The 72089-nt window shown below is 37.5% G+C and overlaps 1 protein-coding gene across 1 annotated transcript; it reads left to right on the plus strand.

Annotated features, from left to right (window-relative positions):
* Window positions 1–23280: 23280 nt before the first annotated feature.
* On the plus strand, window positions 23281–52906 carry LOC110796460 (uncharacterized). Its single transcript, XM_022001519.2, has 18 exons — window positions 23281–23630; window positions 36142–36378; window positions 37993–38056; window positions 38139–38268; window positions 38364–38508; window positions 41019–41267; window positions 41357–41441; window positions 47523–47625; window positions 47897–48022; window positions 48165–48278; window positions 49956–50074; window positions 50169–50256; window positions 50368–50460; window positions 51378–51467; window positions 51636–51755; window positions 51851–51942; window positions 52360–52417; window positions 52511–52906. The coding sequence occupies exons 1-18, from the start codon at window positions 23441–23443 to the stop codon at window positions 52586–52588; spliced, it is 2181 nt and encodes a 726-aa protein (XP_021857211.1). The 5' UTR covers window positions 23281–23440; the 3' UTR covers window positions 52589–52906.
* Window positions 52907–72089: the final 19183 nt, after the last annotated feature.

Genomic DNA, 72089 nt, shown 5'->3' on the forward strand with positions numbered 1-72089 from the left:
GCAAGTGAAACAGTTGGAAGTATTGGTGGACGTCGAACTCCATACTCTAGCCTTGGCTAAGCTGGACATCTCCACAACTGCTCCCGAGTGCGAATTATGCGGTATAATGCAATTAATGCGATTCCCTGGGTGGGAAGTCAGTATCCTCCATCTTCCACAGGAAAGCCTCAAAGGGGCTATGCTTATCGTAGACTTTTGCCAAAGGTTTCCATGGGGTCATTCAGAGGAGTTCGAAGTTCCACCAATTCCTGAGATATTACTCGCCCAGTATTGAAAATTGTACATTTTATACTTGTTGTGATCGTACTTTGGAAGTAAATAAATAAATAAATAAAAGGAGTTTGTGTATGTTGGTCGAAAGGGTATTTTACTTATCGTGGTTGGTTTGTTCAAGCACGAATTAGAACTTTTTGCATGATTTTGGCATAATTCAGGGGTTAAATTTGAAAATTCAGGATTTTCAACAAAATTGAAAACTATTTTCGCGAAATGGAGAGGGAATGTAGAAAAATAAGTTATTTGAAGATAAGTTATTTATTATTTTGCAAGACCAAATTCTCAAAGATAAATATCACTTTTACTTTTCCATTTCCCGCCTTACAAAAGTATAGAATGATAAAGTGAAGAAAGAAAATAGAGAAATAGGGCCTGTGTCTCTGCTAAAATAGTGATGACATCGGTTTAGATGCTTGATTACCTGCGTTCCTTGAAGCATCAAAAACAAATTGTTAAATATAGGGGTCGTGCCTGAAGGCTGCCTACGTATCCCTGGGTGCATAGGTGCTTGATGGTGTAAGAGTGTTTACAGGGAATCAGACCCAATGTAGTTCCAAAAATAACAAGAAAGAAAGAAAATTAATATTTATTTTGCGACTGAACTCAAAGTGAGCTGCCTACGTACCCCTTTGCAAAAGTGGTGTGAAATGATGCAAACATACATGATGATGATTTTTTTTTTTTTTAATTAATTATAAAAGAAAGGGGGGATCAAGTCGCACGTAGTTCTAAAATTTCTATTTTTTTTTTTTTTAACATAGGAAAAATAAAGAACGCAATGCATAGGCTACAGGTGAGTGGTGACGAGGCATCTTGAACCGGTAGAGACGTGTAATCCTTAATCGTAACGCCAAGTAACGAATTCTCCGGTCTCCAGGCGTTGTTCCCAATCTTCTTTGCGCTTGGTAACATACAAGGGGTTGTCTTCTCGATCTAGGATCCATGATGCTCAGGCCTTGCATACCAATTGACACGAAGCTAAAGTCACGGGATCAATCTTGCGTAGGAAAATATGAGGCTCCATAATTGACACGATGGAGGCCACCTCATTAGCCGATGTCATTATTCCTTCACATTGTACCGCATGTTCCTGATTGTAAAGCCACCCAAGTCGTTCACGCAGCCTTCGTGCCTTGATTTTATCTGGCATCCAAGTTGGATGGTCGCGTTCTGACTCCAAAATGGGCCAGTACATGCGGGTCAGCTTCATTATCGGCGTTGGCCTTATTGTGATCTCATTGTTAGGAAAGTAACCTTCCTCGCTTTCGACGAGATTCATCTCCCCAAACTGACTTGTACTGGCATATTGGGTCATTCCATCTCTTACATCTCCTGGAATCACGTATCCCCCTAATGGGAAACATAGCATTCCTCTAACTTTCTGGTGCAATGTTGACGCAACCATCTGATTCTCATGTAACCACGGTCGTCCCAACAAGAGATTGTATGAAGTCTCGCAGTCTATCACACGGAAATTCACCTCATACACGACTGGTCCGTACTTCAAAGTCAATAATATGGTTCCCGTTATCTCCCTTGGAGTATTATCAAAACCAAAAGATAAGCCCGAGTAATGAGTTATTTGGTTTGCCTCATAACCTAGTTCGTAAAGGAAGTCTCGTGAAGTTATGTTGATCGCCGATCCATTATCAACCAGAATATTATCTATGTAGCCGCTGCTATGTAACAAGGTTATGTACAATGCATGATTATGATATGGATGTGAAGGCAAATCATCGTTTGTGAAGTCTAGTCTATTATTCCGATGCGGGTCGTCTCGGAAAATTTTACGGAGATCAATCCATGAGACCGAAGATCCCAATGGTGCTTTGACATAAGAAGGGTATGTGTCAGCCAAGTAAGTCAGTTGATCAAGAGTTACGGGTATCAAGGTCTTTTCTTCTATCCCCATGTTCTCATATGACAGTAAAAGGTCCAAATTCACAACTTCTTGTTCTATTGAAGGAACCTCCTGAGTGATGGTGGAGACTTCGAAGACCTTAGCCTTATTTGAAACCTTAGATTGGCTACCGTCTTCGGGGAACAAAGGAGGACACGGTGACCATAATGAACCCTCTGACTGGGTGGCGAGAATGGCATGGATTTTGTACATCCACGGTTGGCCGAGCTTTATGTCATAGAGTGAGGGGATATTGAGGACTATGAATTCTGTGGTAAATGATATACCCTTATAGTCAACAGTAGTGCTCAGTTTACCCCATGCTTTTCCACTTGTATACTCATCGCCGAGATCTTCAAAGGTCACTGGTTCAAGTTCTTCTCGTTCACATCCCCACTTAACGAAGGTCTTATAGGGGCATACATTGATGGGACATCCTCCCTCCACCAAAACACCATGGTACCTCTTGTCGTCGCAGATCATTGTATGCTCTAAGGTGTCTTCTAGGAAGTCCCTTTCAATCAAATCTTTCATGACCAGTTGCCAATCGAGTTTGAACATTTTCATCAGGTCCCTAGTTGGGGTCGTGATGTCAATCGTAGTCCTCTTGAGGTGGTCGATGAAGGCTTCGTGATGCATTTGAGACTTTGATATTAAGTCCCATAATGATGCCTTATTATCGTTGTTTCCTGTTCTGGGTGGAGCATGTTCGGAGGTTGAACCTTCTCCAGAACCAATCATGTTGCAAGACATTAGTGATACTTTTGGAACAGCTATATCCCCGTGGATGGTCATTATTCCCCTTGGTGTTGGGATTTTCACTTTCTGATGAAGGGTAGATGCAATAGCTCGTGTGTCATGAAGCCACGGCCTCCCAAGTAGAAAGGGAAATTGCGTAGGAGCTTCGATCACCTGAAATTCTACATCACATTCCCAACTCTTGTGTCCCAATTTCAAAGTAATGGTCCCAATTGATTTTCTTAGGGTGTTATCATATGCCACTAAAATCTTGTCGGAATGTCCTAAAGGTGTGTCTCCGTGTCCCACTTCATTTAAAATTCCTTTTGAACAAACATTGAATGCTGACCCACCATCAATCCAAATACCTGAGATTAAATAACAAGCGTGCCCCAAGGTGATGCATAAAGGTCGATTGTGATCAATGACCTCCGGCAAATCTGCATCGCTGAATGATATGGTAGGGGGAACCCACGCCTTTGGAATTGGAATTTTTCGTCGTCAATAAGTTGTTGTATATCATGTCTTGTATCCGAACAGGATTCCATATCATGTCCATAGTCATGGCAGTAATTGCAATACCTCGCCATGTCCGTTGCGGGAGAAGGCATGGAATAATTGAGATGTTTTGGCTCAAGGAATCCTTGCAACTTCAGCCGGTGGTATATAACAGCTAAAGGTTCACTCTTTTCGGAGTAAATCTGACTTATTGACCTCCGGCGACCCTTCTTACTTCCAGCTTCGTATCTTGGCTTTGCGGAACTCATATTGTTTTAAGGACTTGATTAAGTATAAGTGAAGTACCTATCATTTCAAACAAGAATGATATTAGTATTGATATCGGGAGTTCAATAAAATGAAGTAAAAAAATGGCGGGAAATAGAAAATTATCTTGGTGATATTATAAGTCCATTTTGAGAAAAAGGGTTTCTCTTTTGAAAATCATCATAAAAATTGGTCAGCAGTAAAGCGAAGTATAAGTTTTTGGAAAAATCGGGTTTTTTTTAAAAAAAGAGTCATTCTGTAAACAAAAATTCTTTAGAAAGATGCGATTTGATTTTGGAGCATTAGAATCATTCGCGTTTTATGGAGATTTTATGTTTATGAAGTTAGCTAAATTTTGGCATTGATCTTTGACCTGGTTCATGAGAAATTTTTGAATAGTGATTAAGAATTAATCGCGACATTGTGAGAAATTCTTTGTTCGCTTTTGTTTTTGAAGGGAAATTTCTTTATGAAAAGTCGAAAATGGTTTTGACAATAAAACGCGATCAATTAGGCTAGGAAAAAGTTTTTTTTTTTTTTGAAGATATTACAAACCAAAATTTTAAAGAGCGAAAGAAGAAAAAGGTTAAAAGGAAACGTCATCGCGAATATATAAAGAGAAAAAAAAGCACGTGAATTAAATTAGTCAGGACAGACAATTAACAACATAAATAAAAAGCAAGCATGCGTTGGTCCATGTGTCCTAACACGTTAACTACAAGGGTTTGTTCAATTAAGGAAATAATTGTTCGAGTGGCCCCATACGGGGTTGGACGGTCCTGCATAGCCGGTTGTAAGTAACGCGCGGATACAGGTTTACGTCCTTAAATTCATTATAATTGTCTAAACTCCCTGAACCCCGCAAATTAGCAGGTCAGAGCCTAGGTTATGATAGTACCAGTGCGTGTGTGCGGACCGAATTTCACATAAGCAAACCCAAACACACGTAATTTCACATAAACATGATTCATACAAAAATTTAAACATTTCACGTGAATGATCATAACCAATTGGGATAGTTGTTTGTTTCCTAAAAGGGTAAAACATATTTTTGGGTCTATACCTCAAAGTTTATTTTTAAAATAAAAATAAAAATTCCCCAGTGGAGTCGCCAGCCTGTGGGACCCGATCCTCGACTGTCCTAGATTACGGTCAGAATCCCACATAAGCCAACTGTTGGGCTTGTAATGTTTAAAAGTTTGGAGTCGCCACCCTATTTTATCCGATAGGGACCGGATTTTTGAAATCATCATTTTCAGGGGAAAAATAATTATTTAATAAAAAATAAATTTCCGAAAACAATGATGGCTCCATAAAATAAAAGGCTTTTTCCCTATGAGATCTGGTCTTTTGAAATCAAAGATTAAGGTCCGGGGTATAAGTTAGGAAGATCGAACGTCTGGAACTCGTCTCTCCCTCTGTTCTAAAACAGGCTCCTACTAATATGTTGTCCCTATTTTTCTTACAATAATTGGTTATGATCATTCACGATGTTATTAACTTAATGCATAATGTCACATAATTTACAAGTAGTCAAACACACTCGGGTGCAATATGATATAATATATGATGAGATAAATCTGGTGATGTATGGTGGGTTTGAGCATTAAAGTTGCCCTACGTACCGTTCATTGTGGGATTTGAATCCACTCCCGGATCAAAACCCTACGTAGTTCTGACAGGTGTCCCTTCCTATGTGGTCAATTCCAATGGGTGAAGGGAAATAGAGTTTTGAATAACTCAGAACAAGGTTGGCAATAGGTCTTTAACTGGCTTGCTTTTGGGAATCAAATCGCTCCATTAAGGTTGTGGAAATCACCCCGATTAGTGACACCATAAAAGTCTTCTGTGAAAGACATCTTAACTATAAAATGCGTCCCGATTGACGATTTTGGGATTGACTTGTTTCTGAAAAGAAAGTTGTTTTGTACTTTGTGACTTGTTTATTTTGGGTTGAACTTCACTCTTTTGAGGATGGATAGTAATGTGCTATCTGAGTGGATTTTGAGGTAATGTGTTTGGGGTTTATGAAATTGACCATATAAGTTGGGACACCTGATATGGCCTAAAATTGAATAATAGTTTCATAATAGAAATCATGTCATACTAGACTGAGAGTGATTCATTATAGGTAACAAAATTTGATGATAATAGGTTTTATAAGTGGGTGAATCACTTCACAATCCTATATGACTAAATTTCCAATTTGACACGTTTATTCAATTCAAGGTCATAAACCATAAGTCACTAGGTTTATCTCATGCAAATGTGAAATGATATATGGATCAAGCATGCAAAGTGATTTAACCAATTTAATAAAAAAAAAACACTCGAATAATTTATTATTAGGAAGTGTGCATAAGATAATTCTTTTGTTGTTTTATTACTTTGGTGGTGGAACTTTAGTTTACAAGTGCCATGAATGCAATAAATATTACAATAATCAGAATTCCTATCTAATGAGCAGCTTCAAGTCTTGATTCCTTCGCCTTGAACTGTGTTTCCTTGACTAGTCTTCATATTTCTTCGCCTTGGATGTTTGGAAAGTAGCGACCTAAGTAAACAAAACTTATATTTGGGTTTATTTTAGAATTTTCCACTTTACTTAACTTAACCTAAATTAATTTTAGGTAAGTATAACGAAGTGGTAAATGGTTTGGAGTATGTATACTTACAAAATCTGTTATCTAGGAAAAATAGGAATTTATTTTGGGGTAAATCGGATTTTATAAGAGAAAACTAATTTTCTTTTTTAAAAAAAAATGTTGAGAAAATTACATCTCGTTGAACTTTAAATTTAATACCAAGACCTCCCGAACTCGGATTTGAGCGTTTGATACCTTCTTGGAAAGATCTAAGTGTTTTCTTTAACGTGTTAAAAAATGGTTTCAAACTCAGAAGTAGATAATTTATAAATAATTTTTCATTAAAGCTGCTCCTTTTTTAGACCTTGAAGTGAAATTAAATTATAAATTAATTATTTGAAAACAAAATCACGTTTTTATTTTTAAAATAGACTTTAGAAACATTTTGGAGTCATGTGTATAAAAATCTCAGATTTTAAAGTTTATTTAATATTTTTAATAAAATAAAACTTATTTATTTGAAACTGTCATTTTCAAGAAACTGTCTTCCTAGATTTCTGTTTTTGAAAATATTCTATAAAATTGAATAAAAATCGTGTGGAGGTGGGAGAGGTCAATTTAGAAAGCTTAGGATTTTGTCCTTCTATGATATTCTTTGAGATTTTAGAAAATAATAAGTTAACCTACTCGAATTTCACCAAAGAAGAAATCGGAACCTGAAAAAGATAGTTTTGCTAGTCTGAAGTTTAGGATTTATTGTGATTTTTCTAAAACTTGTTTTTGAAAAATTCCAAATGTCGTGGTCTTCTAAACACTTCAAGCTTCTGTAAAAAATTTCTTTTATGAATTTTGAAAAGTGAATATATTTTATATAGTTATCAATAAAATTTGACAAAAAAAAAATGAAGAAATTGGCTAGTACTAAAGTTCCATCATCTTTCTGTCGAATTTTCTTATGCACCTTCTCACTTTAATTTTGTTTTGATAAAAACATTTTTTGGTGATCAACATACGTAAAAAAAAAAACACACTTCACATACACTCACCCTCGAGTCTCAGCCGTGGTCGGTCAAATTCTAGTTGGTTTCCAAATTAGGTAACCGGCACGTATAGTGCCCTAACAGGTTATAGAGCACACATAAGAAAAAAGGTTAGTAATGTATGAAAAATAATTGGAATTCACAAAAATAAAAGGAACAAGAATATTACCTTTGGCTCTGACTAACAATGTTTGAGAGATTAGTCCAAATGATCAATCGAAATAAAAAAGTGACTGCAAAGTGAATTGTCCAAGAAAATTGAATAACTTCTTTTTTGATTTTCTGAATATTGATATTAATTAAACTAAAAACTTGTTTTTTTGATTTTTTTTTTATTTTACTTTAACTAAAACTATTTTTTGACTTGAATGAAACTATTTTTTTTTTTTTTTTCTTACTGATTTTTTAGAGAAACTTAAAAAGCAAGTGAGTGAATGAGAGCTTTTTTTTTTAGAGAGCTTAGAATGATGGGCGTTGGGGCTCCCCTAAGTGAGAAAAGATGATGGTATTTATAGGGGTGGAAGGGACTAAGTTGCAAATAAACAATAGTTGAAGGTTATACGAAATAAAAATAGATTATTAGGAGGATTTTGTGAATAAATAAGCAAATTTGAGTAATCATGACTTGATTGACCCATAACTGCTTTTGTTTTATTTGCCAAACTGATAGGTTATACTGTCTGGGAGCTCAACGGGCTAAACAAGGTACTCGTCTTAGAGAAAAAATTCATGGCATAATAAACCATAAATAAGATGATCATTTTGGAAAGAGATTATCGTCCGTTTTTTTTTTTAAGAAAGTCGGGCGTTAGAAATGTAGGCCCATTATTACGAAGAGGGCGTCATATAAAAATTGGTTATACATTATTCTCTTTACCCGGGGGCTCGTTGTAATACTGCGTATTAACAAGGTTGTCGTCACATTATTTGAACAATAACGTATTATACCCCCCTCTTAATAGTAATGGTACTTTTAAGAGACAATATTCACGGGAAGCACTTTTTAGAAGTATTACTCTCATGGTGTATATTCCGATATGGATACTACTCTTTTAAAAAGCGCCTAATACATCCCATATTAGTAGTAGGGAAACTAGTGGTCGTAAAAATATCAGTTTCGTGATTGGATATGAGGAATTTTTATCAGTTAAGTTTATTCAAAACTGATAAATAAGAATTGGGTTTCGATATCGGACTGTTTGAATGACATTACAATCAGTTGGTTTTATCATAAAGGGAGAGTTTCATGACTCGTGACTATTGCATGGTGAAGTGATGGGGTGAAAGCAATAGTAAATTTATCAGTTAGAAAACTGATTTGACGGATGCATTGCAGTTATTTCATTGTGCATGCATTGATGCATGTTATTGCATTGATGTGTCAATCAAGTTTTAATTTATTAAAACTTTATTTTTGGTAATAAAATGCTTGTTGTCTTCATTTGGGGATGTCAGTATGTCACTTTGGTTTTTGAATGTGAGTTTGTTACTTAGTTTAGGATTTTTTTTTTACTTGGGTTCACGTGCTTTTTTTGGGGGATCAATCACATTATGTTTCTTTATTTTTTTGTCCTTTTGCTTTTGTTTTCTCTTTTTCCTTTTTTTTTTAATATTGGGGGGGGGGGGGTACGTGGGTTTGGTTTAGGGGCATTAGGATTAGGTTTGTTTAAATTATTTTTTTTTTTTTTTCTTTTGCTATTTGTTTTATTAGTTAGTTTATTGGTTTATCTTAATTTGGTTAGTTTAGATAGTTAATAAATTAGGTAGTTAATAAATTAGTAACTAATTTTATATTAGTTAATAGTTTACTTTTTTGTTAAGTCTTTTTTGCATTGTTTTGTTGTAATTAGTCGGTCTCGTATGTTGGTATTGTTACGTTAGTAGTAAGTAATGTTAAATTTGTTAGTTTGTTAAGGCGAAACTTTTAACCCGGTCATGGTACGTTATTATTCCGGGTCCTATGAATTGGAGTTTTTATCTTTTTCGGGTACACACTCATAGTAACATATAAATTTGTACGACCCTAGACATTTACACAAAACACCTTAAGTAGTGATATTGGATAAGGGATAGACACATAATTTTTGCGTGTCGTTACACATAACAAACTTGAATTAAGTTATTGTTAGCGTGTTGACGTATTATACGGTAGAATCAAAGTATATTATACAATACGGAATACGGAGTGCTCCTTTATAAAAGGAGATTACCCCTATCCAATTCACCACTCACCACTTATTTCTTATCTACACTTTATCCAAAAATGACAAAATCCTCCATTTTCACGGCACCATGGCTCCCAACAACCAAGATCAACCACCTCCTTCTCCTTTCGATGAGCATTTTCGGATGCTAACTTTGTATTTGGACTTGATCATGGCGTTATTTGTGCTACTAGTGGCGCTCGTGGTTTTCATAATTATGAACAAGTGAGGCTTGGAGGTTTTCGGCACGAAATGCGCACGATTCGAGTTGTACTTCGATTTATTTGCTATTTTGGTAGATTAGGAGTACAATGTAAGGATTTTGGGCATTTAAATAAAATCGTCTTTGTTTTATTGTTAATATTTTCGGACTTTTAATTACTACCGTTGTTACTCCTTAAATCGTCTTACCATTACCGCCGAGGTAATGAACAAAGAAACTCGAGTAAAAATTATATTAAAAAAATATTTTCCTTGACAGAGGATCATACAAAATTGGGGATCAAAATTTGATGTCTACAAGTAGCTAACAGGATATTATCAGAGATGTGTCTCCCTGGTATAAACCCTGCTTGGCATTCATTAACAACTGACCCCACCACTTTCTGAAGCCTAGCAGTCAAGATTTTTGAAATAATCTTGTACACAGTGGTGCAACATGCTATTGGTCTAAAGTCTTTGACTCTAGTGGGATTGGGAACTTTGGGAACCAAAGTGACAGTAGTGCAGTTAACCTGTTTCAGCAATTTCTTGTGATTAAAGAAATCAAAAATAGCAGCATACACATCAGTTTTAATCACATTCCAAGTTTTCTTGAAGAAAACAGCATTGAAACCATCAATTCCTGGAGCTTTAGTATGATCAATCCCTTTTAAAGCCAGATCAATTTCAGCTTCTGTGACAGGTTGGCACAAGAGAGCTCTTTCAGAGGTACTGAGAGTGGCACCAGATCTCATTGTAGGAACATCAATCATTGGCAAAGAATGAGCTCTAGTACCCAAAAGCTGCCCATAAAATTTTAACACTTCAGCCTGTATCTCATCAGGTTTTACCAACCTGTTGTTGTTGTCATCTATCAGCTCTGATATTCTGTTAGTTCTGTGCCTCTCTTTTACTGCAGCAAAGAAGAATCCAGTATTAGAATCCCCTACCTTTAACCAGTGCAACCTAGATTTCTGTTTCAATGCAAGTTCTTCAACCCTCAACCACTTTCTAAGCTGAGCAACACACTCTTGTTCCTGTCTCGATGCATTAGAATGATCTTGCTGCAGTTGAGATTGAGTAGAATCCAGCTGCTGCCTAGCTTGATCAATTCTGCATTTAATCCCCTGGAATTCCTGTTGATGAAGGGTTTTCAACTTCCCTTTAATCATCTTCAACCTTTCCCACACTGAATACATGGCTGTTCCTGGAACAGTGGTATTCCAACAATGTTCAACCAAAAAGATAAAGTCAGCATGATCTGCTAAGTAATTAAGAAATCGAAAAGGTCTACCACCCCCTTGTGCTTCTGGAACACACTTGATTAAAATTGGACAGTGATCAGAGATAGAGGAATTAATGTATTCAGAGTAAATTCCCCCATTAGCACTCATCCAGTCTCCATTCCCTAAACACCTGTCAATCCTGCTTGCAGTCTTGTTGACATCCCCACCTTTATGCCATGAGTAGAAATGCCCTTTACTCTGAAGTTCATATACTTGATTAGTATCCACAAACTCAGCAAAATCCTTGATTTCAGCCCAAGTAACTGGAGCACCATTAACTCTATCTTGAGTACTCATAATTGCATTAAAATCACCAGCAAGCAACCAAGGGAGCTTACCAACTAAGCCATTAATATCTCTCAGACTACTCCAAAGACTCCTCCTATCATCTATAGTGTGTAAGCCATAGACTGCAGTGAAGAAGAAGCTAAAATCCCCATTCTGGTCAATAATTTCACAATGCATAAATTGAGTGTGAGTCCTCACCATTCTGACTGTTACTAAGTTTGGTTGCCAACCCAGCCATATTCTTCCTCTATCACAGTGAATGTAATTGTGGTCCCATGTCCAGAACCTACCAAACTTACTAGTAATAGAAGCAAATTTACTATTTTTAACCCTAGTTTCAAAAAGAGCAATTACTTTAATATTATAAGTACTAAACAGCCTTTTAACCTCAGTCACCTTAGAGGGATCATTAAACCCCCTAACATTCCAAGTACACAAATTCATCATGTGAGATCATTAGGGAGAACAATATCCCCCCCTCCTTCCTGCAACTCCACATCATCCTCCACTGACTCCCCATCAGAATCATCTTCAACTAAAGGGAAGAAGGTGTTACTGGTGGGAACTCCTCTACTTCTAGCCCCTTTAGTTGCCACTCGCCAACCAGCATCAGCTCCAGACTGGTTCAAAGGCACAGTCTGGTTCAGAGGTGTAGCAGAAGGAGTGACAATAGGTGGGGGAGCCACCACCTGAGTTTTCTTAGGGACCCAAACTTTCTTCACCTGTGGAGCCTTATTAGCATTCTGAGCATGAGTTTTGGTTACAGTAGCACAATTGTGACCAGGCATTTGGCACTTAGTACAGTAGGTAGGCTTCCAATCATACTGCACCTGCTGCTTGAATGTTGTGCCAGTAATATCTTCAATCCATATGTGATCAGGAAGAACAACAGTCACATCCATTTCCACCAAGATTCTAGCAAATGATACTCTCTGTTGCCTAGAAGTACAGTCATCAGCACAAACTGGAACACCTAGCAAGCTAGCTATTCTGCTTAATGAATCACTACTCCAGCAATTCAGTGGCAAATTAGGCAATCTGACCCAGAGAGGAATGACCCTTAAGACTTCTTCATAGAAATTAAACTCAGATTACCATGGTTTAATAATCATAGGTTTATTAAAGAAAGTGTAAGGACCCCCACTCATAATTGTGTTCCTATCATCAACAGAATCAAACTGAATAATGAAGTAGCCATCATCATGTAAGAAGACATTTGGAGTCCCAACATGTGTCCAATTAGCAGTGATATATCGTTTAATAGAAGCAATAGTTGGTGTATCCCCCACCACATACAACACAAGAGCACTAATCCATTTCCTAGTCATGGCATCAACTTCAGATTTTTGCAACTGGGCAACTTTCTTTCCATCTTTAACAACAGGAGCTACAAACTGGAGAGAGACCCCTTTACCTGTCAATGGTGAGCGTTGAAATAGACTGGACCAAGGAGCAGCTTGCATCTCAAGCCTCCTTTGAACCGGTGGACCATCAGCAGTGCTTCGAACAGGGGCAATAACAGGGGAATAGGTTGGACGACTCGGATTCACTGTCTCCTCAAGATGTTGAGCCAAAGCTCCAATTCTACTATGCATTTCCTCGTTTCCTTTCGCTGCATCTTCCACTCCAGAGTTTTGACGCTGAGTTACAGAAATCCCCAGATTTGAACGCAACGGCTCTATTTGGGTATTCATTGGGGAGATACCAAGGGATCGATTATAGGCTAAAATGGTGTTATGAAGCTCTACTGGGATTAAACCAGCACTATGGTGAACCAATGGTGAAGAAATTAGCTCACAAGGAGGTTCCATGGGGGTTGAAATGGAGCTCGAGTGAATCTCAGATTCACTGGGTTGGGGTCCTAAATTCAAAGTTTTTGATGCTGCACTGGTGTCCACAGTACTCCCACCAGCTTGAGAGGGAGTATTGTTGCTAGCAGGTTTCTTCTTCCGCCCCATCAATGGAGGTGGTGAACGTTAGTGAAAGCACCCTAACGTGCGCCCCAAGAGAGAAGGGAGAGAGAAGGGAGGTGGTGTGTCTATTTTGATTTTTGCATAATTATCAGTATATGTTTTTCTAAATTGGTTTTGTTAAATTTTTTACCGGCCCATTCGTCTCTGCGTGTCAAGAAATTGGAGTCCAGGTTGAATATTTTCTTGATGGTAGCTAGGATTGAAAAATGCTCAAACTCTGAATCTGGCGTATGTCCTTTTGGTTTACTTATCACTGCACAAACATCAACAACTTCTTCATAATCAGATCATTATACAACTGAACAAACACGTTTAAGAATAAGAGCTCCCTGTGTCCGGAATTTATTGTAACATTGTAATGGTATTATGTGGTTGACCTAGTGTACTTTTTCCTTTGGAACTTGGCATGCCATCAGTTTGATGGGTTATAGTTTTTCTTTTGTGCCTAGAAACCTGTAACAAGAGAGTCGCTATTTGTTTTGAAGACCTTATGTCGTATGCTATTATATATTGTTCATTATAGCTATGTAGCAGTTTGCAGTCTTGTTGAAAAATCAAGAGATCAGGAAGTCCAAAATTCAGGAAATTGAGGGAAGGTAGAGCCTATGTCTAACCTTGGTCTTTGTCATAAACAAATACTTTGGAGAAAGGTCACTATTTGTTAGAAATGGTCACTATATGTGAGAATGGATTACTATACGGTAGAAATGGGTGTCATTTTTTTTTTGTATGTAAAGCTGCTAAAGCCTATTAGCTCAATTGGTAGAGCTATGTGCAATCGCACATGATGTAGGTTCGAATCCTACATAGGTTATCAACTTATAGCTTTAATTTCCATATTATAAAGGGTAACTATGTTTCAAATAACGGCTAAGAACGGATTATTATGTTTCAAATAGGCTCACTATATTGTTATAAAGGGTAACTATGTTTAAAATAGGGTCACTATATGTTATAAAGGGTAAGTAAAGGTAAAAGAAGTTTGATTATCAGGTCACTATTCGTTAAAAAATGGTCACTATACTTAGCATACTCATCGGCAAGCATGTGTACTCGCTTAACCAGCACAACATTTGGTGTTGTTTTATCTTCGAATACCTTCATGTTGCGCTCACTTTGTATGCATCAAGAAAGAAACAAGCCTCTGCTTGGTCTTCATGTCAATCAGTTTCCAACTCTCTACCAGGTTGCATCAAGAGTCTGCAGCCTTTCATTTAGCCATAGCTTTGCACCCATAGTCAGATCGCGGGTCCCTGACTCATATGCAATCAAATATCGTGTGTCCATCTATCTCCTCTTCCATACCGCACCAGTTCCAGCCTCCCAATTTAATCATGTGACGCCTCTTAAGTAAGGCACGAACATGTAGTATTTCAGTACATAACCTCCAGAAAAAATGTCAGACTTTCGAGCTAGCTTCCATGTTCCAAATGTCCATCCAAGCTTGGTGTAAACATCCAGGTCGCAACCCTTACCATGTAGGAGTAACTATTAGTTAAAAAGGGTGACTATATGAGAAAAAAATGTCACTATATTAAAGATGGCAACTTCAGCTATATTTAACGTGGTTTGGAAGTAAAGAAGGGGAATAAAGTGGTTGATTGTAAGAGTGCTTGCCTAGCTATGCAATCTGCTAAGTACTGTTGTACATGCGAGTTCTCAAACCCTAGCTAAAACATGCAAGCCAACCGTTTTTGCAAATCTGTTTAAGGCCATTTGCCCAAAGGGATACACCTATTCGTTCGATGATTCTTCTAGTCTTATACTATTAATGCAGCAGAATATTACATCAGAATATAATTATGTACAGCAAGTATAAGGCTTACAAACCATGATTTGGGGCACACAAGAATAAACATGTATATCAGAAGATTTCGTATAAGTTTTCACTCCTAACAGAACACAAATGAGATGCAGCAACAATCAACAAACCTAACAAAAAAACAGTTTAGAGTCTGATCTTCGCGCATAATATCGTTAACACATTACCAAGTCATAGTATTAATTAATCGCTTACCCAATCATCAATCCATCATACTGCAATTTCTCTTCTGCAAGAGGAGGGATCAGGCTATATTTTTAAAACGGGAAGGTGTGACATGACAAACTAAAAATATGTAAACGGGGTAAATATATTTTGAACACTATACAAGCATATAACGAGTAACTATATGATAAAAAGGGTCTAGAACTCAAATAATGTAATATAACGAGTAGCTATATGATAAAAGGGTAACTATATGATAAAAAAAAAGGTTACTAGATATCATTATATTGTAATTATAACTATCAAATGTCTTATTTTATTAACACCCGTCGCAATGCTCAACCGACCAATTGACTGAACAAGTAACTAATAATAATTTATATGAAATCAATAGCCTATGTAGGATTTGAACCTACATCCTCTATGATAGGACACAGTGCTCGACCAATTGAACTAGTAGGCTTATACACAAAGGGAGAAAAAATAATTGCATAATTTACACATGTAGGCAGACATTTTTTTTTGCTAGCCACGCCATTAATAGTTCTAATCATTAAAAAAGGAATCATCACATGAAATAAAACACATAAAATTCTTTTTCAACTATTTTTTGGCAATGTATAACCCAATTGTTTGTATTAGATTAACAAAGTTTTTACCGCAATTGATGTAATTGTCAAATTAAACTCAATTTATCACATAAATAATACGATGTACATAATATTGAGTACTGATTTGCAAAACAAATGATCAATAATTATTCCATAATCTGATTAATCCCCAAACAAGATCTATTAGCACCGCCAATTTCATGGAAGAACTTGGTAAAAGACACCAAGCAGTAAAAGATAAATTAAATAAATAAATAAACAAAATATCAATTGAATCTCGGTAGCTTAGAAATTGAATGACGAACAATGTATCAAATTAAGCATGATTAGAGAAAGAAGGAGAGAGACTATACCTGGAAATCGAAGGATCATGAATTAGGGGTCAAGATCGTAGATTAATTTCTGAAAATCCTACCATGAATAAGCGATTACCTTCGTCATGCTCGTTGGATTTACATGTAAATTTTTTGTCTTTCATCGTCCATTTTCTTTGAAATATTTCATCGAGAGATTGAGAGTGACAGGAGGCAAGAGAGAGAAAGAGCATCAAAGGAAGCGAGGGGAAATAGAGCGCATTTTTTCTATCGCTTGATTGGGATTTCGCACGTGTGGCCACTTGGTCCAGGTCCACACAAGAATAATCCAAACAAAGGGTGTTACTTAATGCAGAAAAGATTTTCTTTATGCAGAAAATAAAATTATCAAAAAGTCCCTAATTAATTAAGTAATAAAAAATTATTAAAAGAAAAACTATCTATTAATACGGGAATCAGACAACCGGTGATATTGAAGCGTAAATTTAGCATAACTTAATGTAGACAATTCTGCTTTAAAACCATCCTTTTCTGGTAATTTTATTGATGAATAGGTTTGGTCTGATAAAGAACGAGTGGCTCGAGTTTCATCTTAGCTTTGTTTTCTGATAAAGTTCTGCATTAGCTTTGTGTTTGACAGCTTTGGTGAAGCAAAGTAATGATGTCATCAATTGAAGCAAAGTAATGATGTCATCAATTCTCTTTGTTGACATTAACTTTGTTCTGCATTAACTTTGTATTAACTTTGTTGACATTAAAGGGAAAAGAGGAGCAACCAAGAGGAGCAAATAATTGTGCCATCAAGGAATTTACGTAAGGGATGCAATTTTTATAAGTAGGTTGATGGTATTTTAGTCGGGTCAGATGGACCGACCAACCTACTCCGTATTTAAGAATTCTAGTAACGATTAGTAACATTATTTTCATCATTTAATTTATAGTTGTAATATGTCAGGAAATAAGAACACATAATATCACTTACTAACACCTATTGAATTCGAGCCAAGGATATTGACGACATAACGTACTCGATAATATTCAATTTATCAATACCCATAAAATACTAATGTACTTGATATTGACGACATAACGTACTTGAAATACATAGAAAAATAATAAAACCACTAATACTATATAAAATTAATCGTTCATACGTACCTAATAAATATTGTTGTCCCTTCTGACAATAAAAACATAATATTCAAAATAACTAATTGTATTCACTAAACTCAATGTTTATCCACGTAACAACTTCCATCTATCGATCATAGGATAAAGAGGAGCATCCCATCCTTGTACTGTACCATCGTGAAAATTAAACCAAGGTCCCCAAAACTCTGGAACAGGACACTCATTCACCAAAGTAACCTGTAAATAATTGTTACAAGGTAAATATAATATGATATAAGGTATAAATAATAACATGACACTATTAAAATGTAGTATATACATACCGAAACAAAGTGTACACAAGATCTTAGATATGCAACTCCAATGAGTTTCTCTGGAGTTACAACGCCTTCTGGTACATATAATGGCAAATATGTCATAGTACCAATTTGTATCGGATCTAGAGTAATTAGTATCACATTATACGCAGTCGCAATTACAGGACCCATATAGTGCATGGACATCCAATAATCTTGTGGACAGGGACTCTCGTAATAATTAATCCTGCGTAGTATATTTAATGCTCCTTCTTGACTTTGATTCCATACAACCATCCAAAAATCTAAACGACTCTCTATGAACAAATATAAATCCATACGCACTCTTCTCCATTGGTCTTCAGACCCGTAAATTTGATGTGCCACTGCTCTATAACCACAATTACCATCTGCACTAACATTTTTATATTCATAAATAAACGGAACCACATGAACTGGAATCTCAAGAGATATAGGATCCTCCCTCGAAGAATTTTTAGTGGAATTGGATTTTCTTTTATTACTCGATGAAGATTGTTGAGTACCACGATTAGGAATATTTTTTTGAACATGCTCCCAGTATGACTTATCTCTTTTTGTGGAATTTCTAGTTGGTGGACGACCCTTAGGTTTTCGGTCACATACAGGCTCTTCCAGTGGAACTGATTCAGGATGTATTATCTTCTGCAATTGAAATATATATTGTTTCTTGGCTTCCGGGGTTTGATTCTTCATTTTTTCAAAATACGATTTTAATGTCTCATCATCATCCTGATATTGACTACAAGGCCCATCGGGTATATTAGATGTCTTAAAACCTTCCATATGAAGTGTCCTCCAAAATATATGAACATCATTTAAATCAATAGCCTTTCCTTCTTCATCAAGTAACCTCATCTCATGTGCGCATGGGAGACCATGGGAAATTCGCAAATAACATCCACAACTTGCAGGGTCAATTCCTACTTTACGTCGACCATATTCTTCATTAATTTTTCTTATTCCCAAATGAGAAACTTTACCTTTCAATTGACTAAGAAGATGTAGAACAGTAATATGAAGATCAATGTTCTCAGACCTAACAAAGCTGGCTTTAATTTCATTTTCCTGAAGTTCTAATAAGGAGTGCAACCTTTTCCAAATTGTATCCATACTCCCTGTAGATGTCTTCAAAAACCTCTTTAAAGCATTATGAGCACTTTCAACCTTATTATCCAACGAGAAAAAAAATCTAATCACAGCCAAAATAATAAAATATTAATTAATATGATTCTTATAATAACAAGATAGCAACGATAATAATACCTATTTGTAGTACGATTTCCTAAGTGAAACATCTTTTTGGTATAAGATTGCACAAATTTTTTTGCATGAATCAACCATGTATCTTCAACATACTTCAAAGATGTAGGACTGATTAATAATTCCTTATTAGAGTAGTTGTAGGAGGCAACTTTTTATAATATGCGAAAGTATAGTTACTTGATTGTTATTTGACTTAACAAATACTAATGATTAATTTTCTCATTAAACAAATATGTAAGTGAGGGATAAGTAATATAATAGAGTATCCTTCAAGAAAAAAAAAATATAATGGGGTAAACTAATTATCTTAAAAAAAAAGGTAAAGTAATTAGGGGATGTCAAGCCCGAACAATGCGTTTGGGACCATCAGCATATATATTCCGTATTAATCTCATCCATGGAAACTATTCCCCTTTTTATTTAATAATTTTTTATTTTACCAATTAGGGACATTATGGTAATTTTAATTTCTGCACAAAGTAAATATTTTCTGCATTTAGAAGCTATGAAAACAAAAGGTCTTGTATGCACTAGGTGTACAATAAATTTATTGTACACTAACATAACTTTTACCCAGTTTTTCTAACATTTACCCAATTTTCTCTACAGCTGCTTTCCTGTCAGACCGCCTGACAGGAACGACGGATGCTGACGTCATCAAAACCCCACGTGCACCCACGCGCATATTGTCACGCGCTCCTTCCCCTCTCCTTGACCTCTTTCTCTCTCCTTCAGAACTCTCTGACCCTCTCTCCTTCAGAATTGTCTGCCCCTCTCTCCTTCAGAATTGTCTGCCTCTCTCTCCTCCAAAACTCAGCCACCTTCTTGCCGTCGTCTCCGTCACCTCACCACCGTTGATGCGCGTTTTCCTATTATAGATCGAAGAATGGGCCGTCACCTCCTCGTCGCCGTCCCCTCTAAAACCCTAGCAACCTTCGTTCTCTCTTCTCCTTCCTCAATCTCCTCGATCTCTCCTCCTAGCTGCCGTTGCAAGATGCGCGATTTGGATTGGGACTATCCGTAGCCTTGTCGTCTCCGCCGCCAATATCCTTGAGGTTTTAAGGTTTTTGATTTTCAGTTTTTTTTTTATTAATTTGGTTGATTTTCCGGTTTAGGTGTAGAGGTGGTGCCTAGTAGATTTAAGCTTGTTATGGTGGAGTTTTTCGACGCTGCGTTGTGGTGGAAGAATGGTGTCGCCACCACCTCGCGGGGAGCAGAGGCAGCGGTTAGCCTCCTCGCAAAGCTGCGGCTGGTGGACATTGTTGTTAATGGCCGCGGAGGAGCAACGGTGTCAATGGTTGCGTGGTCAAGATAGTTGTTGTGGCTGGTTCACATAATCGGCTATGGTAGTGCCGCCAATGTTTCTCTAGTACGGGCCTACGGGGTGGTGGTTGAGGTTGGCAGTTCTATTGTGGTGGCTCATTGTGCTCCAATTAATGCTTTATCTACCTAATTGGATTTTTGGTCTGTATTTATTTGGTTTTAGTTAAAGAATACTTTGTTTTAGTTATACTTTCATTATATTTAGTTATGAAATAAAATATTTACTTACAATTTTTTTGCATTTAAGTCAGTTTTTGTTTAAGTTATATTTTTTTTATATTTAGTTAATAAGAATTTCGTATTAGTTAATAAATTTTTGTTTAGTTATAATTTTTTTGTGTACAAAATTATTTTGATTTTGCGGAGCAATGCCATTGACATAAACTCAAATGTCTTAACTAATTACTTCTAATGCTTAACTAATTGGTTCCATTTCTTAACTAATTCGTTCCATTGACTAACTAATTGAATTTCAGGCTTAACTAATTGGTTCAAATGCTTAACTAATTGGTTCAAATGCTTAACTAATTAGTTCGATTGATTAACTAATTCGTTTCATTGCTTAACTAATTAGTTTGATTGCTTAACTAATTAATTAAAGTGCTTAACTAATTGGTTTCATGCTTAACTAATTGGTTCAAATGCTTAACTAAATAGTTCGATTGCTTAACTAATTTGTTTCATTGCTTAACTAATTAGTTTGATTGCTTAACTAATTAATTAAAGTGCTTAACTAATTGGTTTCATTGCTTAACTAATTGGTTCAAATGCTTAACTAATTAATTCGATTGATTAACTAATTAATTTCAGTGCTTAACTAATTAGTTCGATTGCTTAACTAATTAATAAAGTGCTTAACTAATTGGTTTCGTTGCTTAAATAATAGGTTCAAATGCTTAACTAATATAATTAGTTCGATTCATTAACTAATTAATTACAGTGCTTAACAAATTGGTTTCATTGCTTAACTAATTGGTTCAAATGCTTAACTAATTAGTTCGATTGCTTAACTAATGTAATCCCCCGTAAATTAATAAATTTTATTAAATATATTTTAACGTATATTATTTATATTTAAATAGAATTTATGAATTTTAGTAATAAATATGTAATTAACGAATATTTATTTTTATCGTTTTAAATATTTCAACGATTTATGAAATTAAAATGATTTTAGAATTTTATGTTGAAAAGTATTTGAATTACGAAAACAAGTTCGAAATTGGAAAACAATCATAATCGGTTTTGGATTCAAGTTCTAAAAATAAATCTTAATCCTAGCCCAAATAGGCGAAGCCCAAAACAAATAAACTCACCACTCTTTTCACTTGCTCCAACTTCACGTAAAAACAAAAACAAGAAATCAAACCCTTCTCTCTCTCTCAACATTCACGTGGAAAAAAAAAACTATCAAGCCTCCCTTGCTTGTTGTGCTCACGCCGCCACCACCACCGGTCACCGGCACGACCTCCAGCGTCCCTCGCCGCCGCCTGCCGCTGTCGGGTAGTCTCCTCCTCCTTCTCTCACTCGTTTTTCCTTTTGTTCTTCCTCTCACGTTACTTCGTTGTTCTCTCCTCCTTAATGTTCTATTTTCTTGCACAGCCACCAAAGTCGCCGCACCATCGCCCAGTTCCTCCGTCGCGCCGCCCTGCCGCCGGCGAGCATCGCCCTTCCCTCTCCCTCTCGTTCGTCCCTTCTCTTTTTCGCCTTTTGCTTGTTGCTGGCTTCCTTCTTTCGCAAACAACCAGCGTCGCCGCGAACCTCTGCGGTGTCCAGCCTCCGTGGCCGCGCCTCCCTGCCTGCCGCCGCCGCCCTTGTCCGCCGGCCAACACTTATCTCCTTCTTTATTGGGTTATTTCTTGAACCCTAATTTAATTAAATTAAATGTTGAATTATATATTATTAATTTAAGTTATATTTGATTTAACTAAATTTATGAATTTTATGACTTATGCATGAACTTCAGATTTTAATATTTCGTAATCGATTTATTAATTTTTCAGATTTCATAAATTGATTGAAACGAGAATTTGAATTAATTAAAGCGGACATTTTAAATTTTAATGATTTTAAATCATGGTAGGATGTTTATTAATTATTAAAGTTATTGTTTTATGATTTCAAACATGTTAATTATGTTTTGGAATAGTTTGAAATTAGTTTATGTTGCTGGAAATTTAAAGTATGATGCTTTGAAGAGTTTTCAACGAATTTCAATCATTGATTCAATAATTATGATGCTAGGAAATCAAATGTTCAAGTTTTAATGTTAGGGAATATCCTAAATATGTTTAGGATGTATTTAGAGTGCTCTATTATTGTAGTGAATGATTAGAAGTTGATTGGGTATCTTTGTTGATTGTTTTAGGCGGAGAATTATCTGTAGGCGACTTTTAAAAGTGTTAAAGTGGTCTATCAGTTTGTTTACACAAGGTACGTACATACCTGTGTGCTTGGAATGTGTGCTAATTGTTGAAACCATGTTGAATTGTTGATGAACTTGGTTATGTTAATGTTGTTGATGAACTTAGTCAGGTTGAAATTGCATGTTTAATACTGTTGGATGGACATATTAAACCTATATTGCATTTTGAGGATTTTAACATGTTAGTATGGGTGATTGATGCAAACATGTTTGATTGGGAACACTAGATTACTTTGTATATAATTCAGATCAGTTGATTGTTGTTCCCTTTTAGCTTTTCACTACTTTATGAGGGCGGAGGACCTTGTTTAGTAAGTTGAAACCTTATACCCATATCCAGGGGTTGATCAGTATTAAAGGAAAGATTGGAGTTAATTGGAATGAGTCTTGGTTGATGCCTTTGTGATCAGTTACTTAATTCCAAGATAAAAACAGTTGTAAATAAACGTGAGTTGTATGCCTTATGTGATTGTTGAGTCATAACAGGGTGTCAATTTGTAAATCATGTAAAGTGAAACTGAGTAGCAATAGCTTTAGACTGTGCACGTCTAAAGTGACGGACAAACATGAGTTGGGGTTCATGGTGGTAGCCCATGGCCTTTCATTCGGACCGGTACAGTAACCCAAAAACCTATGTGCTGAATTGCTGATTATGAGACCTCCCTTTGATCTGGTTGAACTTTCTCCCATTTCAAGCACTCTCTCTCCTCTCATTTCTTTCCTTCCCTTTCACTCACCGAGTTGCATTGGTATTAACTCAGTTGACTCACCGTAGATTTTGATCCATTCTAAATGGGTTCCGTCCCGTCCACCCCGCGCAACTCTAGTGTTGCGCCGCCGGACACGGTGGAGTACATCATCGGCACTTTTGTCGGTGAGAAATTGTTTCCTCTGACCTCTGAGTTTTGGAACCAATTACTGGATTTACCCCTTCAGTTCCACTGGCATCCTGATCAAGTTCGTCAAGCTTGCGACTCTTTGGGTTAGTCACTTTTTTCCGTTTTGATTCACATGTTTTGAGGGGATTTTTTCTGGATTTAATGTCACATTATCTCAGATTGATTGCTAATATATAATGATTATGTATTGATTGGCGATTTTAGGGATGATCATTTGGAACAATGTATGGGTTTTAGAGTATGATTTTGATTGATGTTGGGAATTATTTGTCGATATTAACCATTACTCAGGACTATTTGTCTCAGGACTATTTGTTTATCTCAAGTACCCATGTTGGATCCGTATATATTTGACAATTCATTTTGGGACTTAATCATGGACTCAAGTAAAATAGGTTACTAAAACTGATTTAGTAGTATTTGATTCCGTTATGTGCCTTACAGTATGTTATGTATGGATAGGATTGGGTTGGATTGAATTGGGTTTTCGACGATGTGATGGATATTGTTTTGATGGTAATAACTGGATCGTGTTTGCTAATATAGTATGAATAATGTATAAGGAATCAAGAATTCTAACTGGCTTATGGTTCACTGTAACTAATACGAAGTAGTTTGTTATGGAATCAAGAATTCTAATTGCTCTTGCAATCCTTTGTGCTTCAGTTTCTTTCAGTTCATATAGTAATGCTTTTATGAAAGAATAAGTGACTAGACTAAAGTGATACTCCCTCTGTCCCTTAATACTTGCACCGTTTTGACTGGACACGCTTGCCAATGCACAACTTTGACCACCAATATCTTTAACTACATATTATAAAAACTTATAAAATATTAATATTTTGAGAATATATGTTAAGATGAAGCCAACAATATATTATATACTAACATTTGTTTTCATATACTAGAAATAAAATAGGGTCAAAGTGAATTATGTGAATAGTGCATAAAGTCAAAACGGTACGAGTATTAAGGGACAGAGGGAGTATATAGTTGGGAACAAGCATATTTAAAGCAGCAAAAAGTTGAAAATTAGGAGTGAGTTTAAAGCAGTTGCCAAGATGTCAAATGTTGCTTGAAAATGGCTGAAGGTACTCGTTTTTGGTGTTTTTTAATGTATGGATAATGAGCTCACATTCTAAATCTAATGCCACTGATCTAAGGCAAAGAAATCTTCAAGAATCATTACCAGAGTATACCACTAGTGTGAAACGTGAATAGGATGTCAATGTGCCGAGTATTAACTTATTCGAGATTCGAGCTAAGCTTAACAAAAAAATAATCGAGTTCAAGCTGGAGCGGACACCAAATCTTTCAAATCACATGTTTGAGCTAGGCTCGTTTATTTATTTGATTATTCGAGCTTGTTCGTTTATTCTTTTGGTTGTTAAAGCTTGACTCGCGAGTAGTTCGTTCAAATTCAAACTCCAAGCGAGGTCGAATTTAAACGGAGCATGTTACCAAATGAACTGGTTTATGACTGTTTGACTTTTATTTCTTAATAATTGATAAGTCCCGGCCTCACTTAGTGTTTTAGGGGTCTAACAAATCTCCTTTTAATAGTCAAACTCTCAAAGTAGAATTTAGGTAGTGTTTACTTTACTTGATCTCCACTTATCTTATCTTATTGGCCCTAAACTTATCTTATCTTCCCTTCTTAACTTGTTAGCTCTTATCTTATTTTATTTCACTTGAAATTATATTAACTTATTAACCTGTATTTTTATCTTCTCTTCCCCAACCCTTTTATTGGAACTTACTAAATGTAGCATTCTATCTTATTAATCCTTATCTTATCTTATTAACCCTTATCTTATATTATACGAATATACGCAGTATCTTCTTATCTTATTAACTCTTCTTTAAACTTCCTCTACTGAACTAGTTCAGTCTGAACTGGTTAGCCTGTATTTTATCTTATACTCCCTCCGGCTCAATTTAATTATCACACTTTCCTTTTTCGTTCGTCTCCTTTTATGGTACGGATCATGGAATTAAAACTCTGTCGTACCGTTACGTGACGGTCAGTCTGTAACCTGTTTTAGATTTTCCGTTCTGCTAAACCCTCATACGTAACGGTTCGACAAAAATCACGTCTTTCTCCCCGCGTCGTCCATTACGTATAGGTGACTCGCCGAGTTAGACTTTTTTTCCCTGTTACACCGTTCTTTTACACAAATTGACCAAAGATATTTTTGTAATTAGTTATGTAGTTTATGAAACATGATATTTCGAGTGCTTATTTGTTCACAAAATATAATACTCACTCATATTAGGATAGATTTGGTTATATAGTGTTGATATAATGCTTTTTAGACTTAAAATGTAATAATAAGCTTAGACATACTAATGTGGTTTTTTTTCAAAAATTCACACCGCGTCAGCCGCTATCCGTTCTATTCGGTTACAAGCGCTTTCCGCGACAACGCGACCGTTACCGCGAACGTGACCGCATCCGCGTATTTTTTTCCTATGGTATGGATCCCCTAATATTTTATTACCTCTCTCGTCTACTACTAAAAATTAGGGTCCCACTCCCTCTCTCATCCATTTAAAAAACTCTTCCACTATCTCTCATCATACCTACTTTTCTATTAAAATATTAATAGATAAGAAAACAACAACTTATCTCGTAAAACTTTGTGCAAAGTTAGTATGACAATTTAATTGAGATGGATGGAGTAGAACTTATAAACTTATCTTATTTTAACTCATCTGCACTAATGATGCACTAATGAAGGCGAGGAGAACAAAGCTTGAGGAGTATAACGTATAAGTGGGATTACTGGACTTACTCAATATTAAGATGGAAAAGTTAGTAGAATATCATGGACAATTGAGTAAATATTGATAGATTTTTAGAAAACGCTTTGACCAAGCTCGTTCACGAGTTGTTTGCGAGTGCTTATTGAAAGAACATAAAAGCCACCAACAATGCGTAAGGATTTAGGGTAAGAAACAAATTCTCTCATAAGTGTAAATTCATAAAAGGTGTTTGTCTTCATGCCTGACCAAACTACTAATCTAAAACTTAAGGGCTCCCCTAGGATCTTTGCTGCGCCAATAGCCCGAAATTCTACCCACTAAATGACTACCCATTCTAAAGGCCTCAAAGGAAGAAACAATTACTCCTTTAAGGCTTTTAAGTAAAAAAATCTTGAAATTTTGTAATAAATTATGCCATAGCTTTACTTAAGCTCTGCAGTTTCACTATAGGTGTAAGCTTGTTGAAAGTGGCACAAGGTAAGATAATAGCAATTGAGGTTTGAACAGCTTCCGATGGTTGGAATCATCTGAGTGTGGCAATGAGGACAAATCATCTCATTTGCATTGTTTGCTGGCCTCAGAGCGTTGTATTATTACTTTGCCGTACAATCACAAACTTGATGAGAAGTTGGGGTATGCCAAAACATGGATGTGGTCGTAGGTGTTTGGAAGGTTCCATCTGAGTTTCAGTTAGGCTTAAATCTTTGCGAACAATTACTAAGTATATTCACTAATAACTGGATAAATTACACCTTTTTGGATTGATATAAAATATACTTATTGACGAGGAAAAAAAGAAGATACTAGCTATATCAAAGGTGGATGCCATTTTTTGGGCTTGAGAGGTTTCGAAGAGGCGATCACCTCCTTCGTGTTGGTTATTCCTCCTAATTTGGGGAAGATATAATTAGTAAAGACAAAGAAAAAGAAAAGGAGAGAAAAAGAAGGAGATAAGTTAGTAAGCAAGAAACATTTATTGGCAAATTATTCTGCGATAATTTGCTTCATTAGTTTCTTAGTAATAGGTTGGTTATAAATATGTAATCATATTGTTAGTTAAATTCATTCAGAAATATAACATTGTAACATAATTCAGATATAGAGAAACACGTAATATTTTTAGAGTATACCATCGAATATTAGTTTATATTTTATAAACACGTCGTGAGTTATTTTATTATATCATAGAGATATAATTGTTAGCATATTTTGTTTATACACGAAAGGGAAAGAATATTATTTCCGCTGCAAGATTATTTGTAATCTTTCCCAACAGTCTGGTATCAGAGCCGGATACGTACATATACGTCGTCGTATATAAACAAATGGAAGATTCGTGGTAAGTCTATCAGGAATGATTAAATTGACATCATCCAACTATTATATGTGGAAATCTCGAATGGAAGATATCCTTTATTGTAAGGACTTGTATAAGCCCATCGAGGAAGAAACTAAACCGGAAAATAAAACCGAAAATGCATGGAAGTTGGAAAATCGTAAGGCGGTCGGGTTAATACGACAACATATTGATCAGAGCATTTTTCAACATGTTGCTAATGACACGGATGCCTACAAGCTTTGGAAAAAGCTTGAGTCAATGTATGAGAGGAAGACAACTTTAAATAAAGCTACATCGGTGAGAAGGTTGGTTCGTCTTCTATACAAGGAAGGTAAAAATATGGCAGAACATATGAATGAATTTCAAGGCATTGTTAATCAGTTGACAAATGTCAACATGGAAATTGAAGATGAAGTCCAAGCCTTATTACTCCTCAGCTCATTACCTAGCTGGGAAAGTCTTGTTATCTCGTTGAGCAATTCGGCTCCGAGTGGTAAACTCACCCTTGATATGGTGAAAGACATCTTATTCAATGAAGAAGCTAGAAGGAAAGAATTTGTCTCGACATATCAGACTGAGGCACATATTGTTGAAAATCGTGGGAGACCAATGTTTAGAGGTTCCCAAAGTCAAGAAAAATCTAGAGGCAGATCAAAATCCAAAAAGAGGTTCACTTGCTTTTATTGTCATAAGCCAGGACATAAGCAAAGTGAATGTAGAATATGGAAGCGGGACATGAGATCTAAAAATGAAAGGAGTAGTGATAATGAAGATAAGAAAAATGTCACGGCTACAACAGTAGGTGATGATATTTATTTTGTAGGTGATGATGAGTGTTATAACCTAACAAGTGAAGATTGTAGTTGGGTAATTGATACAGGTGCTTTGTATCATCTAACTGCAAATAAAAATTATTTCACATCTTACACTAGCGGAGATCTTGGTTTTGTAAGGATGGGAAATGATGGATCCTCCAAAATTTTTGGTATTGGGGATGTTTGTTTGGAAACCAATACAGGCTGTAATCTTACACTACGCGATGTCAGACATGTTTCAGATATTCGGCTGAATTTGATTTCAGCTGGTAAACTTGACGATGAAGGGTATGCAAATCACTTTTCAAATGGAAAGTGGAAATTGTCAAAAGGCTCGATGATTGTTGCTCACGGAAAGAAGCAACAAACCCTTTATGTCACAAATGGGAAGCTTAGCTCACAACTAAATCTCTTGGTGGTGCATCATATTTTGTTACATTTATTGATGACCATTCCAGGAAAGTGTGGGTCTTTCTTTTAAAAAGTAAAGACCAAGTCTTTGACGCGTTTAAGGAGTTTCATGCAAAAGTAGAAAGAGAACTTGGCATGAAATTAAAATGTGTGCGATCCGATAATGGTGGTGAGTATAGAGGTCCATTTGAAGAATATTGCAGGAAGTATGGGATAAAGCTCGAGAAAACTGTCCCAAAAACACCTCAACAAAATGGTCTCGCTGAAAGAATGAATCGAACGATCACGGAGAAAGTTCGTTCGATGTTATCACATGCAAAGTTACCTAAATCTTTTTGGGGGGAGGCAGTAAAGACTGCAGTTCATTTGATTAATCTTTCTCCTTCAGTTCCACTTGATGGTGATGTTCCACCGATGATATGGTCTGGAAGAAAATTAAACTATGAAAGTTTGAAGGTGTATGGATGTAGAGCCTTTGTTCACATCCCGAGGGATGAAAGATCAAAACTTGATAGCAAGACAAAACAATGTATTTTTCTTGGCTATCCTGAAGATGATTTCGGTTATAGGTTATGGAATCCTGGTGAAAGAAAAATTGTTAGAAACAGAGATGTTGTTTTCTTTGAAGATCAAACCATTGAAGACATACAAAAATTGGGAAAATCTACAACATCCCATGAAGAATTGCCTATAATCATGGATCCAATTCCTTCTCCGGATGCAATTGATGATCACGGGGGAGAAGTACACCAAGATGATCAACCTCATGATGATGAGAATGTGGAACATATTCCACAACAAGAAAATCAATCATCTCATGAAGCAGAATTAAGAAGATCCACTCGAGATAGACGACTTCCAGCAAAATTGGTCGGAGGTGAATATCAGTTATGTAACACCCCGACAATTCTCTCTTTTCTAAAATAATCTTTTAATATAAAACGTAGAGAATTATCAAGGCATTATCGCCCGTGTGAAAACGTAACGGCTTATTCAGAATTTTGCAGCGGAAAACATAAAACTAACTGTAGGTTTATAAATAATCGATTACAGGTTTAGTCCCAAAAATCATCCAACAAAAATAAGGAAATATAAATAGTACGACAAGTTTAAAGTCCCAATTAACAAACCCAAGTCAACTTAGCAAATCAAAACTAAATACAAGCTCTCTATTCCCGATCCCAATGATGCAACATCTTCAAACCTGCAGATGGACAATGCTTATTGATCCTTAGAGACTGCTCACCAAAGATTGGGTCATCACAGGATCAATAAGGCATAGCCATGATCAACATGCACAAGCAAAAGCACGTAATCAGCAAAGCTGAGTACTACATACTAAATCGATAATAATCCTAACATGATTCTATTAAACGAACAATCCTAACATGGTACTAAATAAAACATAAGCAAGGATAATCAAGATATGTTGACTTGAAGACTATATTTGACTGAACTAGACCTTTGTATCATTAACATTATTTTAATTGAAATAGTCAATGGACTGAGTTGTCTACTAGAAACTTCTTCTTCTTCACTAAGGAAGACGAGGTACGGGCGCGACTCCGTAAACCCCAATGACCTGCGATATCGAGGGACTTTTAAATAAAAATAGAACCGGTGATCAATCCGGCCCCAGAAAAAGCCATAGGCTACCCATGACCCCAACTCCTGATTGTCCGTCACTTTAGACGTGCACAGTCTAAAGCTATTGCTACTCATTTTCACTTTACATGACTTAACTTTTAATACTTGGTTATGACTCATCAAACATAAATATTATATTCAACAAGTAAACACAACTTCTTTTATCTTTGAATTAAACCAGTGATCACAACATTCAACCAAGAGCCAATTCCAACTATTTTAATCCTTCCTTTATCCATATTTAAAAACCTTTATTAGGTATAAGGTTCAACTACCAAACAAGGTCCTCGGCCCTTATAAAGGAGTGAAAATCTAAAGAGGAACAACGATCAATAAAGATCTAAACCAATATTAAATAATATAAAGTTCCACAAAACCAACATGCTTGCATCAATATTCCATGCTAACATGATTCAATTCTTATAAATAAAGTTCTATGCTCAACGCATTAATTCAACGACATTGAACATGAAATTCCAACATAAACAAGTTCATAAATATATTCATCATATTCTCAATACAACACACATCCAAGCACACGGTATGTACGTACCTTGTGTAAACAAACTGATAGGCCACTTTAACGAATTCAAAAGTCGCCCACAAAGAATTCTCCGCCTAAAATAATCAAGAAACGTACGCAAATCAATTCCTAATAATTTACAGCAACACTAACGTACTGTAAACACATCCTAAACATATTTAGAACATTCCCCAATATCGAAACTTAATCAATTAACTTCCTAGAATAGTGATTAATTCCCTAACGATCCCTAATCATCATAAACTCCAACAAACGTTCCTTTTTAAATTTCCAGCAATATAAAATAATTCAAAACTTGCTCAAAATATTTTCAACATCCTTAAGATCATAAAAATAATAACTTTAATAGGTAGAATCATTCTATTATGATTTTAAACATAATAAAACCTTAAAAATCCATGCTTTAATAATTAAATTCCTTATTTCAATTCAACTATGTAATCTGAAAATTAAATTATCAATTAAGCATAATGTATAATCTGAAAATCTAACTTAATCATAAAAACTTATAATTTATATTCACGAAACATGAATTAAATTAATAAAACTTCATTAAAACCCTAATTTAAACGTAATTAACAAATCTGAAAATAATTAAATTAATTTCGACAACATATAATCTGAAAATTAGTAATTAAATCATAAAAATCATAAATTTATTCAATCAAAACATAAATTAAATTGATAAAGTATAATTAAAACATTTAATTACTTAGGGTTTATGAAATAACCAAGAGAGAGGGAATGGGTTGCTGGCCGGCGGTAGTGGCGGCGGCAGCAGGCGGGTAGTCTACGTCGCGGCGGACAGGCGGAGCGGCGCGACTGGTGGCTGACACCAGAGATGGTGGCGAGGGGAGTGTGCTTGCGTGGAGGAGGAAGGAGGGAGGAGCAGGCTGGGCGGCGGTGCACGAGGAGGCAGCGGCCAAGGCTGGTTGTTGTCCTGGGCGGCAGCGGTGGTGTTGTCGTGGGTGGAGCTGGTCGACGTCGGCGGGGAGTGCTGGTTCGAGTAGACAAAACACCAAGCTTAAGGAGGAGCGAAAAAGAAATGAAAGAAGCAAGAAACGAAAGGGAAGAGAAGAACTGACCGGCGACGGAAAAGGAGCAGGAAAGCCGGCGGTATCGGCTCGAGGGCGGCTGCGCAACAAGGAAGCAATGACAGGTTTGAGAGTTTTACGAGAGGAGGAATTACGTGAGTTATGTGTTTGAGGGTTGAGATGAGAGAAGAGGGTTTTCTTTTCTTTCTTTCTTTTTTTTTTTTTTTTTTTTTTTTTTACGTAAGATTGAAGTAGAGGTAAAAGAGAAAGTTTTGGGTTTTATTGTTTTGGGCTTTACTCAATTGGGCTAGGAGTATGATTACGGTTGTTTGAATCCAAAATGGCTAGGATCGTTTTTCCGAATTCAACGAGTTTTCCTAATTCAAATTCTTTTCAACATAAAATTCTAAAATTATTCTTGATTGCACAAACCGTTAAAACATTTAGAATATATTTAAATAAAATTAAATATACATTAAATATATAATAAAGTTAAAAAATCGTTAAATATTTAGAACGTACTTAAAATAAAATAAATATACGTTAATTTTATATTTATTACTTAAAATTCATAAATTCTATTTAAATATAAATAATATACGTTAAAATATATTAATAAAATTTATAAATTTACGGGGGATTACAAGTTACTTACTGAAGGGGGAGAACCAGAGTCTTATGAAGAGGCTTTGAAAGATGTACACCAGGAAAAGTGGATGGAAGCCATGCAAGATGAGATAAAATCCTTGCATGAGAATCACACATTTGATTTGGTACAACTACCAAAGGGGCGATGAGCACTCAAGAATAAGTGGGTGTTTAGATTAAAGACTGAAGAAAATAATCCACAACCAAGATATAAAGCTAGGCTGGTTGTGAAGGGGTTCAGTCAAAAGAAAGGTATTGACTTTGAAGAAATATTTTCACAAGTTGTGAAAATGTCGTCAATACGAGTTGTTCTTGGCATGGCAGCATGCATGGATCTGGAAATTGAACAACTAGATGTGAAAACAGCCTTCCTACATGGTGATTTGGAAGAAGAAATATATATGGAACAAGCTGAGGGATTTCAAGTTAAGGGAAATGAACACATGGTATGTCATTGTAATAAGAGCTTGTATGGCTTAAAGCAAGCACCGCGACAATGGTATCGAAAATTTTAGTCTTTTATGAAAGATCATAAATATCAAAGGACGAAATCAGATCATTGTGTGTTCATTAAAAGATTTGTTGAGGGAGATTTTATCATTCTACTCCTCTATGTCGATGATATTTAATTATTGGTCATGATACCAATAAAATCGCCAATTTGAAGAAGGCGATGAATAAGTTCTTTGCTATGAAGGACTTAGGACCAGCAAAACAAATACTTGGCATGAAAATCTCCCGTGACAGGAAAAATAAGAAGTTATGGCTGTCACAGGAAAGATATATTGAGAAACTACTTGAGAGGTTTAATATGCATAAGGCTAAGCCAGTGAGCTCTCCACTTGCAGGTCATTTTAAATTAAGCTCTCAACAAGTCCTACAAGTGATAAAGAAAAAGAAGAGATGGATCAAGTTCCTTATGCATCTGCAGTTGGCAGTTTGATGTATGCTATGGTTTGTACAAGACCGGACATTGCCTATTCAGTAGGTCTTGTTAGTAGGTTTCTTTCTAATCCAGGGAAAGAACACTGGGAAGCTGTAAAATGGATACTAAGGTATTTACGTGGCACGTCAAAAATGTGCATATGCTTTGGTCTAGGAGATCCTGTGTTGAAAGGTTACACAAATGCAGATATGGCTAATGATGTTGATTCGCGAAAGTCAGTATCAGGTTACATGATGACTTTTGCAGGGGGAGCTATATCATGGCAATGAAGGTTACAAAAATGTGTTGCATTATCAACAACAGAAGCCGAGTACATTGCTGTGACAGAAGCTTGCAAAGAGCTCTTGTGGATGAAGAATTTTCTACAAGAGCTAGGAATTAAACAAGAAAATTATATACTTTATTGTGACAACCAGAGTGCTATTCATCTGGCGAAAACTCCCACCTTTCATTCCCGTTCTAAACATATAGATGTAAGGTATCATTGGATACGAGATGTCTTTGAAGCCAAGCTGTTACATTTGGAAAAGATCCATACTGACCATAATGGCTCAGATATGATGACCAAAATATTGACCATACAAAAGCTTGATGTATGTCGAGGAGAAGCGGGTTTATCAAAAATATTATAATAAGTCGGAAGGGGGAGATTTGTTGGTTATTCCTCCTAATTTGGGGAAGATATGATTAGTAAAGACAAAGAAAAATAAAAGGAGAGAAAAAGGAGAGAAGTTAGAAAGCAAGAAACATTTATTGGCAAATTATTCTCCGATAATTTGCGTCATTAGTTTCTTAGTAATAGGTTGGTTATAAATATATAATCATATTGATAGTTAAATTCATTCAGAAATATAACATTGTAACATAATTCAAATATAGAGAAACACGTTACATTTTTAGAGTATACCATCAAATATTAGTTTATATTTAATAAACACGTCGTGAATTATTTTATTATATCATAGAGATATAATTGTTAGCCTATTTTGTTTATACACGAAAGGGAAAGAATATTATTTCCGCTGTAAGATTATTTGTAATCTTTCCCAACACTTCGTCACCATGGGAAGACCTCGCAAGCTTCAAACTAAATCTTCAGGTAACAAGACTAAGAAACAAGATGGTATGGTATCCAAACCAACTACTCATGCAAACACAAAAAACTTCCAAGCTCCATCAACGGTGGAGGATGACGCTGTTTCTTGAAAAGTCGAGCACAAACCCAGAAGTGGGTATTATATTTTTGTGAACAAATAGCCACTCGAAATATCATGTTTCATAAATTAAATAACTAATTACTAAAATATTTTTGGGCAATTTGTGTAAAAGAGCGGTGTAACGTGGAAAATGCCCTACCGCGGCGAGTCACCGTTACATAACAGACAATGCGGGAAGAAAGACTTGATTTTTGTCGCACCGTTATGTATTGGAGCGCAAATCCAATCGTTACAAACGGCCGTTACGTAAAGGAATGGCTGAGTTTTAATTGCATGGTGAGTACCCAATCCCACATCCATGATCCAACTCATGAATAGGTGCATATCAATTTTAACAAAAGATATATATTGAGAGAGGGGAGAGAAGTCGAAGGTAATTTAATTTATTGATTAAATAATATTTGTGATGGGAAATCCTGGTCTCAACTACAAAAAAGAAATGGGTAAATTATTTGGGAGTTGGGACATTCAAAAAAACAATGTTGGATCTTCTCCCCTTCTATCATGGATGATAAAAGGCATGCGTGGTGCATAAGCTTTGTTCTTAAGTACACTCTTATGTTGCCTTACGGAAGAGATGTGGTTGGGGTTGCTAGGTTATTGCTTCTGTGAGCTGGTGTGTGGTGCCTTAAAACCAAGATCCATGGTGGTTGTTATAGTTGTCTTTTTAGGTTGAAGTAGCAAATTATTTACTGTCTTCTTTTGCTAATTATGACTATAAAGTTGGACGATCTTAATTCAAAGAAGTAGAATATCAGTACTATATACTTGCAAAATCGATGTAATATTTATTTACAGATGTAATGATTTTCATTTTGGAGATCACAAAAGGTTTAATGTGACGAATTGAGGATCATAGGGGGGTTACGGAGTACTGGGGTCATTTTAGGAGATCATCAAGGAGTAAATGAAAGGAAGCTGGATTCTTATGTTTGAAAGAGGCTGGATTTAGTGAGGCTTTTATTGATTCTGTTTTTGTCATAACTGATAAGTTTCTAAACTTCGGTATATGTGAAAGTTGATTCAGCAGCTATTACCAGTGAGGATCTTTAAATTCGTAGGGATCATTAATATACTTATTTCTCTGTATTCAATTTTTTACTGTGCATCTTAGCTATATCCCGCAGTACTACCCTTCTTTATCAGTCTGAGTACGTGGCATGAGATAGAATGATTACTTATTGGCTCAGCCTTTCTTTTTGACCCCTCTTCTCAATGCTCATGCAGCGCAGAACAACTATCGCACAAGGCATCTCGGGAAACTCTTGATCCACTTAGCATATTGTTTGCAAGATTGCATTTCAAGCTCTGGCGCTTCATCCATTGCCTTTACCAAGGCTCTGAATGCTGCATACTTGTCTTCGGTATTTTTGACACATACAATAGAGAATAGCAAGTCTGGAAACTTTGAAGAGTTGCACCTTTCTCTGGATAGTCACGAGGTACCAACTGGATTTCCTAAAGGTAAAAATGTACAGTATGTAGGATATAGGCATTAACGTTGAGTAACTGTGGCAACCTTTTATGCAATGAATGTATTGTTGTGAATTCATCTGTATAATGTCTTATGTAATTTCTTTCTTTTTAAGTGAAATTCTTGCGTTGCTTTCCCAAATGTCGCTAAGTATCATCTTTATGTCCACTCTGGCCCTATCCTCCGGTCCTCCCTCTAAAATTAAATAAAAATTACTAATTAAAGCATATTTCTTATTTCTATGTTACATGATGTTTATGCTGATTAACGTAGGCATTTTCCTGATTGAAACTTCCGTTGATGTTAGTGATATGACATAGAGTTGCTAGTTTTGTAGGGAGGAGCTTATGTAAATAGAGTTGAAGTAACATTTTTTTGTTGCTGATGTGCTGTATAGCAAATCAAAAAGTTATTTAGGCTGTTCTCCACCATTCATTACCATGAATTCATCCAACGGGCTGCATAGGTTGGCATATTGCATTTTCTGTCTAGTCTGTTGTTGGGAAAAGGTGGTACTTGTTTTATTGTAAACATGAATTTGCGAAACGGTGGAATTGCAACTTCCTTGGACTTTGGATTCCCATATAACAAGGAAAGTTTTCTCAAATTCCCTCTGGTCATTCATAACTCCCATGAAATGTAAATTCCCTAATGTCAACCAAACAAGTTGAAGCACTTTCCTAGGAGTTATATACAGGAGGTTACGTCCCACATTAACATGTTGGAAGGCAATAAGCAAAGGCGCACCATATAGGTGAAGGGAAGAAAAGTTTCTTTAATGAAAAGCAAGGTCATTTAAATGTAAAATGTTGTGCAAAACTTCTTGCCTGCACATTTCAAAAATAAACTAGAAAAATGACAGTTATTTTTTCATCATAATGCATAGTTCTTTCGTAGCATATGTAAAGGACTTCATGGTTTTGGACTTTTGGTTTTCCTTATTTTGATATTAAAACTTGCAAAATTACTTGCTTTAAACAGGTTCCTGAGTCGTGTCTCATTTCTCTTGAAATAGCTTGAGGCTCTTCTGAATCCTTTAATTTGTTCCTCAGAGCGTCAGGGTGCTTTCTAGTATATCACGTCAGATAGACTTGGCAAATGCTCTACCTTTTTCTGTAATCCTGTAACGAAGTTGTTACAGTCTCTGAACTTACTCTGCATGATATTATGTCCAAATTCTAAAGCTTGAACTGTCTTCATCAATGTTGATGCTGCTACTGAAAATTTACTGTGGTTAACATGTTGAAACTGCATGAGTCTGAGAACTGTTGTGTAATTTTGTTAGAGTTTCATCTCATTTAGTCCTTGGCTCCTTGCTGTTTGGATGATGAAGAGTCTATTGCTGACAGAAAGGCTCTTTCTTTTTTCACCTTTTCTTGGTTTATTCCGGAGCCCATTTGTGGGACACTTGAACAACATGGTATCCCTTATTAAATGAAGGAATATTTTTATTCTTGTATTTCCTTGATGTGATGCAATTACTGTGGAATGTGGATGCCACTCTTTTACTGGAATATGTGATGTCATCCCCCCCCTTCAGCCACCCATAACACACCAGAAAAAAGAGAGAAGGGTTTTACTAATTTTCCCCTTTTGGCATGCAGATCAGAGTGTTGAAAATATTGTTATCCACAGTGTAATTAGCTTTATTTGCACAGTTGACGCTAGGTATGCGAGTAAAAACTAGTATGTTACTATCTATAATGATGTTTTCATCATTCTACTGATAATGCTTCTCCTGCAATGCAAGTCCTCAAACATACCTGCTTCATTGTGAACTGCTTAACTTCATGATGGCGGCCATGTCAACTCAGCTTTTGTCTGGTCCATCGCCAGGACCGAAAGATTTCCATCCATTTCTAGAGGCTGTTATGTCTCAGGTGATCAGAAAAGAAGTTGCTTCTCAGTTGTCTTTCTGACTAACCAAGTCCACACCTCTCTTATATTCATTGTGTACTTTTGTTCTAAATTTCAGGAACCTTCCCTGGTTGCATTGCTGGTTTCTAAGCTGCTGTTAAATTATATTTCCCAACCACGGAGTGCCTTCAATGGTGCATCTTACCCTGCCATTGTAGAAGGGAGTCAACCTGGTGTCTTACAGAAAGTTGGATCAGCTGCTGGTAAAGATTTCTTTGACGCATATATCTCTTCTCTTTTGGTTCTTTAATCTTGTTAGAGGCAGTTCCTCTAAATGGGAAACCCCTGCTAAGAAGATAACTTTGAATTTCGCCGCTAAGCAATGATGACATTGCTTTTTTCTTATTTGGACACAGTATAGATTGCTTTGGATGTATTAATTGAATGATTACAGTGCACAATTTGACTTATAGCACCTAATGGGTCATTTGAAATTGAAATGCTTGTTTGTAGTGCCAGCTTATTGAACTGAACTTCATCATTTGCCGCTTCTAGAAGACGCATCACTTTCTGTGAATAGCTTTCAAATAAATCTAAGCCGTACCTTTGTATTCTTCAGTTCTAAAAAAAAGCTGTATGATGTTTTTTCCTTTTCAACAACTTTGCCAACTCTAACTCCATGGTAAAGCTTCATAAGTGTCAAAAGCATAGTTTTTAATGTTTTATCTATTGCAAGCCTGATGTCTGCTAATAGCAGTTTACAAAATGCAAATCAAAAGATAATGTAATAAAGATTAAACCATGCAAAATGCAGAAGCCACCATCTCTGATAGTCAGTGCCAGTGTTAACAATGCAGTAACTTTTTGTCTGAGACTAGTAGAGTGGTGTCTGGGGAGTCTTTCAACTCTAAAATATCCACTGATATTGCAGTATAAGGTTAATGCGGTTGTATTTATTGATAAACAATTGTATTGTGGGGTTTTGTGGATTTTATGTGTGTTGACCCCTTTTTGATTCAATGTTGTTGGGATTTGTGAAGCTGACTCAGGAATCATGCAATTTGTGCTTTGATATAAGCAAATTCTTTATAACTTTACTATTTAAATACATCTTTTGGTCAAGATGTCAGCTGCTGGACTAAAGCAAGATACTAAAAGTGTAAGGAAGGGTTGCATGTGAACCTTTTGTGATTGAATTCATTGAAAATTTCTGCTTAAATTGAAGAAATATCAAATGGATACAATGAGACCTGTAATGCTTCATTTTCTGAATGTTATTTGTTGTAAAAGGTAAGGGATAGCTGAGATGGGGATACTATAGTGGAATCGTAGATAGCTCCGAAGAAATTGGATTAGAAAGAAGTCATCCTGGCAAAGGTAGGATTTTCTATGCTTAGTGACAAAATAAGGAATTACTTCCATTGGTTTGGGCATGTGAATTAAAGACCCTTGATCATGTCAAGCAGAGCTAATATATGAAGCAGTTAAGAATATCCCATTTAAACCAGGTAGGTATAGAACCAGGTAGGCAACTAATGGAGAATTATCGGGATAAGAAGAAGGATTTACATATGGTTTTCATTGATTTGGAGAAGGCGTATGATAAGGTACCAAGGGAAATTATTTGGTGGGCATTAAGTAGGAAAGGAATTCCGAGGAAGTATATTGATATCATCAAGGACATGTATGAGGGAGTTAGCACGAGTGTGAGAACTAGTGTTGGTAAGACCAAAGAATTCCCCATTACGATTGGAGTGCATCAAGGTTCCGCACTTAGCCCTTTTCTTTTTGCTATAGTCATGGATGAATTGACGAGGTCAATCCAAGATGGTATACCCTGGTGCATGATGTTTGCAGATGATATTGTGTTGATTGATGAAACAAAAGAAGGAGTGGAAAGTAAGTTGGAGTTATGGAGACAAACTTTAGAATCTCGGGGTTTTAGGCTGAGTAGAAACAAGACGGAATATATGGAGTGTAAGTTTAGTGGAGTTCAAGATAGAGAGACAGGGGGGATTACCTTAGATGGGAAAATTGTCCAAGGCTCTGAAATGTTCCGTTATTTAGGATCTATTATCCAAAAGGATGGAGAATTGGATGGCGATGTGGCCCACAGAATCAAAGCAGGTTGGTTGAAGTGGAAAGGTGCCACAAGGTTTCTATGTGATTCAGGCATGCCCCAAAGATTGAAGGGAAAATTTTACAATATTTCTTCTATAATATATATACATTTTTCTCTTATCTTACTTTCATTAATTCCACCTTCTCTTTCTTGCTTTTTTCATTTTTACTTCCTGCTCCTTTCTGGTTTGATTGGTGACAATGACGATCTCCTACGACGATTCATGTTAGGCGACCCCAAATCATTTTGGGACTAAGGCTTTGTTGTTGTTGTTGTAGGTATAGAATGAAAACTTGCAGAAGACCTTGTCAATTACTCTACTTAGACTTGGTGGAAGTTCTTTGTACGGATAGACTTGTGGGTACGAACCAACTGTGATGGCTCTACTTGTAGGAATAAGCTTCTTTTTGATCCTAATACCATATTGATTTTCCTAAGGTGTCTGAGTGCACTAAACTAACCATCAAATATTTAATATAAAAATAAAGTGTTACTTTTATGCTGCTTTCCTTATAGTCTTTTGGACTTACTGTGTTCCAGAAGATTAATTTTGGATTCAATAGTTCTCTTTTTCGTTCCCTTCTACTCTGCCTGTACCATCTTTTGTTGTTGTTGGTTAGTTGTGCTGACATTTTCGGTTTGCACTTGCAGCGAATTTGGTGTTATTCCCGCTCAATCTCATTGCTGGTTCAAACAATGAAGGTTCAAGAAGTCTGTTGGCACGGAGCAGTCTTCATATATTACTTATTCTTGTACATTTTCGTAAATGCGCTGTTACGAATGAGCCCATCAGTAGTAAAAATGATGGTAATACTGCTGTAGAGGCTTTGCTTAAAGAAAAGACATTTTTTTGCCAAAATCCATTTTGCAAGGCTTTAGAAAGTGCAAGAGATGTAGAATGTAAGTGTTTCAATCTATATTCTTCCATTAATAGGGCTTTTATTTTTTGTTTTGTTATGGTTTTAGGTTGATTAGTCATTTGTTTGCAGTTGATCGGCTTGACGTTGAGGGGAATGCTCATAGTGGCCCACTTGCGAGGGTATCCTTTGCCTCCCTCTACGATACTTTAGGAATGTGAGTGTCTTTTTTTTTTGTCCTTGTAATGAATCATAATTGTGGTCGCCATGCATCTAGGAGATCTATTGATTTGCCTCCCTCTATTATACTTTAGGAACGCGGGTGGCCATTTGCATGTTCCCTTTTGCTCCTTTCAGTTTTTGCCCTAGCCCAAGCCATTTCCCCACTTATTAGGAGTTCTATTAACTGTTCTCTTGTTCTGTGCCTTACTGAAATATCTTGATGTATGAATACCTCCTTCCCCCCCTTTCAGCATGTTCTGTTTTTTGTTCTTTAACTTTTTGATGCAGACTGTTGTGCAGAAGAGTTATACCTGTAATTGTTGTGACATATTCTAGGCTCTATCTATTTCCATTACTGAACTAGTGTGTAATGGTGGTTGTTTTGGAAAAGTTATTGTGTCTGTAACTCTGTAATAGTAAGGCTCCGTTCTGTTCGACTTATTTTGACTTATTTCAGACAAAATAAGTTAAGATAAGTTCAGTTAAGTTAAGATAAGTTCAGATAATATAAGTTTAGCAAAAATAAGTTTTTTTCATACATTTTCATACACAAATAAGTTTATTTCTGACAAAATAAGTTTTTTAAAATAAGTTCAGATAAGTTAAGTTAAGTTCAGATAAGTTCAGATAATATAAGTTCAGTCAAAATAAGTCCAATAGAACGGAGCCTAAATGGATTTCTATATTTAGTAAATGGGGTCACATGGTGTAAAATCTTGCCTGCGTTAATTCATATCGCCCGAGTTAACTCGAATTTTCATGTTGGCAATATGAGATTTCCCGAGTTGTCACGCTGTTTCAAAAAAGCGATATTTCGCCCGATTCAACCGTTCTGGTAAAAAATCGCCCGAGATATACCGATACGACTTGCAAATCGGACGATTTTTTCCTAGAAAACGGGGAGAAGGAACATAGAATTCCAAGTAGAGAAGAAGTAGAAGAGTGAAGATGTAAAGACCGCCAAGACTTAAGTGGTGAAGACTTCCATGGATGTTTGGAGGAAGGAAGAGAAAGAGTTAAATCTTGGAGTATATTCTTTCACATACTGTGACTGAGTTGGGGTAGGTGAGGACCGGGTCAGCCTTTTCCTTTTATTAAATATATCGCTTTGGGGTAGGTGGGAACTGGCAGTGGGTGGGGGCGGGGGTGGGGGTTTGGGCTTTTTCACTTTTATTTATTAATATTTTTTTTTTAAAATTCCCTCACTAACTTACTCTTATTATACAATTTTTTTATTAATTTTGTTTTCCCTTACTAATTGATCTTGAACCACCGCGACCCAATCCGCGTCCACCGAGACCGTTCCATTACCGCATCACCGCGACCAGTCCCGCAACCGTGACCGATACCGTAATTTTAATCTATGGGTCACTTGCACAAGTGGGTGGATATTTCCTATCTGTCAGATTAGATTGGTGTGAAGTCATCATGATGCTTCTGATCAGTAAGAAAAAAATGTCCCGTTATTACTTGGTTCCTCAGGCTGAATCCATCTTTTTGGGTAACCTGTCTATCTCAAAATGCTCGCTAATCAATGCTTTCGCACCATGGAGCTCTCAGCTGCATCTCTTCATCAGTTGTAGGTTAAAACCATTTTCTTTTGTAGGATATATATTTTTTAGTTGGTAAAGGAATTCAATGTTTAACTATTACTCCCTCAATTCCATGTTCCTTATTCAGCAGTTGAACGTATGCAGTTTCGTAGGAGGTTTTACCGTGTTAATTATTGCACCAGTATTTAATATTGACAACTTATATGTCAATGCCACGAACTAAATGATTAACATTACTGTAACTAGAACTTTCACTATTTCTTGAACTATGAATTTGTTTTTCTGGATCATTTAGACTTGAATCTTCCTTTGTACTGGTATTTTCAATAGGACCAAGACTGTCCATTGATTTACTTAATCCACACCCGTGTTCTAACTCTTTCTTAGACAACATCGAATTGAACCACCATTTTTTCATAGAGCTTTCTTGCTCCCTATTCGCATGAAAATAAAATTGATGAATAGTCATTCGATGAAAATAAATTTGAACATTTCCTGCCGTGTATTCGTATTTTAAATTAGTAAATAATACTGTGTTAATTTTTGTATTTAAAATTGACTGTGTTAATAATACTGTGTTGATATTTTAAGAGGTCAGACCACATTGAATTGGGGGAGTATTAAAAATGAAGTTCGAGAGTAGTTTATTATAATCAAGTTGGACACTGGACAGTGAGTTGTTGGGGCATAACTCTATTGTGATTATAGTTCATACTTTTGTGAGAGTCTGCTGTTCGGGTCAAGCGAGCCTGTGTTTCTTCATGGGAGTATTTTCTGTTACGGTGGAGGTGAAGGGTGAACCACGTAGTTATTGTCAGTTAGCATAGTATATGTGTCCGGGGCCTTTTGATGTTGTTGGTAGTTGGGTTTTGGCACTTTACTAAGTTTACTTCCATTTCAGATAAATGAAATTTTGGGAGATGTAAGGGGAAGAAACGCTTATTGGAGTTTCTTGGAGCATCTCTTTCAAATTTTACTTAGAATTAGCGCCTTTCCTTTTGGCTGATGTATTCTAGACCGACATGTTTGAGATACTAGTACTTATTTTATAGTTAGGCATCTCAAATGAGGCTTTGGAGTCAGAGAAAGGGAGAGGTACATGAAGACAAATTCGCATTTCCTTGATGTTTCATATGCCCCTTTCTTTTTGAGGTTTTTATTTTTTATTTTTTTATAACACTACTTATCTGTTATGTGTGAGTTTCCAAGTAGTTTGCTGAGCAACGAATGGAAGCTGATCCCTTCCTTTGACAAGTTCATTTATCTGGACAACCTTCATAGTCAGTGTTCTTTTCTGCCTTTGTTTCCTAAATTGTCTAGACAACGACACTTTTTTTTTTCAGCTGACGAGCCTGACGTTCCACCCTGATCGCTGTTTTTTTTTTCTCTTTTAAAAATGTAACCTGGGGTTGGCAAGACAGACGGAGATTCTTTAGTTATTTATTTATTTATTAATTTTTTTTGAAAGCAAATACATTTCCAAAACACTCTCTTCACTTTTGGCATGCATATTCAAAAGTGACCATTTGACTGACAAACTTTCCCTAATGTAAGGTTCTATTACCCCAAATCAATATTTGATGTAGCATATTAGGCAATTTCTATACAACAACAACAAAGCCTTAGTCCCAAAATGATTTGGGGTCGGCTAACATGAATCGTCATAGGAGATCGTCAATGGACCGGAACAAACCAGAAAGGAGTGGGACGTTAAAAGAAAAAAAATATTATAAGTGATAATTAAACTAAATAAAGTTTAAAATAGATATAAGTAAAATAAGCACCTCTATATTATATTACAAAAAAAAAAGAAATTAAGGGATAAAAAAATAAAAAAAGTTTAAACTAGGTATAAGTAAAATAAGCACCTTTCGAAATAGCATTTTAAACATAAAAATAATAACAATAAAAAATAAATAAAATAAAAATAAAATAAAAAATGGAAGATGTATAAGTCAAATGAAGTCATCAACGTATATTCTCTCCCTCCACTCTGTCCTATCCAACGCCATATTCTCCTCAATCTCAAGTATGCTCATATCGTACTCAATCACCTTCCTCCAAGTTTTCTTAGGTCTTCCCCTATCCCTTACAATTCTATCATTTTGCCACCCTTCTAGTCTCCTAACTGGGGCATCACTTGATCTTCTGCTCACATGTCCAAACCATATTAAACGATTTCCCATCATCTTAAACTCAATCGGTGCAACCCCTACCTTCTTCCTAATAATCTCATTCCTCAAACGGTCCCTTCTTGTATGCCCACACATCCAACGTAACATGTGCATCTCCGCCACATTCATCTTATGCACGTGACAATGTTTCACTGCCCAGCATTCCGTGCCGTATAACAACGCCGGTCGAAGCCGTGCGGTAGAATTTTCCCTTCAATCTTTGGGCATGCCTGGATTAATTAAAAGGAAAGAGAATGTTGCATGACACCTGTAAAAATGTAATAAAGTTCTTTAATAGAAAGGGGCGGGGTGAAAAGAGAAGGTTTTCACTTTGCTACAGATTCATGAGGTGGTTCAGATTTGAAAATCAACCTCTCTAAATGTGGTATAAGAATTTTTCCTGATTCTACTGTTCTTCGCCAGTATGCAGCTATGGAGCTATCAGCTATGGTTGGGTGTTAAGTTGAGAGTTGGCCTCTTTGTTACTGTGGTTAAACCCACATAAAGAAGGCTACTTCTGGGAACCAGTTGTTTCAAGTTTCAAAAGACTTGATGGGTGGAAGGTCTATTATTTTTCTCGGTGGGAGGATTACTTTGATCCAATCATGTTCGTCAAGTATCCCTCTCTACTATCTCTCCCCTTTCAAATCCCACTTTCTATTGCAACTTTGCAAGTAAGATTGAGAAAATGATGAGGAATGTTTTGCGGTCTTGGCCTAACAACGTGAGGGAAGATCATCTTGTGAGTTGGGAAATGGTTTGTCGGCCAAAGGAAGAAGGGTCTAGGCTCTGGAAAAGTGGTGTAAAAAATATTGCTTTTGTCAGAAAGTGGTTATGGTTTTCCTCGTGATGCGGAGTCATTGTGGCTTAGAGTCATAAAAAACAAATATGGTTTGCAACAAATGGGTGAGGTGCTCAAAGCGCTCTTAAGGTAACCCATGCTTGTCCTTGGAAGTTCATTTCCTAGGTTTTCAATCTTTTATTTCCTTTAGAGAAGTTCAAAGTAGGGAGTGGTTGTCGTATTCGTTTTTGTGAAGATGTTTGGAGGGGAGAGCAACCTTTCTGTGTCCATTTCCCTCCGTTATTTCAGTTATCTTCACTACACAATACCCATGGTTTCTATGGTGTAACGCATGGGATTTAAATTTTCGAAGGCCACCACATGATAGAGCTATAGGAGCTTTCTTCTTTACTAGGGGCTCCAGGTCATTAACTATCTAGAGTGGAGGATGCTAGAGTGTGGACCGGGGATTTATCGCGATCTATTTCTTGTAAATATTTTTCTAGTGTACTTGAATCAACCACCAAAGTTTCCGGCTTTTCCGGTAGCAAATTTCATTTGGAAGTCAAAGGTACCTCTTAAGGTGATGAGTTTTGTGTGGACATTGGCGTTTGGAAGGATTAACACTAATGCCATGCTTCAAAAGGGAAGGCTAAGTGTGGTTATTTCTGGTTATCCACCAGATATTTGCTTGCTTTGCCGTACAAGTTACACTAACACTAATAATGAGTCATTCTCACATGGTTTCTTAGACTGGGAAATGACAAGTTACCTTTGGAGGAGATTGCTTGCGATTTACGAGGAGTCTTAGGTTTTCCCTTTAGAGATTTTTATGGCGCAATGCTTTAGGGGGTGTCGTAAGGGTAAGGAGAAGAGATTCTTGTGGTGCAATGGTTTCATGGAAATTATCTGGTGTGTGGTTGGAGAGAAACCCAAGGGTCTTTTCATGAGTTTCATTACCATCTGATTTATTGTGGGGCACGGTCACAGTTTTAGATCTTTATGGGCTAAAGCTAGTGGGGCTTTCAAGAGAGGTACAAAGAAACTGGGGCAATCTGTAATTTTATTTTCTAGATCAGAGGGCAGCTTGTCCTCATTGTGTGTTCTCCTTTTTTCCTACTGCTAATATAATATATTTTCTTATCAAATAAAAATGAGGTGGGGGACAATTTGGTTTTACTTGATTTTTTTCTTCTTCCTGTCATTAGGATAATAAGTCTTCCCTGCTCCCTTTCTTGTTTTGGCCCTTGGTGAACTTATTCTGTTCTTTTAAAACATGGGTCTTATTTCTAAATCATCCGAACAGAGCCTGAAAGTTTCCAGCTTGATTGACAACCAGCCAAGATTATTTTATCTGCAGCAATGTGAACCTTTAATACCATTGTACTAGAAATTGTGTGTGGTTGTTTTCTTTTATCGAACGATGAGAAGACTTCCCTGGTATCTTTCTAGTTTGGGGCTTTGTGCTTTTTGAATCCTTCAGATTTTTCCTGTTCTTAGAACACAGTCTCAAAGTTTCCAGCTCTACTCTGCTGAGATTAGTTGTTCTGCTGTTTTTTCCATTACAGGTGCTTAGCTGATGAAGCTGCTATCCTGTTGCTCTATTCTTTGGTGCACGGGAATGCAGATTTTTTGGAGTATGTGTTAGTGCGGACTGATCTAGATACTCTGGTATGATGTGAATCTGAAATATTTTTTTGGCTATATGTCAAACCTTTCAATCCCTTTAGGACCCTCCTTTGTTTTTCTCTTAAACTCTGATTACTGTCTTCAAGGGTTAAAGTTTTGCTTGATTTGTTATGGGATACAAGTGACATATAACCTTGAGTGGGAAAGCTTAATGTGTAGTAAATTGCTGACTACTTTATGATATGGGAGACAAGTAACTGTATACAGACGGTATAGTCAATCCTAATTTGTAGTTTCTATTTTGAATCACCAGCTAATGCCTATCTTGGAAATATTGTACAATGCTCCAAAGAGGACATCAAATCAGATCTACATGCTGTTGATTATTCTTCTTATTCTCAGCCAGGACTCTACTTTCAATGCCAGTGTTCACAAGCTGGTAAGATCCCCAGTCTTGCTTTTGGTCTCTGTCCCTAAGTTTATAGATTTTGCATTATTAAGTTATGGCAGATTTGTAGCTTCTTCTCTATTTCTAATGTTTTTGCTTCTTCCAATCACTTCTTCTATATCCGTTTGAGCAGATGTTACCAAATGTGCCTTGGTATAAGGAACGACGCCTGAATCATACATCTCTTGGATCATTGATGGTCGTAATACTTATAAGGACTGTGAAGTACAACTTATGCAGGCTGCAGGTATGTTTAGCAGTCCAATCTCAGCATAGCTATTTATATAAGTATATGCATGAACTTTTAAGTGATTATTATGCCCTTGCTGGTGAATGATTTTTTTATTACCACTATTGGAGCTTTTCAAATGGATCTTATTGTTAGGGCATGAGGGAATTATGTATCTATCCTTTGTCCATGTTGTGTAATCTTTCACAATGACATTTGAATGGGGAAGGCTTTTCAACTAAGGATGTGTTTTTAATCACTATAAGCTCATTTTGATGCATTTGTCTTGATCACCATGCATGACTTTTAGAAGTAAATTGGTTTGTGTATTTCTAAAGGCTACATTAATTTTGGTAGTCATAAAATGGAAGGCTAAGTTGTGCCAAAAAAATTTATGCTCCAAATGTAATCACACTGAGATATATCCGTAATTACAGAAATGTAAGACGGTTCATTGGACAAAAAGTAGTTATCATTTTGGATGTCTGGATGAATTGCAATGTTTTCTTTTTTGGTGATATAGCCACATAGTTGCTTATTTTTTTATCTTATATTGTTTCATTTTCTCTGAGTTGCAACAAGACTGTTTTGAAGGCTTTTAGCGGGCATTTGTTTTGAGGGTTTTAGGAAAGGGTAAGAGGATTAACACCCATTATTCCTTTTTTGTTGTTTGTTTGGTCATTTTAAACATTCTCTTTACCCCTCTCTTTCCCCACTTTCCTCTAAGGTGACCCCCTCCCCCCCAAAAAATAAACTTAATACCATGCCCATGCGTAAATTTAGTTCAGGTTTCGGTAGACTACAACTTACATCAGGATCTCTATTTTAGATGAAGTTCGCACAATAGGGAATAGGCCTCTCTAACGTGGTTACTGGATTACTATGCTTATTTGTAGTAGTTCTGAACTTCTGACTGTAGGGTTCAGCTGATTCTCCAGGCAACGTTTCTTTAACATTACAAACAATTACAGTAGGCTGTAAATCCCAGAAATTTTCTTATTTTCAATGTTCGGAAGATGGACGTTCTTGTTAAGGTCAAGATATATTGTGCTTAACTTTTTGAGAATGAATAAACATTCTCGATAATTTTGTAGGCGCGGCCACCAACTAGAGCATTGTTACCTGATGCTTGTGTTACGTGTTAAGGTGCATGGTGTAGTCCTGATCTTTTATTTGAGTGGGAGACTACTGTGAGCTGTTTACTATGCTTCTATGGAATGTTTTTTTTTTTTATTTTTTTTATTTTTAGGAGAGTTTTGGCCCCTTTTAGCTGTGATTTGCTTCTTTATTGGGCATTATGCAGGTGAGTTTGATTGGTCTCTTATGGAGAGAAGTTTCGATGGTATTGTATGTTTATTGTCGAGATTTGGGTGCGTTTTATTTCGCGTATTCAAGCTTTTAGAGTGAAGGTGCTATGGGATATTGGAATGATGTTGTACTTTCAGCTCCTTTAAGCCTGCGATCCAGTGCTTGTCACATATTTTCTTGTCGAAAAATATTGTTTGATTGGCATGCTTTCCTGTAATATTAGAGAATGCTTGACTGCTTGTCCTCCGAATATATCTTGAAATTTTCCGCATTTCATTTTGAAAATTTTCTTGTCCAAAACTAGAGAACCCTGTTGTGAAGTGTCATGTCTGCAGATACCTTGAACTATTTCGTGGTTTTGATTACTGTGGAGGTTTTACCGTGCAGGATGTTTATCTGCACACAAACTGTCTGGCAGCGTTGGCAAATATGGCCCCACATGTTCACCGTTTGGATGCATATGCGTCACAAAGATTAGTCAGCCTATTTCACATGCTTTCTCGCAAGTATATCTTCCTTCTTCCACCTGTTCCTATAATTTTATCAGGAATTGGTAGCAGTGATGTTAATTTTGTATGGTTGTTTTCATAATCAAACCAGGTACACCAAGTTAGCAGATCTTCAAAATGACAAGATGCAAATAGATAAAGTGAATCCCAAGGAAGGAGACAATGTTTTGGAAGATGTGGTAATTTGTTGTATTTGGTTGTAACTTAGCTCAGTAAATACTTAGTATGCCTTGCACGTTACCTGTTGACTGTTTCATGGTATGTTGCTAAAAGGGTAATATTTGTCGCAGTCAATAGAGTTGCATATTTATACTGACTTCTTGCGGATCGTTCTGGAAATAATAAATGCAATCCTGACATATGCCCTGCCACGGAATCCAGAGGTATTGTGTGCTACTGAGTAATTTCTTAAACCATAGTGAGTAGTAAATATTATGCTTCCCCCGTTTTTCAATACATGCAGCACTTTGTTTTTTGGCACTATGCATATATTATCCTTGACCATATTTTCCTACTCCCTTTGTCCCATATTAATCTTTACACTTCCTTTGTTCCGTCTCACATTAGTTTAACTTTATGCACTTCATTTTTGGGAAAGACCCCATAATTATTTTAATACATCTCTCTCCCGAATAAGTTGGGGTCCCACACTACTTCACATTCAATAAAAGAATTCCCCACTATCTCTTAGCACATTTACCGTTTAAATAAAACACGTACTAATACCCTATTATCTCCTTTCACATCTACTTTTCCAATAAAATAACAATAGATAACCAAACAACAATTTATCACCTAAAACTATAATCTGGAATGGAAGGAGTATTGTAACTCTGTAAGATAAAAATAATGTCATTAATAAGAGCTCATTCGGTATCACTTCTAGTTTTCAGTTTTTTATTTTGAAAGTCATATGATTTAGATTGAATTATGAATCAAAAGATATTCTACCTGTAGTGATGATGTTGATTTTCAATACTGACAACAAAAAACAGGAAACTATTTTTTGTGGTTTTCATATTTTGGTTTTTAGTTTTATTAAAAGTAGAAAACTGAAAACAAAGAACGATAACGAACAATTAGTGTATATTTTCACAAAATCTACCTTTTGTATTTTTTTTCTTCTTCTAATATACAGATAAATATACTTGATAATGTGTTAAATATACTTGAAATAGTAATGGTCAAAACTAATGTGTTAAAGAGCAAAAAGTCAAACGTTGTATGTATTGAGAAACTGAGGAAGTATGAATTTTCTTTATCTTATTGTTGCGAAACTATCTATATGTACCTGTTTCAGGTTGTTTATGCGGTGATGCACAGACAAGAGGTATTTCAGCCCTTCAGGAATCATCCCAGATTTAATGAACTGCTTGAAAACATTTTCACTGTAAGTTATAACAGTCGATGGCTTCACGAAATTCATGATAAATAGTTTATTCTTCTGTCACAAATCCTGTTGTTTTCCTATATGCCACATTCTCTTTAGGTGATTCGTTTTCTTTATTTTGATGCATTTTCTTACTTTATGGAATGTGGTGCTGTTTTCAATATCTAGGTGTTAGATTTCTTCAACAGTCGAATGGATGCTCAAGAGGTAGATGGTGAGTGGTCTGTGGAAAAGGTGCTACAGGTTATAATCAACAATTGTAGATCCTGGCGAGGAGATGGAATGAAGGTCCAATTACAAACAATTCTTTGTTCTTTTTCGTGTATCTTAAAAAACACATTACACATTTTCCTCCACCCCTCACATCTATTCTATTTCACCAGATGTTCACTCAATTGCGTTTCACTTATGAACAAGAAAATCATCCTGAAGAGTTCTTCATTCCGTATGTGTGGCAGATTGCTGTAGCTAACTGGTAATCTCCGTCTTTCAGATGACCTAATTTTTTATGCTGACATAATCACTTCTCTTATTTGAATTGCAAATTTATATATTTTGGTTAACTGTGTACTAATATTTACAGTTGAATTGATTGAAATGAGTAATTCTGAAAGTTAAAACATTTAATTTCCATTAATTTATATAGAATGAAAAGAAAGTAAACACAAATTAGTCTATAGTGCTTGAAGAACTACAACATCAAGTAATCTTATATTATCTACAGAATTCCATTTCGTGTTGCCTTACGATCTTAGGCATGTTAATTTTGTTTGTGATTTTCTGCACATCACTTTACAAAATTTACCGAAAGATGGTCCAGGCATTTATTTGATAGTCGATGCCCACTGACTTGCTATGTATTATGATATTCACTTGACAATGTGTTTCGCAGTGGATTTACCTTCAGTCCCAGCAAGATAAACTTGTTTTTGATTGATCTGCCTAAAGAGGTACGCTTTCTGTACCCTTCTTAAAATATAAATGAAATTTCAGTCTATTTCTCACCCAGTCAATTGATATTTTATATAATTTTCATGGAGCAGACTGCTTATAATGGCGAGGGAGTTCAAAAATACCCTAACGGAGAGTTGAGCACACATGAAGTTGAGCTTGATCCTTAAGACAGAGGGCTAAGGGTTATTTTTTGAAGTGAACTATGTAAATATATAGGTATTAGCTCCCCTCAAAAAAATAAAATAAAATATATATATATATATAGGTATTAGCTAGCAGAGAATTGTAATTCATCTCATTCTTTCCTGTCTATATGTTGAAATAATGTAAAAAGCCTCCCAATTGTATGGCATTTGTGAATGACATTATGTAATATTTAGTATAGAGTAAACACTCAACTATTTTTTAGCTTGGGGCATGACGGTGCATGCCACTGCTTATATTGGGGCCTTGATTAACCAGTGACGCGTATCAAATTTTGGATTTAGGGATTTCCAAATTTGTTCAATAAATTAAACTATTAAATGGGCTAGACATGTCTGCAATTAATCTACCAAATGTGCTGCTTAGATATTGTTGCACCAAACTTTTGAAACTATATGAGCTTCACTTTCTTTTATATGGCCATTTGTATTCTACCAAATATGCTGCTTAAATATTGTTTGGTTCATTAAAGTCAACTACTGTGAAGGTTGCAAATCTATCAAAATTAAATTAAGATATTTTCATAATTATCATAAAGTCTAGTTTTTCATACTTACCACCTTATAATATTTTATTTAAAAATTACTACCTTAAATTTGTCTAAACTTTCAAAAGTACCATCACTTAACGGAAACCATTAAGTTTTCTGTTGTGTGGTAGTAATTTTAAAAGTTTTAGACAAATTTAGGTGGCAGTTTTGAAATAATTTTTCTTTTTAAGATGGTAAGTTTTATTTTAAAATACCACCTTAAATTTGTCTACAATTTTAAAATTACTACTACTTAACAGAAATCTTTAACGGTTTTCGTTAAGTGGTGAAAATTTTGAAATTTTAGATAAATTTAATGTGGTAATTTTTAAATAAAATTTTATAAGGTAGTAAGTTTTAAAAGCTAGACTTTATTATGAAAAAATCCTAATTTAAATTTTGAATCTCTATTGTTTAAGTTATCATTTTTCCAAAAGAAGGGAAATCCACTAGGCAAAAGAACGTTTAAGCAATTGAGCTTTTTGGATTGGAAATAAGCTCAATTGTTCGTTCTGATGAATTGTTAAGCTATTATCTTTTATATAACTATTTTATTAACAGTGTCAAGAAGTGCACTAACACTTGTATGTTGTACAGAGAGTACACCACTATACATGGACCAAAGCCAAGTCTAGTTGATTGGTTTTGATCTCAGTTAAGTGAACCGAATGTAGTTCATTAATTTCCACTTTATATATTCTGATTTAAGCTACTTAAGAAATTCATTTTCATAGATTTGGAAGCTTTACACGGAGGGGGATCCAAGAGTAACAACTGAGTTACTATCATTGTCACGAGGTCCGAGTAAGAGTATGAAAAGCTATCAATGATACTATGTAAATGGGTATCGCTTTCACACTAAGAAGCGTCAAAGAAGGCGAAAGACACAAAATAGTGAAGTAATTGTTAAAGGAGATGTAGAGAGTGGAGAAAATGACTTCTTTGGAGCTTTGAAAGAAGTCTTAGAACTTGAATATGATGCTCCAAATGGTGGAGATACAGAACTTACTGTGGTGTTGTTTAGATGTGTTTGGTTTAATGTTTATCGGCGAGGGATAAAAAGGGATAAGTTTGGCGGCGTAAGTCTCAATTTCAAAAAGTTCTTAGGGACCAATGAGTCATTTGCTATGGAATCTCAAGTAGGGAAAGTTTATTATGTTAGGGCACATAATGAGTGTGAGGGGGTCGAAAAAGCACGAGGCTAATGCGTGACCTCGTCCCTCGTGGGTGTGACGTTTCTTTTTGTCAAATCAAGTGTAATTGGATTTCCTGTGAGTTTACACCCAATTGACTAGTAATATAGGAGTCGCCATTCAGTTTTTAACGACAATGAGAAAAACTGACAAAACCCGGTTATCGTGACATAAAGGGAATGCAATTATGTTTGACCACGACGACCGTAGGTTCCCTTGTGATCCCTGGTGTGGGGATCTCTCAACATACACCCTCAAGGTAGAGATTGAGGGTTCGGGGGACTGTAACTACCGAGAGGAGTACTCGCTCTTCAATAACTCTAGAGGCAGGATATCCTTACTAGCTCAGCATAAATAATTGAAGGGACATGCATTAACTATTAAACTAATCTGAGTTGATTTTAACAATATGCAACATATAATACTAGATCGATCGCGATTATCTGATTTAGATTGTTTTAAGGGACCTAGCATGATAATCCAATTTCCCAACATATTATCTTTATTAGGTGTGATAGAACAATCAGATTTGATTAGTTTACCAGTTCATAAAAGGGCGAGGAAAGCAATTAAATCATGCGAAGGGGCACATTACGACGCACCCTTGAGAGGTGCGTCACGGTTCTCAGAAAACTAACCACTTTGACTTTGCTATTTCTCCTTTTATTTAACGAATCTCAAACTACGGGACAGGATACGTTCTGTTCGATTTTTGGATCGATTGCGACAGAACGCGTGATCAATTTTGCAGCGTGAGGCTTAGGCTTAGGGGTTGGAGTCAATACTCAGAATAATGAATTCTGTTTTCACGTCGAATTTGGGGCTATATTTATAGAAAAGAGTTTGTGGAAAGATAGAATTTTAGAGCTCTAATCCACGAAGAATTAGGAAAGAACACGTCCCAGGTAATTTCAGCGCCCAGGGCTGGGCGCCGAAGATTTCGGCGCCCAGAGCCAGGCGTTGAAAATAGGGTCTAGGCCGTTTTCTTTGTCTGTTTTGGACTCTTAGAATCCGGAGTGTTTGAGACTTACTCGAGTCTTTTAGCGCGTATTAACTTTATGACGGAATGCGTCTGGGCCCGTTACGAACTCTAGGCTCGTTAGGATTTTAATTAATACGTAACTCTTATTTTCGAATCATATTAGGAATAGGATTCTTCTTGTAATTTCTATTTCATTTAGGATTTATGTTGGAGTGCAACACCTAATTCTGACATGTTTCTATCTTTTATGACTTGCCACTTATAACAACTACCAATTACGTTAGTTACTATTTTTAGCAGGTTTCCATAAATAGCAGGTTTCTATAAATAGCAGGCTTCGGGTGAAATGAAAAGGGTGATTGAGATTCGTTATTTTATAGGAGATGCGTTGCCAAGTGGAGATTTATGCTCTCATCATCGAACCTTCCCTTTCGGGAATGGGGACAAAAGTAGGTGTCTACAGTTAGCCCCCACTTTGACTGAGTCTTGGAGTAAGACGATGGTCAAAGTATTAGACGGAGTGCGTCACACAAGCCATGGTGACCTGTTTTGCGAGGGTCTCACGAGCCCCCGAGTGATAACATTTGACTTAAGGGTCATCACTTGAAGTGTCGACATATCCCTCATGTGTCATTGGGATTTATCAACGGATAGTATAGAAACTCCCTCACTTTGTCATTGGAAGTATCTAAAGATGCGTAGAAACTCCCTCACTTTGTCATTGGGAGTAGCTACAGATGTTTTCGAAATCAAAGCTATAAAGTGTAATTGGGCCTGGCCAAGCCCAATCACGAGGTAAAAATGTTTTTAAAGATTCTCATTTTCAGGGTTAGCTAAACGAGAAACCCCCCTTGTTTTATGGGACGTAAAACGAAGGAAAATCCGGCACATCGTTCTTTTTTGGAAAAACGGAAAACCAATCCTTTAATTTTTTGAAAAAAGGAAAACTACTCACATCGTTCTTTTTTGGGAAAACGGAAAACCAAAAAAAGTTATCGCTGCAGCGACTAAGGACCTGCGCGGTTAGTGGCGCAGACCCCGCCGGCTAAAGATGGCGAGCCTGTCCGCTAAGGGTGGACACCCCGTCCGATAGAAGTGGACGAATCTGTTTTGAAATTTAAAAATAAGGACCTACGCGGTTTGTGACGTAGACCCCGCCGGTTGAAGATGACGAGCCTGTCCGCTAAGGGTGGACACCCCGTCCGATAGAAGTGGACGAATCTATTTTGAAATTTGTTTGTGCTTTTTGAAAATAAGGACCTACGTGGTTTGTGACGTAGACCCCGCCGGCTGAAGATGGCGAGCCTGTTTCATTTTGTTTTTTTGAAGATTCTATTTTTCGAAAACAGAGGACCTGCGCGGCTAGTGACGCAGACCCCGCCTGCTGAGGGTGGGCGAGCCCTGTCCGCTGAGGGTGGACGTCCCTGAATTCGCTTTTTCGATTTGGAACTTGCCGTGGCGCGATCTTGCCCGATTGAGGTGGGCAAGCCCCTATTTTTTGTTCATCGTGATTTCTTTTGAGAATTTCTTTTATTCATTCTTGCAAAAGCGAATTCTTTCGAGGGATGCTCGGATTTAGTTGTAACATGAATGTGGGTTGACAACGGGCTTAGATGAACCTTCGTCTTGTGGTCGTCTTCTTTTGTGGTTTCGAGCTAGTCTTTACGGCTCGATTTTTGCCACCGCTTGGTCTTTGATCAGAGGACCATGTACAAGTATCAACGCGACCTTTACTCTGAGGTCAGAATCCGTTTTTTTTTTCTTTTGAGATTATCCAAACATGGGACTGTGCATGGCGTAGTCCGGGAATATGATTTTGATTTCGCATAATCTTTGTTGGAGTATATATATTTTTTCGAGCCCCCAAGCACCCGGTCTTGACGGTCATTTCTTGCCGAGAGATGTACGTATTTTATAACGTCCTTTAATCATGTTTGGGGTCGTGCTCGTATGTGCGAGCGACCTTTATAGTGGTATGCTATTTTGACGAAGTCGTGGAGTGCGACTTCATTTTCCGGGCGACGAAGTTTATTTTCTAATAATATCCGGTTTAGCTTGGTCCGGATTAATCTTTTGACAAACAGACATTTTTTGGGAAACCAACGACTTAACAATATTTTTTGGTGTTTCGAAGAATGACCTTGATATTTATTTTGCTCATATTTGTTTTGAAAAGTGTACACATATATTCCTTGAGACGAGTCTAAGTTTCGACCAAGTTTCAACATTCATTTTCACTATTTGGGGGCTAACGGTGCTTTTGGGCTTGATCTTGATTTCAATAGGGTCTTGTGTCTACCAACATGGTTTTCAGTCCTTTCCTGTTCCGCGTTTTGTGAGATCCGGGCCTTGGGCTGCATTTTCAGCGCCCTCTAGGCTAGGCGTTAATCATTTCGGCGCCCAGCCGTGGGCGCTGAAAGTCTTTTCCTGGCGATTTTTGGTTTTCGGATTTCTCAGCGTGTTTCCGAATGGGATCAGGATGTTACTTGACGTCTTCAGCTATATATAGGGGTTAGATACTCCCCTCTTTTCCATCACTCTCAATCTTCTTCTCTCTTGTAGTTGCTTAGCTTTAATTCCTCCTTGCTTTTGTCATGTCGATTCCTCCCTTCTCCCTCCAATGAGCTGTGAGGCGTTGGCTAAGAGCCCTTACTCCTACAGAAAAGGCTTTGTTGAAAGAATATCACTTAGAGGCACTTTTAGGCTTACAACAAATTAATATTGACTATAACTTTTTGTATGCTGCCGTGAGCTTTTGGGATTCCGATCTTCATGTTTTTGTCTTTCGGGGCAATGAAATATGTCCTTTGCCAGATGAATTTGCTGCGATCCTTGGTTATCCTACTAATGCTACTCCTGTCACCCCTGGCACCATTGAAGAGGGTAAAACAACCATAGGGACTTTCCTAGGACTAGATGCTAACATGCTCGCTGAGATTGTTGTAGGTAATGAGGTTGATTTGGCAAAGCTTGTAAAACATCACTTTAGGCCTAACAAAAATATGACCGAACAGAAATTGAACATTCGAGCTCTTGTATTTTGCTTGTTGAATCATTATTTGCTGTCGAATAACAATGGTGAGTTCGGTGACATAAGGTTGATCCCCTTGATTAGCCAGATGGAAAGTTGCTATTCTATTATGCCGTTGGTTGTCGCCGAGACTTTGCTGAGTGCGGATGAGTTGAAGAAGAATGCCAAATCTGAATATTTTAAGGGAAGCCCCCTATTGCTGCAGGTAATCGATCTTTTCTTTGCGCACATGTATGTTTTTTTTTGCATATTTTTTACTCGTCCTGCCTGGAGTTGAGTTTCAGCGCCTGGTCCTGGGCGTTGAAACTGCGCCCCAGGTTCCGTTTTTTAATATTTTTTTTATCGTACCTGTTTTTGCAGATTTGGCTCATGGAACGACTTAGGCTTTTAGAAACTCCTGCCGATCCTAAACATTATCGCCCTATAGCCTTGGGTAACCGAAAGTATTTGCACCGAGGCCAGGACGAGGCCGAGTGGGCTTCCTTTTTTACTCATGGTATCTGTTCTATTAAGTGGGTGGTACCGTGGTGGGGTTTGAATACTATGACGGGGGGTTCTGATGTGTCAGTTTATGTTTCTTTGTTGGGGCTATCTCGGCCCATTTATATCTTTCCTTACCGAGTCATGCGTCAATACGCCTTAAGGCAGACTATCCCCTTTTCTGATACAGTACCACCTAAAGTAGCGGCCTTTTCACAAGCACAGGTTCAAGCATGGGCTAAGTATTATGATTGTCTCCCGCGTTGGGCCGTAGCTACAAATGGCTTTGTGGGTCTTTCTGAAAACTACAAGTTGTGGATGAGTTCCGATGATAAAGCTGTGAGGACCGAGGCTCGAAGTGGGGAGCCGGCTGAGCTTTTAATACCTCGTATTCGGGTTAGATATGAGGGCCGTGATTCTGCCAATCCTCGCACCCATGGTATTAAGACTGTGAAAGCTCGTCCTGATCGAAAGCGAAAGGAAGTTCCTCCCCGCTCCAGTTCTAGGCCTAAGAAGATGCCTAACATGAAGGGGCCTGCCGTTGCTAAAAGAAATGCAAGCTCTCGCGGAGATCGTCGCCAGAACAATGTATGGGTTAGGAAAGCTCAGCCACCAGTAGAAACAGTGACTAATCCAGTTGATGTTGATAATCCTTCCCCCACCATTGTCTGTGCCCTTGAGGCTGAGCAGGCTATAACTGTTCAAACTGAGAATGTTTCTGAAGCCTTGGCGTCTTTGGAAGTTAGTGTCCAGGAGCCGATTCTTATGGAGATTGATATAGGGGCAGCGCAGAAGACTGTGGGGGTGGATCCTGCGAACATTGCCCTCTACAAGATTTTATTTTGATGATCCGGAAGAACTAGAGTAGTGTAGTTCTTGCTAGGGTGTAGGTGCCCTTTATTTATTTCAGTTGTGTTTGTTTTTAGCACTTTTGTTTTCCTTCTTATCATTTTTTAATAAAGGCGTATTTTATTTTTACTTTCATTTTTGCTTCTCTCTTTTTATTTATATGTCTAACACTTTTTCACAATGTATACATGTTTTTTACTTGATTGGACCGAATCCATGAATAGGATTGCCTACGTATCTTTGTTAGAATCAGGTCGCGCGTAGTTCTAGCAAGAATAAATTCTAGGGTGCCGAATTTTAATAAATATGCCCTGAGGTGGAAACATATTATTTAATCGGTAAAATGAGTGAAGTATTATCATTATTTTAGTCTGCTGCTGCTGTTGTTTTTTTTTTTTTTTTTTTGCCGTAAGCCGCGTATCTGTACTTAAAAATGAAATTCCATGTGTTTTTTTTGTACGGCTATTTTTTGGTACGCATATCTGGATACGTGTTGTACCCCCCAAGTGTTCGTTATTTTTCCGTTATGCGCGGATAAAATGACGAGCACTTCTGGTAAAAAGTTAGGCAGGCAGAGAGTTTCAACGCCCAGGCTGGGGCGTCAAAGATTTCGGCGCCCAGCCCTGGGCGCTGAAAATGATTTCTGGGCGATCGTTTTTGACGCTTTGCTTCACATGTTCTTGTATTTATTTCTTTTCTCTTTGTTTTGTGCTTTACTTTTTACTCGTATCAAAATCAATTTTGAGGCTATTTCGGAGGCTTTTTTTTTTGACTGTTAGCGTGAGACGCATTTTTGTCCGGATTAATTTTTTCTATTCGTGACTCGAAACGGTTTTGAAAATGGGGTTAGTGTCTGGAAGATATGAAGATCTTTGTGTAGGCTTTTTGAGTGGTCTGAGGCGTGAGCTAGGAATGATGGTGTTCTATTTTAGGGATGTATATTTTTTTTGAGCAACATTTTGAATTTGATTTCCTTTTTGATTTCTTTGGGTTGCATGGGTTAGACCCTTATGTTGTGGCAATATGATAGTATGGCTTTCTTTGGGAATTTTTTTTTTTTTGATAAGCTTCGATGTCACGATTCAAGACCGAGTGGGCCTTGTTTATTGGGCCTAGAGTGGGCTGTGTTTTTTTTTTTTGCAAGTATGATTAGTGCTTATTTAGTGTTAGAATAAAAGTTTTTAGGAGAAATCTTACGCCTTTATTAATTTGGAAAGTAAGGAAAACACACTGAAACAAAATTAACCTATTTTCTAAGGGGTCTTAGGACCATCTAAAGCCTTTTTTTTTTTTTTTTTTTCTATCAATCTAAAGAACTACTAGGCGCTTTTTACTAAGGTGCTCTATATGGCTCAAGCCTCGGGTTTAGTCTCGTAAAACTTTGGTCCTTCACCGGTACTCATCTTGAATTCTATTCCTTTTGCGTTGACCCACTGACATGTCTTCACCCATCCGTTCTCGATCTCTTCTAGTGTTGATGCAGGAGAGATTAACCGGGTTGTATCGAAACCATCATCTTGTAAAGGTAGGGTAGTCATCACAGTCTCGTCCTCCATAGGCCTCGATTTGTTGAACAATGTCCATAGAGCCTGGTTGTCCAATATTTCAGTTGTTTTGGTCTTGATGAGGTGGGGTGCCTCATCCAAGGTGTGGCAGTCATGGAGAATTTCAAATCCGGGTTTTAGCAAGCCATCCTGAACGAAGGGTTCAGGGAAATCACAACATGGGTGTTCTTCTCCTTCCCGAATGAACATTCCGTTAAGGGTTCTTTGATACGGGGGAAGGAGGGTGGTTTGTTTGGCCTTGTTAAGGCGTAGCCTAGACAAGCGGTCAACAATATCTTCCTCCGTTGGTTCATAGCCTAGGCCAAAGGGAGTAGATTTGTTGGGTAAAGGATGGAACGTGCATTCCTTCTTCCTTATGCCCAATGGGGTTCCTGGGAAATAACCTTGAGCTAACAGCATTCTAGGGATGACACGGGATGCGTGCGGGTCTAGGAATGCTGGATCATAGTCTTCGATGAACTGGATTGCTTCATCCATTTGAAACCCATAAAGGTCGTCTGCAGTTTCGGCCGTTCCAACCATAGTACAACTGATGTCGAGAGGAGGGGCGCGGATTTCCAGAATCACTCCGTTATGGTTAAGTTTAACCAGTTGGTGCAGGGTAGAAGCCACACCTCCTAAATCATGGAGCCAAGGTCGCCCCAAGAGGAGGTTGAAAGTGGGCTTGATGTCGATTATTTGAAACTCCGTGGTGCGTGCCACAGGCCCGGTTTGTATTGTAAGGTTGATCTTTCCCAACACAGGCCTTCGAGAGTTATCATAAGCTCGTACTCCTTGCGTGGAGGTTTGGAAGTCATCGTTTCCTAGCCCTAAGCAATGGGCGGTTGTAGACACCTACTTTTGTCCCCATTCCCGCAAGGGAAAGGTTCGATGATGAAAGCATAAAAACTCCACTTGACAACGCATCTCCTATAAAATAAACGAATCTCGATTCCCCATTTCATTTCGCCCGAAACTTACTATTTATGGAAACCTGCTAAAAATAGTAACTGCCGTAAAAGGTAGCTTCTAAAGTGGCAAATCATAAAAGGTAGAAACCTGTCAGAATTAGGTGTTGCATTCCAACATAAATCCTAAATGAGATAGAAAGCTGCGAGAATCCTATTCCTAATAGGATTCGGAAATAAGAGTTACGTATTAATTTAAATCCTAACGAGCCTAGAGTTCGTAACGGGCCCAGACGCATTCCGTCACAAATTGATACGCGCTAAAAGACTCAAATTAATCTCAAACTCTACGGATTTTAGAATCCGAATCTGACTAAACAAAAACTGCCCAGACCCTCCTGAAAATACCTGGGTACGTCTATTTTCCTAATTCTTTGCGGATTAGAACTCTGCAATTCTATCTTTCCACGAACTCTTCCCTATAAATAGGCCCCTAGTTTCGACGTGAAACAAGACACAACAACACATAATATGCTCTGAGTATTGACTCTAAACCCCTTAGCCTAAGCCTCTCGCTGCGAAATTGTTCACGCGTTCTGTCGCAATCGATCCATAAATCGAACAGAACGTATCCTGTTCCATAATCGAGATTCGTTAAATAAAAAGGAGAAATAGCAAAGTCAAAGTGGTTAGTTTTCTGAGAACCGTGACGCACCTCTCAAGGGTGCGTCGTGATGTGTCCCTTTTCGATGATCTAACTGCTTTCCTCGCCCTTTTTATGAACTGTTAAACTAACCTAATATGATTGTTCTATCACGCCTAACAAATATAATATCTTTGGGAAATCGGATTATCATGCTAGGTCCCTTAATGCTATTTAAATCAGATAATCACGATCGAGTTAGTATTATATGTTGCATATTGCTAAAATCAACTCAGATTAGTTTAATAGTTAACGCATGTCCCTTCAATTATTTATGCTGAGCTAGTAAGGATATCCTGCCTCTGGAGTTATCGACGAGCGAATTACTCCTCTCGGTAGTTACAGTCCCCCGAACCCTCAATCTCTACCTTGCGGGTGTATATTGAGAGATCCCCACACCAGGGATCACAAGGGAACCTACGGCCGTCGTGGTCAAACATAATTGCACTCCCTTTATGTCACGATAACCGGGTTTTGTCAGTTTTTCTCATTGTCGTTAAAAACTGAATGGCGACTCCTATATTCCTAGTCAATTGGGTGTATACTCACAGGAAATCCAATTACACTTGATTGAATAAAAAGAATCGTCACACCCACGAGGGACAGGTCACGCATTAGCCTCGCGCTTTTTCGACCCCCTCACAGTGGCGACTCCACTGGGGATAGTGAAGGAAATACTCGTGCTTGTAGGTAATCAAAATATCCGAAGGGTGAAACGATCCTACCCCACGTTCATTTCCCCATCAAGCTGGGACGACCTGAAAATCAGCATATTAATGTGAACGGGCAGAACATCATAACGAATCTCGGCTCCCTCGGGAGTTGGGACTAAGGATACCTTTTTCACCAATAGGGGGGTGCATACGCCGCGCATGTTTCCCACTCGGTACTTGTGCAAGTAGTACACCTATCCCGAACCCAATCGCTCGCTCATTAGGTCCCTCTCGCCTGCATGCCCCCTTGGCTTGCACTTGCGGGTTGGCCTCTTGGGAGAAATTCGTCTGTTGAAGATACTACCTCGACCGGGGCATGTGTTGGATCTACGATAGAAGCGGTACCAAGCCAGGCGTAAATAAACTACCCATAGAAGCCTATCATAAACTACATGGCATATTTAATTTTCAAATCTTTGTTTGTAATGTAGTTATGTGTAGCGAAATATGTGATTGTGTGTGACAAACTATCCTAGAAAACCAATGACCTTAAAAATTTCCCAAACATTCATAGACTAATTTGCCAAAGAGTTATACCGAAACACGTGTTCCGCAAACCCGAATGATCGCCACAAAATAAGCGACGCTCGGGATGGCCTGTAACGAATCCCACGAACGCTGTTACGCGTAAAGGACGTTATTAGGCAAGCACGCAAGTCGAAATCGCATAAACAAAAGACAGAAAAACGAGAACCAGCCAGGGACGCATTTTCAACGCCCCTGGTTGGGCGCCAAAATTTCTCACGCCTACGTCTGGGCGCCGAAGTTGCTGCCTGGCCTTTTGGCCAGGCACAGCAGCCTCGGTGCCCGCGCATAAAAAAATATATACGTAGCAAAAAAAAAGACTTTTCAAAAATTGCTACGAGGGCGTAAGAAAAGCACTCGATTTCAAAAGCGACTCGTAAAAAATTAATAACTCTTTGCGTCGTTGTTAGGCCTCCTACGACGACAATGCTCGGCACTAAAAACCGAACATGCTAATAATTATGAATGTCACATGGGCGAAGTATTCAAAAAATAATGTTCGAATAAAGTCTTCAAGAAAAAATAAATGTTCAAATAGAAAATGAATAAATCCGAGTCTTGACTAGGCTATGCCAAAGTCCAATCCAAATCCTAAGTCTTAGTTGTCTTATCCATAGAATCGGTCCTAATGCTTGGTGTCGTTCTGCAAGTTAAAAGGTTAAACCATATTGAGTCTCCCTTCCTAACATTTAAATCAATAAGCACCCATATGTAATTGTCATCCCTTGCCTAGAATCTACGGCCTCAATACTCTCTCTCGCCAATAAAAGGAATATATTATAGTATTTGCAAAATGGAAACAGTCACATTCTGAAAATCATTCCCCCATAGTCGCACAACCCCCAAAGTGAACCTAAGGTATCAACACCATTGGCAAAGAAAAAATTAAGGGCCTCAAGGCTTATAATCACATTGGGTCACGACTATCATAATCCTCTCGAGTCACTCACTCCTTGAAATACTACTAAGTACGGACTAAAAGATTTTCCATGAATGCAACATGACCAACCATGAAAATACCCAAATCGGCATACCATAAGGCTACCATTGGGGTAAAGCAATACACACTAAGAGAGAAGCTGCACTAATGATTCTAGTCTTGCAAAAATAAAAATTCGATCTCCCCAATTAACTACCTTGCCAACATTAAGCAAAATGGCACATGACAAATGAACACCCGAGGGTTAAAATCTAAAGTGTCAACCAACGAAAGTTATGGTCCAATTAGCCTAAGTCTGAGAGTTGCTTGGTCAAGTATTATAGGCTTACGCCACGTCATTATTTTAAGTCTAGGCCACCTCCTTGTATTCATACACGGGATATAATCAGAAAGATTAATGAAAGTTTGAGTCTAAATCACAACTTCCAATTAAATCCCAGAAACTGGAATCTCAAAGAAACAACAAATTACTTTCGATGTAATTCTTTCGTTAAAATTCAATAAGGTAAAAACAACATTTTGAATCTACGCTATTTGCATATTTTAAGAAACGACTAAATACGCTTGCAAAGTAAGACAATTTAAAGGTCCACCCTAGGCCTACTAAAATTAAAGGTACACTATAGGCCTACCAAACGAGGCTCACTCAGCCTCGCCTCGTGACTCAAAGACCACAACCATCAACCTTTTAGCCCAAATTAAAAATTGAAGAATTTATGTTGGGTAGGAATCCCAAGCAAAAAGAAAGAAAAGATAGAAAGAGAAAAGGGAGAGCGAAAAGAGCAAGCCATGGAATACTTATCCCGTAGTGCAACATTCACCTAAGTAAACGAAGGAAAAGAATTGAGTCAACCAATCCAAATCATAAAATTCTACAATGTCTACCCTTTCCAATCCTTATGCTCTTAGACGCCTTCACTCTGGGGTCCCTGCTCAGCTCATTTAACCCATCCATGCTCTCATTGCCATAACCAAGAAACCATTACCTCGACTCTTGTTCTTGAACTTGTTGTCAACTGCAAACCACGTACGGCCATTGACACGTGCGTCGTACCCAATATTTACAAATCCCAAACCTGCTCTTGCACCACCATTAGCATAATGACCATATAACTTGTATACGTCCTGTTGATATACCCTTGAGCCGCCCCTATGCTACTCATTGGCCTTGATTGATGTAAACTCGTGGCACTAGCCTGAGGCCATAAAATAGGAATCCTAGCAGATGTAATCCTTATGCTTGACCAATACCTATACAACTTATCCAATCTCATTCAACCCATCTTTCAAGTCGTCTTGAGTCACAAATAAAAAAAAAGACAAATAAAAAGTACATTCTACGCTCAACGTAACAAAGATTAAAAAATAAAATGTGAATAATAAAAAAAAGAAACTTTGCAAAAGCGCCTCTAAAGTTAGTCTAAAAAGAAAAATAAAGAAGCATTTAGCGCACCAAAAAATATCCGCCCAGAAACCATTTTCAGCGCCCAGAGCTGGGCGCCGAAATCTTTAGCGCCCAAGCCTGGGCGCCGATTCTCTCTGCTTGCTGAAAAATTTGTCCAGAAGTGCTCGTCATTTTATCCGCACATGCACAGAAAAATAACGAACACTTGGAGGGGTACAACACGTATTCAGGTATACGTACCAAAAAAAACACATGAAAAGAAAATACATGTACTAAAAAATATAAAACAAATTTTTTGGCTTACGGCAAGGCAGCGGATTTAAATAATAATAAACTTCACTTATTCTACCGTTCCAAATAATATGTTTCCACCTCAGAACGTACTTGTTTCAAATCGGCATTCTAAGAAACCATTTTCTAGGCTAAGAACTACGCAAGACCTGATTCCAAATTAAATCTATTTAAGGCGGATACGTAGGCAATCCATGATTCGGTCCAGCCAATTTGCAAAAATATTAAAGCCTATAGAATAACAAGAATAAAAATAGAAGTCCCTTATTAAAATTTAATTACTTGCAACCCAAGTCGAAAGAAAAAATTTAAGTCAAAGGAAGAATCCAAGTCACCAAGATGCCAAATTAATGAGCACACATCGAAAAATAATAAAGGCACGTACCCTTGCCAGAAGGAGCACTCACACTCCTAGGCACTTAGCCAAGACTCAAAAGACCGCTTTGCCTCAATTGAATGGGGGCTAGCGCAAGCGTCCATGACCTCTAAAACACTCGACTTGACCCTCCCTAAAGCGAACTAACTCACCTAAAGACTTTCTTTCACCACTAGACATAGTTGTTCGCTTAAAGACCTCCTTTCACCACTAGACACAGCCATATTCGCCAACAAGTAGTAAAGGCAGTAAGCTTGCAATGAAGAGGATTGTTCTACGGCATCACCCCATCGTTCCTTCGAACTCAGGGCACCCGTTTACGGTAATTCGAATGCTTGCTAATCCCCTTTGAAAAAAATCAGACATTGTCAATAAGACTTGGCACTTAACCAAGGCTCACCCTACTCAGACATATGACACGGGCATCTAAAATCGAAATCTGAAAACATTATTAATGGGAAGGCATAATAGCAACTGGGGGCTAAAAAAAATTGAAGTGAAAGAGCTAGGGAAAGAACTAAGTATACCTTGACCTTTTGTACGGACATACACCAAGTAAATCTAAGTCAATTTGACAACGGTTTATATTTCCGCAATTCTGGAAAAGATGGCCCTAAAAGCCTAAAGCATATGCCAAACGGGCACAAGTAATATCTTGACGCCTGCACCCTGGCTTCCAGCAAATCCTTAGACAACATTCCGAAAATCGTAACATATTCACTCATGTAATCCTGTACGAACCCTTCTATAAGTCAACTTACTTAGGACACCTCGGACTGTACACGATAGGATTCGGATTTTAAATAATTTTCAAATGATTTTTAAAGACTTCTTCGGACAAATAAAGTGTCGTTGGTTTAAGCTTAGTGTGCGTCCATCTCAATGTTGCAAGTGAGTCAAAAAGATTTTTAAATATGATTATGGGTAAAGAAAGGCACCTAGCTTTTGGTCAAGGCACACTTCAACATGTGACTACCTTGACCATGGCAATGTCGCACAATACGACATTTACAAGAGAAGTAGCAAAATCACTACTCGAACATACCTCGCACTAAACGAGTCTGGTTCAAACTATTCATGATCCATGTCACCATGAATGCATAAAAACGTGTGCAAAGCATTATAGCACCAAGCCAATCCCGTAGCTACAATTGGGGGTTTGAGAAAAACACTCTAAAAATGCTCGAAATGACGATTTCATCGCAAATTCTCGACGCTAATGCTATACATATGTCATAGGGGCACAATCCTAAGCTTTAATCATGTAAAACCAACCTTAGAATGGCTACAACCCCTCCCAAATTCTAAGCATTACTTAGAGTATATAAAGTCGCCCCACTAACAAGGGTAACTGAAAATCGCGAGTCACCAAAACTCCGATCAAACCACTGCACATAACGCTCGCCCTATAAAGCGCCCGTTACACAGTCTACATCGTTCCAAAGCAAAAGCGAAAGAAAAAAAGAGAATAAAAAAAAACTGTCAAAATTCTGCCCAGAAATCATTTTCAACGCCCAGAGTTGGGCGCCGATATCTTTAACGCCCCAGCCTGGGCGCTGAATCGTTCTGCTAGCCAAGTTTTGCCCAGATATAAAAATAAGAAAGAAACACCTACGAATCCTCGCATCGAACGAAGTAATAAGCCGTGCAAACCCATGCGGAAAATGCCACACTTGTTCGGACACCTGAACAAGGCATGATGAAATACTCCAATGCAAAAAATAATAATATCCCAACACCTGGAGAAATGTTCTAAGACACGCCGTTAGGCCACACAAGCCTACGTCGCACCATAAGTTCAACCGTCCCACGGTACAAGTCTAAAAGAAGAGTAAGGCATGTTGCACTAATGTAGGCACGACCAAGAGCACGTGTAAAAGAGGCAGAGACTACTTATCGCCCATGCAAGCCACACGACTTCTACATTAAGGATTAAAGGTAGCAAAATATTACCTACCACGGAAGGGATAGCTCGCACCTACACGAGCGGAACCCCAAGGCATCTTTCTCGAAAGAACCTACAAAAATCGTACGCCAAAAGGAAGCTTGGGAGCTCCAAGCTACGAAACAACCATAACCAAATAAAAAATCTCGAAGCAAATGTTTGAACAATCGAAAAGGGCACAATATTTGAGCCCACTCCATGAATGGACCTGACCCCTATCAAGCTTCTAAGCAAACTATTCAAAATCAGTCATTGTTCAAAAAAAATGATTCAAGCAAACTGATTAATGGACCGCACACGACGACCATTCTATGAACGCTCGTTCGCACATACATATCATCATTCACGAACACGTTCAAAAAATATAAGAGCGATCAAATTCTTACACCTCAAGGTATGTTCCTCGGGCCATATAGACTCACCCGACTATTGCAATAACTGTACACCTTAAGAGCAACAGTTCCTTAAAATAATCGCCCCAAAGCGACAAGCACCGTAGTCCACCAATCGGCTACGGCTTCTCAAGAAAATCATCACGTTCTAAAAACAAAGAAAAAAACAAAATAAAAGAGAATACACAGAACTTCCAAGTGAAATAAACGAATGAACAAGAGGCCAATTGTGTCATCAAAAGACCAGCCCAAACAACACTTTCAACGCCCCACCTGGGCGTGAATTATTTCAACGCCCAGGCCTGGGCGCCGAAAATGAATCCAGGCTCAAAAGGCCCTAACTTCTATTGGGCCCTGCCATATTCAGTCGGCTTGAAAATTGCCGATTTCTTCACTGAAAGTCGCACCTCACGGCTTTGTTAAAAATAGCACACTACTATAGGAGGTCGCTTGCACATACGAGCGTGACCCCAAACATGATTACAAGATGCAAAAACAACCGACGAGCCCCAACGCTTGGGGGCTCGCAAAAAAGGGGACTCCAACAAGGAGCGCGCAATCAAAACCACATTCCTAGACTGCGCCACACGCCATATCATGTGTGGATATATCGTTAACCAAAAATATACACAATGTGGACCCACTTATAGGACACATCTAATCAGGAAATATTACGACCCACCAACAGGTTGTAATCACAAAAGCCTTTCTACATAGGCAAAATAAGAAATTCAAAATGGGCTTGCCCACCCTCAGCGGGCAGGGTCTGCGTCACTAGCCGCGCAGGTCCTCAGTTTTCGAAAAATAAAGTCTTCAAATTTAAAATAGGCTCGCCATCTTCAGCCGGCGGGGTCTACGGCGCAAACCACGTAGGTCCTTATTTTCAAAAAAAAAAAAAAAAAAAACAAAATAAAATTTCAAAACAGATTCGTCCACTTCTATAGGACGGGGAGTCCCCCTCAGAGGGCAGGTTCGCCACCTTCAGCGGGCGGGGTCTACGTCACAAACCGCGTATGTCCTTATTTTCATAAACATCAAACAGATTCGTCCACTTCTATCGGACGGGGAGTCCCCCTCAGAGGACAGGTTCGCCACCTTCAGCGGGCGGGGTCTACGTCACAAACCGCGTAGGTCCTTATTTTCAAAAGCATCAAACAGATTCGTCCACTTCTATCGGACGGGGGGTCCCCCTCAGAGGACAGGCTCGCCCACCTTCAGCGGGCGGGGTCTGCGTCACTAACAGCGCATGTCCTTAGTCGCTGCAGCGATAACTTTTACTGGATTTTCCTTCGTTTTACTTCCTATAAAAACAAGGGTACTGGATTTTCCTTCGTTTTACATCCTATAAAAACAAGGGGGTTTTCTCGTTTAGCCAGCCCTGAAAATGAGAATCTTTAAAAACGTTTTACCTCGTGATTGGGCTTGGCCAGACCCAATTACACTTTACAACTTTAATTTCGAAAACATCTGTAGTTACTCCCAATGACAAAGTGAGGGAGTTTTCTACGCATCTTTAGATCCTTCCAATGACAAAGTGAGGAAGTTTCTATACTATCAGTTGACAAATCCCAATGACACGTGAGGGATATGTTGACACTTCAAGTGATGACCCTTAAGTCAAATGTTATCACTCGGGGGCTCGTGAGACCCTCGCAAAACAGGTCACATACACCATGGCTTGTGTGACGCACTCCGTCTAATAGTTTGACCATCGTCTTACTCCAAGACTCAGTCAAAGTGGGGGCTAACTGTAGACACCTACTTTTGTCCCCATTCCCGTAAGGGAAAGGTTCGATGATGAAAGCATAAAAACTCCACTTGACAACGCATCTCCTATAAAATAAACGAATCTCGATTCCCCATTTCATTTCGCCCGAAACTTACTATTTATGAAAACCTGCTAAAAATAGTAACTGCCGTAAAAGGTAGCTTCTAAAAGTGGCAAATCATAAAAGGTAGAAACCTGTCAGAATTAGGTGTTGCATTCCAACATAAATCCTAATCGAGATAGAAAACTGCGAGAATCCTATTCCTAATTGGATTCGGAAATAAGAGTTACGTATTAATTTAAATCCTAACGAGCCTAGAGTTCGTAACGGGCCCAGACGCATTCCGTCACAAATTGATACGCGCTAAAAGACTCAAATTAATCTCAAACTCTACGGATTTTAGAATCCGAATCTGACTAAACAAAAACTGCCCAGACCCTATTTTCAACGCCTGGCTCTGGGCGCCGAAATCTTCGACGCCCAGGCCTGGGCGCTGAAAATACCTGGGTACGTCTATTTTCCTAATTCTTTGCGGATTAGAACTCTGCAATTCTATCTTTCCACGAACTCTTCCCTATAAATAGGCCCCTAGTTTCGACGTGAAACAAGACACAACAACACATAATATGCTCTGAGTATTGACTCTAAACCCCTTAGCCTAAGCCTCTCGCTGCGAAACTGTTCACGCGTTCTGCCGCAATCGATCCATAAATCGAACAGAACGTATCCTGTCCCATAATCGAGATTCGTTAAATAAAAAGGAGAAATAGCAAAGTCAAAGTGGTTAGTTTTCTGAGAACCGTGACGCACCTCTCAAGGGTGCGTCGTGATGTGTCCCTTTTCGATGATTTAACTGCTTTCCTCCCCCTTTTTATGAACTGTTAAACTA

This window comes from Spinacia oleracea, chromosome 3 (assembly GCF_020520425.1).
Source record: "Spinacia oleracea cultivar Varoflay chromosome 3, BTI_SOV_V1, whole genome shotgun sequence".
NCBI classification, from domain to species: Eukaryota; Viridiplantae; Streptophyta; class Magnoliopsida; order Caryophyllales; family Amaranthaceae; genus Spinacia; species Spinacia oleracea.

Bases quoted from the DNA above. Each gene is read 5' to 3' on its own strand.
- LOC110796460 (XM_022001519.2), top strand. From the start codon at position 23,441: ATGGGTTCCGTCCCGTCCACCCCGCGCAACTCTAGTGTTGCGCCGCCG. The intron at 47,626-47,896 runs GTATGATGTGAA...TTGAATCACCAG, and splicing joins GGACTGATCTAGATACTCTG to CTAATGCCTATCTTGGAAAT. The intron at 50,257-50,367 runs GTAATTTGTTGT...TATTTGTCGCAG, and splicing joins ACAATGTTTTGGAAGATGTG to TCAATAGAGTTGCATATTTA.